Source organism: Ranitomeya imitator, chromosome 2 (genome assembly GCF_032444005.1).
Source record: "Ranitomeya imitator isolate aRanImi1 chromosome 2, aRanImi1.pri, whole genome shotgun sequence".
NCBI lineage: Eukaryota > Metazoa > Chordata > Amphibia > Anura > Dendrobatidae > Ranitomeya > Ranitomeya imitator.
The window spans coordinates 175,732,772-175,804,860 of NC_091283.1; the positions used below are offsets into that span (position 1 = coordinate 175,732,772).

A 72,089-nucleotide genomic window follows, 5' to 3' on the forward strand; every position below is an offset into this window, starting at 1 on the left:
CATGGCCTAAGGCTAGCAGCATAAGCCTTAGGCTACCATATGTTTCCACGTGGCGTACCGGCAGCGCTTTGAACGCAGTGGACGCCAGCACCGTCCAAAGCGCTGCCGGCTTTTGTACGAGCGGTGATTCCACATGTGTCTTTCCAGACCGCAGCATGTCTATTTATCTTGCGGAGACCCTCCATCTCCACAAGATAAATAACCCAGTCTATTATGAATGCGATGCGGTGATTCAATGAACACATGCAAAATCACCGCGCTTACAACGGGGCAGTGCTTTGGGCGGAGCGGGGTATCCGCAGAGATTACGCCCCGTGGAAACATAGCCTTATATGTTGGCGCTATATAAATAAAATTACTCTTATTTATTGTTATAAAGTTTGTGCACCACTGGTCAAAATTACTGCTATTGAGAACAGTTAAGCAAGTTGAAATGATCTCTAAAAGGCCTAAAGTTACAGATGACACATTTTGTTTGTATTTTAGGCAACTACAAAAAAGTGGTTTTTTTTTTTTTTTTTTTTTACCTCAAGATTAGAAAAGGCTGGGTTTTCATAAAGCTGGAAAATTTGTATCTCCTGGCCTTTCCTAACGATGATGGTGAACAAGCCTAACACAGGATAATTAAGGTCTGAAACCTTGATCAAAGTTATCAGCACACACATCTCCAAGGGTGCTCAAACTTTTGCATCAGTCTATTTTACTTTTTCTAATTTTTAAAATGAAAATATTTTTTTTCCCAAGAATACAAAGAAAATGTGTCATCTGTAACTTTAGGCCTTTTAGAGAATTTAATCTTTAACTTGTTTAACTGTTTACAATAGCAGTAATTTTGACCAGGGGTTCCCAAACTTTCACATACCACTGTATATTAGAAAAATGGCATAAAATGACGACAAACAGGAGTACAGAAACGTACTCCGATAAGACTGGAAATTTCTGTCATAATTTACTTAATTTTTCTGTTGTAAATTGTGATGATTCTCCGTTACTAGTCTCCTTGCATAGTTTTACCCACTCTCCAAATCATTGGTGCTGTTGGCCGTGACTGGTGTACATACGGCAAAACCGAACAATCAGCGGTATGTGTCATTTTTCATATTACAAAAAGAGATTATAAACATGCAAGTTTTATTAATCACAAAAAACCCTACATATTGACCCTATATAAAGACATAAAACATATAAGTGTAAAAATAGAAATAAAAGCCTCCTGTAATATAATTTATTCCTGTGCCCCATTACAACCCTGGGCTCCTCACTGCAGCCCCCCATCCCGGCCCGTTCTGTAATGGGGCGACTAGTATGGAGTTGCTACGAGGAGCCCCTGGAATCGCCTCCATGTGTGGAGAGAAAAGCACTGTCTCCTCTGAGGGAAAAAAAGGGGGCACAAACCACTCAGCCATAGCAACCAATCAAATTCAGTCACTCATCTTTACAATCTGTAAAATGGAATTTGGTTGCAAAAGGGCAAGTGGTTTGTGCACCTTTTTTCGCCTCAGAGGAGGAGACGGTGCTTTTCTCTCCACACACGACTGAAATGAGTCATTTTATGTCACTTTTGACCACGATGATATGGTCTGTGTGTAATAAGTAGGCCGGGATCACACATGCGAGAAACACGTCCGTGTCTCGCATGTGAAATCCCTGCTCTGGAGTGCCGGCGCCAGAGCTTGGATTTCACATGCGAGACACGGACGTGTTTCTCGCATGTGTGATCCCGGCCGTAGGTGAAGAAATAACAGATGTTATAAAATAACATAATCCTGCAAATCCCCATTCACAGTCTAATATTAAGATGTATTTAGCTAAAAAACTGGCATTTGACAAAATGGCTAAAGTGGAGCAAATTTATCAAAATTACTCTTAAAATTAATTTTGCCTCTCCTTTTCTAGATATATATATATATATATATATATATATATATATATATTATTTGCATTTATTTTACACCACGTCATGGCCGGCGTCTTTTAGCACAACATTTAGCCCCAAAATAGGGCACCCGGCGTTGGTAATGTCTGCTCGCTTCAGACCCTCAAGTCCGCAGAGAATTTCTGAGATGTTTTGCATTGTAAGTCTCATAGTTTTGTGGTGAAATTAGCGCATAACATGGGGGCACAACGGGAAGCAGCGACATGGGCGCCAGTGACTGAAAAAATGGCGTTCTGCCCAAGCACCATTAAGGCTATGTGCAAACGTTGTGGATTTGACGCTGCGTATCTGCCGCTGTTTTCCATGCGTTGTACAGTACCATGTAAACGTATGGAAAAAAAACGCGTGGAAACGCAGCGGTGTTTTTTTTTATCCGCAGCTTGTCAATTCTTTGTGCGGATTCCGCAGCGCTTTACCCCTGCTCCTCAATAGGAACCCGCAGGTGTAAAATCGCACAAAACCCCCTGTAAATCTGCAGGTAATTCGCAGTGCGAGTTACCTGCGGATTTTGCAAGAACAGTGCGGGAAAAATCCGCACACCAATCCGCAACATGTGCACATAGCCTACAGAGGGGACCTCAAAGGTTATTAAAAAAAAAACCCTGTTCCATAGCTTTTAACATATAATTGTGAGAATTTCTAGTTTTTTTGAGACATTGACGACTTTTTCAGGAAACACTTTGTGGACTTTTTAGAGGAGTTTTTCTTTTCTTGAGGTGATTTCTGTAGAATAGTTTTTTTTTTTTTCTACTGAAGCGTGTGGGTTTTTTTTTTGTTTGTTTTTTTGCAGCCTTTTGATTGATTGGTTTCCATCAAGATCCTCTTAATACAAGTAACATGCATTTCTTTTTATTTTTTTTTCCATCAGATGTTTTTCAAAAATTTCTTTAGGAAAAAAAATGCTCCAAAAGATTTTTAAAATTTTCTAGATTTTTTTTTTTTATCTGCCCTCCCCCCCCTTAAAAAAATCCTTAACTCCCCTATGTGGATTTCCCATTGAACTCAATAGGTTGCTTATTCCAAGAGTATTTAAATATGATATTGATACAGATTCTGCTCCAAATACTCTTTGAATAAGTGCACATAATGTATCTTTTTTTTTTTTTTTTTTGCTTTACACAAAAAATGCTCCAAAATTGACTTTCCAAATCCGCGACATGTGAACTTAGTCTAACGCTGTTAAGGCAAAAGGCTGTGAAGAAAAAAAAAATAAAACACTTCAAAACTACATGGCTCACTGACGTGGATTTCCCTTAAAATAAAAAACACGTAGGTGTTTTCTGCCTCAAAAAAAACTCCATGGGTTTTTCTTAAGCTGAATTTTTCTGGCTAAAAGATCCATGTCCATGCATTTTTTTCTGTTTCTGTTTTGAAGCAGTTTTTTTTTAAGTGGATTTTGAGCCTGATCTTCTTAAAAATAAATCACATAAAAAAACCGCTTCAAATACTCTTTGGATAAGTTTCCTATTCATTTCAATGTGATATTTTACTGTGGCTTTTTTTTGTCAATGATTAAAAATTACTCAGTGTGAACATACCCTAAGTGTGTTTTCCCATTGAAATCAATAGGAAGAGCATTTAAAGGGTTATTTCTGCCGTCGCCACAACGAGCTATGCTCTTTCCGTTTCTCCCATTCATTTTTTATGGGGATTGCTTACATCGTGCTTGTGTACGGCAGCCTGGGCCTAAAATAAATGATTTCCTCTTCAAGACAATAAAAGGCAGGTATAAACCCGAACAGCGTTTTTCATGTGCACTTTTTAGCAGGCTCTGCTCCAAATTCCATGTTAAAAAAACATTGTGTGAATTTACCCTGATTTATTGCTAACATTCCAGTTCCTAAATTTCACTTCCATCATTAGAGAACTATGTGGAAAAGAGGGCGACACAGACCCTTAAATTCAAGGGGGGGCACAACATTTTGTCTTCTGTCTGGCGCGTCATCTTTGAGCTCCGCAAACCAGGTGATTAAGGCAGATAGGGGCTGACTTCTACATTAGCACCACAGATTCCTACACAGAGCTCCGCAGTCGATGTTCTTTGTCACTAACTGCGCTCCGCATAGGCAGCGACTGAGATAACAAGGCTCTTAGTATGATGAAGTGAGCTTTGTTATCTTAGTTGCTGACCATGTGGAGCGCAGCAGCCAACCACAAATGCGACTGCTGCGCTCTGCGTAAGCAGCAACTGATATGACAAAAGCTGCAATGTGCGGTCATATAGTAATTGTAATTTTGTGAGGGCGAGATAGAGACCTTCAGGAGGAAGTTGTCACAAAATTTTTTTTTTAAAGGGTGACTTTTAGGGGGCCCAAAATACTCTCTGTACCCCAGCGCTGATCACCCACGCCACACCTGAGTTTTGTATGTGTGAATAGGATTGTTTCTCCATCAAATTCGATCTGCGTCATTCAGACGTGTCACTTCTTCAGGACGTCCTACTGTTAGTCTGGAGGAGATCTGGGGTTTGTGGAAACTTCTCTGAACCTGTCGCGTGTCACAGAACAAACAGGTGACATTATATCATGTGCTGCGGGGCGGACGGGACGTTTCTGCACAGTCATGTCTGTCGTACACAGTCAATCTTGAGCAAGATTTGCTTGACCTCATTTTTACGCAACCAGCGTTGGTTGTAAGTCATGTGGTGACAGGGCTGGCACCGAAACCTGGCATAGCTGGGCAGGTGCCCAAATTAGGCTACGTTCACATTTGCGGCTTTGGACGCAGCGTCGTGGACGCAACGCACGATGCCTGAAAGACTCAAGTAGAACGCATGCATTTTTGACGCATGTGTTCAACCCTTTTTTACTATATATAGGGTCTTTTCATTTTTTTTTTTTTTTTAAGTAAAGAACGCATGCGTCCTACAACGCACAACAACGCAAGTACTTGCGTCTTCTGCGTTGCCAATACACTTCAATTTGCTTCGACGACGCAAATACAACGCAAGTGCGACGCAAGCGTTTTTTAAAAATTTTGGACGCAGAAAAAATGCAACATGTTGCGTTTGCAATGCACTGCCAGGTGCGTCGAAAGGACGCATGCGTCGCAAAATGCACCGAAACGCATGAAATGAACGCACATGCGTCCCCAATGTTAAAGATAGGGAAGCATGACGCGTGCGTTGTTTTGCGGCGACGCCGCTGCGTCCAAAGCCGCAAATGTGAACGTAGCCTTAGACTCGGGGGCAGATATTGTCACCCAATGGTCCATATAAGCTCTGAATCTGGCATTAGTCATTTTTTAATATGAGGAATTGGATACTGACTAATTGGACTCCAGAGACTGAGAAATAGGAAGAGCGGCGTCCACCAGCAGCACAGAGTATTTCAGGGAAGAAGCGATTATTTTAGGGAGGGCGATTTCAGATAGAAGAAGCAGTCACAAGGCAGCACAGAGTATTTAAGAGGGGGATATCGTATGAGGCGGTGATCTGTCCCTCATGTGGTGATGTTATGAAGGGCTATATGTGACATGGGTAGCACCGTGATGTGAAGAAGGAGAGAAAAGCGAAACTGTACTCCACAGTTTGAGAGATAGCAGAAGAAGCTTTAACCAGCAGCACAGAGTATTTCAGGCCCTCATTTGTAATGATGTCAGTTAAGGGCGATGCCATGATATTAGCAGATATAGGTAAAATACAAAAATGTTAAATAAAATGGAGATATAATATCTTACGCTGTTATGTAGGGTTTTTTTTTAATCTAAGGAGTCTCCCAGGTTTTACAAACAAGTGCTGGATTATCAGAATGTAAAAAACTATAAAATTATATAAACCGTATACATGTGTCCGCGACTTGGCGACAAAACCAAGTTTTCCTCTAATTTGTGGCCAAGTTCATGGAAAATGCAGAATGATTGGGGTCATATCCGAGCTCTCAGGTGAGATCATCATTAGGTGCTGTCCTCCTGTGCCCGTTTCTGCCGTCCTCGCTCCCTCGCCCAGTACTGGGCCCGGACGCTGACTCTGTCCTGTGAGAAGTCGCCATTGAATTCTATCTCCGCTTGGCTTCCTAAAGACTCCCAGTAAAATAAATGATTCCCGTGGAAGGCGGTGGACTTCAGTGTCTTCATGTCTCGAATCTGAAAAACATAATCTGAAATGTTAAAATAATGGGGGTGGGGGGTGGTAAGAGTGTAAAAGTGCCATCTAAATATGTAGCAGTATTATTTCAGGGTTGCCCTAGGAACTACACAACTTCTGAGGTCTCCACCATCCTCACAGTGTACACTAACCTCTAAGTGACAGGCCGTGTAAAATTTATATCAAGATAATATTTCTTGTAGTCCTTCGGGTACTACATGGCACTACTATGTGGGAATTACATGTCCATACTATGTTACGTTTTTGTCATTGTTCAACTGATAATTTTAACTACGTCGGGTCGAGTGAAATCGGCCGATCCTATAAAAAAGTCGGGGTCGGCCGAAACTCGAAACCCAATGCAATGCATTGGGTTTCCATGGTTCCCAGGGTCTGAAGGAGCGGAAACTCTCCTTCAGGCCCTGGGATCCATATTTAAGGGTAAAATATAGAATTAAAATAAAAAATATCCTTATACTTACCCTCTGACGCGCCCTGGTACTAACCGGGAACCTTCCTTCCTTAGAATCAGCCTTCCAGGACCTTCGGTGACGTCGCGGGTGATGTCGCGGCTTGTCATTGGCCGCGCGGCCGCCCATGTGACCGCTCGTGCGGCCAATCACAAGCCGCGACGTCACCCGCGACGTCACCGAAGGTCCTGGAAGGGCTGATTCTTAGGAAGGAAGGCTGTCGGAAGGAAGCAGGGCGCTTCCGAGGGTGAGTATATTCCTATTAGGTATATACTCACCCTCGGAAGCGCCCTGCTTCCTTCCGACAGCCTTCCTTCCTAAGAATCAGCCCTTCCAGGACCTTCGGTGACGTCGCGGCTTGTGATTGGCCGCGCGAGCGGTCACATGGGCGGCCGCGCGGCCAATCACAAGCCGCGACGTCACCGCTACGTCACGGCAAGGTCCTAGAAGCGCGGATTCGAAGGAGGAAGGCTGCCGGTTAGTACCAGGGCGCGTCAGAGGGTAAGTATTGCAATATTTTTTATTTTAATTCTATATTTTACACTTTAATCTGAATTCCGATACCAATTCCCGATATCTTAAACATATCGGGGATCGGAATTCCGATTCCAGATTCAAAAGATCGCCGACTTCATGGCCGACCCCCCACTGGGGTCGGGTCGGGTTTCATGAAACCCGACCTTGCCAAAAGTCGGCGACTTTTGAACAATTTCGACCCGTTTCGCTCAACCCTAGTGCTAACCACTGAGCCACCGTGCTGCACTAAATGGTAATGTTATATAAGATCTGAATTACAGTATTATGCTGGCACAGTATGGCAGCATGATGTAGAATCTATATGACCATATTATACAGGCATGGTTTGGTGGTATTATATAGGAACTGTATGAGAGTATTATGTGAGCACTAGGGTTGAGCGAAATGGATCGTTCATTTTCAAAAGTCGCCGACTTTTGGCAAAGTCGGCTTTCATGAAACCCGACCCCTGTGCGGGGTCGGCCATGCGGTACGCGACTTTCGCGCCAAAGTCGCGTTTCAATGACGCGAAAAGCGCCATTTCTCAGCCAATGAAGGCGGACGCAGAGTGTGGGCAGCGTGATGACATAGTTCCTGGTCCCCACCATCTTAGAGAAGGGCATTGCAGTGATTGGTTTGCTGGCTGCGGCGTCACAGGGGCTATAAAGAGGCGTTCCCGCCGACCGCTATCTTACTGCTGCTGATCTGAGCCTAGGGAGAGGTTGCTGCAGCTTCTTCAGAAGCAGGGATAGCGTTAGGCAGGGTCCATTAACCACCAAACCGCTTGTGCTGTAGCGATTTCCACTGTCCAACACCACCTTTTGTTTGCAGGGACAGTTGAAGCTACATTTTTTTTTCCTCAGCGCTGTAGCTCATTGGGCTGCCCTAGAAGGCTCCCTGATAGCTGCATTGCTGTGTGTACGCCGCTGTGCAAACCAACTGCTTTTTTCAAAGCACAAATCCTGTTGTTCCTTCCTTTCTGCACAGCTATCTTGTTTGTTTGTCCACACTTTTTATTTAATTTGTGCAGCAGTCCACTCCTTATTGCTGCCTGCCATACCTGGCTGAGATTACTGCAGGAAGATAGTAATTGTAGGACAGTCCCTGTGTTTTTTTTTTTTTTTTTTAATTCTCCCTAAAAAAAAAAAGCTGTGGGAGATTAAGATTGGCATTTCTGCTCTAGTGCCATCCCTGTGTGTGCCATCTCACATAGTGGGCCATAGAAAGCCTAATTTTTTTTTCTGTTTTTTTTTTTTTTTGTGGGGTTTCTAAATTCTCCCTGAAAAAAAAAAAAAACAGTGGGAGATTAATATTGGCCTTTGGGCTTGTGTGCCAGTCCTGAGCGTGCCATCTCTCAAATAGTGGGCCATAGAAAGCCTATTTATTTATTTTTTATTGGTTTTATAAATTCTCCCTGAAAAAAAAAAAGTGGGAGATTAATGTTGGCCTTTGGGCTTGTGTGCCAGTCCTGAGCGTGCCATCTGTCTCTCAAATAGTGGGCCATAGAAAGCCTATTTATTTATTTTTTATTGGTTTTATAAATTCTCCCTGAAAAAAAAAAAACAGTGGGAGATTAATATTGGCCTTTGGGCTTGTGTGCCAGTCCTGAGCGTGCCATCTCTCTCTCTCAGATAGTGGGCCATAGAAAGCCTATTTGTTTTTTTTTATTATTTGGTTTCTAAATTCTCTCTGAAAAAAAATCACTTTTTTTTAATTTGTTTTCTAAATTCTTCCTTAAAAAATCATTTATTTTTTTTGGGTTTCTAAGTTCTCCCTGAAAAAATAAAAAAAAACAGTGGGAGATTAATATTGGCCTTTCTGCTTGTGTGCCAGTCCTGACTCCTGGGTGTGCCATCTCTCTCTCTCTCAGAAAGTGGGCCATAGAAAGCCTATTTTTTTTTTTTTTTTTTTTATTTGGTTTCTAAATTCTCTCTGAAAAAATCACTTTTTTTTATTTGTTTTCTAAATTCTTCCTGAAAAAATAAAAACAAACAGTGGGAGATTAATATTGACATTTGTGCTTGAGTGACAGTCCTGCGTGTGTGGCATCTCTCATTTGGTGCCACCAAAAACAGAGTGTGTAACATTGTGCCTGCTTTTCCTTGCGGTCTCACCCACCTGTAAAGGGGTATCTAAATTATACTGAAGTTATAGCTCACCGTGTAAGTTGTTTGACAGCAACAAATACCGTTAGTTTAGTTACGTTTTTAAAACAATGAGGAAGTCTGGTGGAAGAGGTCATGGCCGGGGGCGTTCATTGTCAGCTGGTAATGAGGGTAGTGGTAGTGGTGGAGCATCAGGTGGTCGTGGGAAAAAAAATATTGCACCTAAGTCTGGAGCTGTGGAGCCAGGTTCGTCGTCTGGCTACACAAGGCCTCGAACGCTCCCTTTTCTGGGAGTAGGAAAACCGCTTTTAAAGCCGGAGCAGCAAGAGCAAGTTTTGGCTTATCTTGCTGACTCAGCCTCTAGCTCTTTTGCCTCCTCTCGTGAAACTGGTAAATGTCAAAGCAGCGCGTCGTTAGTGGATGTTCACGGTCAGGGACAAGTCGCTTCCTTGTCCTCTTCAGCAAAAACAACAACAGAGAAGGATGCAGCAGGCGACACAACGGGTTACTCCATGGAGCTCTTTACACATACCGTCCCTGGCTTAGAAAGTGAAGCAGTTAACAGTCCATGCCCATTACAAGTTGAATCTGACATGGAGTGCACTGATGCACAGCCACAGCCAGACTACTATGCTGGTCCTTTGACTCAGACCACAACATTGCCCTCGCAGGGTATTGATCAAGAATCAGACCCTGATGAGACTATGTTGCCCCATCACGAACGCTATACCACCGACCGACATGGTGACACAGACGAAGTTGCACACGAGCTACAAGAAGAGGTAATAGATGACCCAGTTCTTGACCCCGATTGGCAGCCATTGGGGGAACAGGGTGCAGGCGGCAGTAGTTCTGAAGCGGAGGAGGAGGGGCCGCAGCAGGCATCAACATCGCAACAGGTTCCATCTGCCGGGCCCGTATCTGGCCCAAAACGCGTGGCAAAGTCAAAACCTGTTGGAGGACAGCGTGGCCATCCGGTTAAAGCTCAGTCTGCAATGCCTGAAAAGGTATCCGATGCTAGAAAGAATGCAGTCTGGCATTTTTTTAAACAACATCCAATTGATCAGCGCAAAGTCATCTGTCAAAAATGTTCAACTACCTTAAGCAGAGGTCAGAATCTGAAAAGTCTCAATAAAAGTTGCATGCATAGACATTTAACCACCATGCATTTGCAAGCCTGGACTAACTACCAAACGTCCCTTAAGGTTGTAGCACCCTCGGCCAATGAAGCTAGTCAGCAACGCAACATCCCTTCCGGCAGTGTAGGGCCACCATTTTCCGCACCACCTGCAGTATCTGTGGAGGTTTCTTTGCCAGGCCAAAGCAGTCAGGGTCAGGGAATCACCAGTTTCGTAGTAGGAAACACTGCATCTAGGGCACCGGCGGCAACAATACCATCTCCCACCGTCTCTCAGTCTGCCATGTCCACCGGCACCCCCGCTAGTTCCACGATCTCCAGCTCTCCAGTCCAGCTCACCCTACATGAGACTATGGTTAGAAAAAGGAAGTACTTAGCCTCGCATCCGCGTACACAGGGTTTGAACGCCCACATAGCTAGACTAATCTTGTTAGAGATGATGCCCTACCGGTTAGTTGAAAGCTTCGCTTTCAAAGCCCTGATGGACTACGCTGTACCACGCTACGAGCTACCCAGTCGATACTTCTTTTCCAGAAAAGCCATCCCAGCCCTCCACCAGCATGTTAAAGAGCGCATCGTCCATGCACTCAGGCAATCTGTGAGCACAAAGGTGCACCTGACAACAGATGCATGGACCAGTAGGCATGGCCAGGGACGTTACGTGTCCATCACGGCACACTGGGTGAATGTTGTGGATGCAGGGTCCACAGGGGACAGCAATTTTGGGACAGTTCTGCCTAGCCCATGGTCTAGGAAACAGTTGGCTGTAGCCGTTCGCACCCCCTCCTCCTCCTCCTCGTCCTCCTGCAGAAGCGAGAGCTCGTCCACAGACCGCAGTCGCACAACCACTCCATCCGCAGCTGCCACTGTTGCACACCAGGTCTCCCATTATGGGGCAGCTACTGGCAAGCGTCAGCAGGCTGTATTGGCTATGAAGTGTTTGGGCGACAACAGACACACCGTGGAAGTTCTGTCCGAGTTCTTGCAGAAAGAAACGCAGTCGTGGCTGGGCACTGTAGATCTTGAGGCAGGCAAGGTAGTGAGTGATAACGGAAGGAATTTCATGGCTGCCATCTCCCTTTCCCAACTGAAACACATTCCTTGCCTGGCTCACACCTTAAACCTGGTGGTGCAGTGCTTCCTGAAAAGTTATCCGGGGTTATCCGACCTGCTCCTCAAAGTGCGTGGACTTTGCTCACATATCCGCCGTTCGCCCGTACACTCCAGCCATATGCAGACCTATCAGCGGTCTTTGAACCTTCCCCAGCATCGCCTAATCATAGACGTTGCAACAAGGTGGAACTCAACACTGCACATGCTTCAGAGACTGTGCGAACAGAGGCGGGCTGTTATGTTTTTGTGGGAGGATACACATACACGGGCAGGCAGTAGGATGGCAGACATGGAGTTGTCAGGTGTGCAGTGGTCGAAGATACAAGACATGTGTCAAGTCCTTCAGTGGTTTGAGGAATGCACACGGCTGGTTAGTGCAGACAACGCCATAATAAGCATGAGCATCCCCCCTAATGCGTCTGCTGATGCAAAGTTTGACGCACATAAAGGATCAGGTGTCTGCAGCAGAGGAAGAGGAAAGCCTTGATGACAGTCAGCCATTGTCTGGCCAGGGCAGTGTACAGGACAAGGTAGCGGGCCGAAGAGGAGGAGGAGGATGATGGGGATGATTATATTTTTAATGAGGAAGCTTTTCCGGGGCCACTGGAAATTGGTGGCGTGGCAAGGCCGGGTTCTGGTTTTTTGAGGGACACAAGTGACGTAGATTTGCCTGAAACTGCCCCTCAACCAAGCACAACCGCAGATTTGACAACTGGAACTTTGGCCCACATGGCGGATTATGCCTTACGTATCCTCAAAAGGGACACACGCATTACTAAAATGATGAACGATGACGATTACTGGTTGGCCTGCCTCCTTGATCCTCGCTATAAAGGCAAATTGCAAAATATAATGCCACATGAGAACTTGGAACTAATATTAGCAACCAAACAATCAACTCTTGTTGACCGTTTGCTTCAGGCATTCCCAGCACACAGCGCCCGTGATCGTTCTCACACGAGCTGCAGGGGCCAGCAGACCAGAGGTGTTAGAGGGGCAGAAATCAGAAGTGGCATTGGACAGAGGGGTTTTCTGACCAGGTTGTGGAGTGATTTTGCTATGACCGCAGACAGGACAGGTACTGCAGCATCAATTCAAAGTGACAGGAGACAACATTTGTCCGGTATGGTTACTAACTATTTTTCATCCCTTATCGACGTTCTCCCTCAACCGTCATTCCCGTTTGATTACTGGGCATCCAAATTAGACACCTGGCCAGAATTGGCAGAATATGCATTGCAGGAGCTTGCTTGCCCGGCAGCTAGTGTCCTATCAGAAAGAGTATTCAGTGCTGCAGGTTCAATATTAACCGAAAAAAGGACTCGTCTGGCTACCCAAAATGTAGATGATCTAACCTTCATTAAAATGAACCACAACTGGATTTCGAAATCTTTTGCCCCACCTTGCCCGGCCGACACCTAGCTTTCCTATGAAAAGGTCTTGCCTGTGGACTATTCTGAATGACTTTTCCAATCTCGTAATTTGCAGCACCTGATTGTCCAGCATCCGACATGTTAACACCTCCCTAAATGGCCAAAGTCCCCACACGGGGCCGTGGTATCGCCACTTGGCGCCAGCACCCGTGAGAGTGCTGTTTGTCTGAAGAGGTGGGTGTGCCCGCTTTTGGTCGACGGCACTGCCACTGGGTCCCTCATAGTACAATAAAGTGTCTCTGGCGGTGGTGGTGCGCACCCAACGTCAGACACACTGTTGTAACATGAGGGGCCCTGGGCCTGTACCGCCGGCCACAAGAGAGTTCCCCCACCCCCAGCTCAAACATTGCTAAACCACTTGCACAATTATCTCTCACAGTTCCACCAATGTTTTGTCTATGCGCTGACATCCTTAAATTCCAGCCACTGACAATACCATTGTATTGACATGTATGATGGTACTTAACATAGTCCGGGGCAGTGTCCTATATTTACCCAAGTACATACTTTGCGCCAAATTACTAGGTCTGAAACTCCGCAGAGGAGCCCACCCCAGTACCGAATGATTGCACCCTTTGGTGGTTTCGTTTTGTTGTCATGCGAGAGATTAACATGTATTTATTGTTTGGGACTACTAACTGGCAGACACTCATTACAATCTGCCTCCGCTGACAACACCAATGCTGCCCGTGTACCCCTGGAACCAATTATAAAGTGCCTACAGCCCAATTTTTTTTATGTTAGGCCTTCGAAGCCTGTCTGCGGTCCCTTGTTTCTACTACTCCTCCACTGACCAGACCACTGCTGCCCGTGTACCCCTGGAACCTATTTAAAAGTGCCTACAGCCCAATTTTTTTATGTTAGGCCTTCAAAGCCTGTCTGCGGTCCCTCCTTCCACTAGGCCTCCACTGACCTGTCTACTGCTGCCCGTGTACCCCTGAAACCAATTATAAAGTGCCTACAGCCCAATTTTTTTATGTTAGGCCTTCGAAGCCTGTCTGCGGTCCCTTCTTTCTACTACTCCTCCACTGACCAGACCACTGCTGCCCGTGTACCCCTGGAACCTATTTAAAAGTGCCTACAGCCCAATTTTTTTATGTTAGGCCTTCGAAGCCTGTCTGCGGTCCCTTCTTTCTACTACTCCTCCACTGACCAGACCAATGCTGCCCGTGTACCCCTGGAACCTATTTTAAAGTGCCTACAGCCCAATTTTTTTATGTTAGGCCTTCAAAGCCTGTCTGCGGTCCCTCCTTCCACTAGGCCTCCACTGACCTGTCTACTGCTGCCCTTGTACCCCTGGAACCAATTATAAAGTGCCTACAGCCCAATTTTATTATGTTAGGCCTTCGAAGCCTGTCTGCGGTCCCTTGTTTCTACTACTCCTCCACTGACCAGACCACTGCTGCCCGTGTACCCCTGGAACCTATTTAAAAGTGGCTACAGCCCAATTTTTTTATGTTAGGCCTTCGAAGCCTGTCTGCGGTCCCTTCTTTCTACTACTCCTCCACTGACCAGACCACTGCTGCCCGTGTACCCCTGGAACCTATTTAAAAGTGCCTACAGCCCAATTTTTTTTATGTTAGGCCTTCGAAGCCTGTCTGCGGTCCCTTCTTTCTACTACTCCTCCACTGACCAGACCAATGCTGCCCGTGTACCCCTGGAACCAATTATAAAGTGCCTACAGCCCAATTTTTTTTATGTTAGGCCTTCGAAGCCTGTCTGCGGTCCCTTCTTTCTACTACTCCTCCACTGACCAGACCACTGCTGCCCGTGTACCCCTGGAACCTATTTTAAAGTGCCTACAGCCCAATTTTTTTATGTTAGGCCTTCGAAGCCTGTCTGCGGTCCCTCCTTCCACTAGGCCTCCGCTGACCTGTCTACTGCTGCCCGTGTACCCCTGGAACCAATTATAAAGTGCCTACAGCCCAATTTTTTTATGTTAGGCCTTCGAAGCCTGTCTGCGGTCCCTTCTTTCTACTACTCCTCCACTGACCAGACCACTGCTGCCCGTGTACCCCTGGAACCTATTTTAAAGTGCCTACAGCCCAATTTTTTTTATGTTAGGCCTTCGAAGCCTGTCTGCGGTCCCTCCTTCCACTAGACCTCCACTGACCTGTCTACTGCTGCCCGTGTACCCCTGGAACCTATTTTAAAGTGCCTACAGCCCAATTTTATAATGTTAGGCCTACTACGCCTGTCTGCGGTCCCTCCTTCCACTAGTCCTCCAGTGACCAGTCCACTGCCGCCCGTGTACCCCTGGAACCTATTTCAAAGTGCATACAGCCTACTTTTTTTCTTTAATTTATAATTATAAAGCCCAGATGGACTACGCTGTACCACGGTAAGAGCTACCCAGTCGTCACTTCTTTTGCGAGAAAAGCCATCCCAGCCCTCCACCATCATGTAAAAATCCGCATTGTCCATGCTCTCAGGCTATCTAATAGTAGAAAGGTGCACCTGACAACAGATGCATGGACCAGTAGGCATGTCCACGAAAGGTTACATGTCCATTACGGCGCACTGGGTTAATGTTGTGGATGCATGGTCCACAGGGGACAGCCTACGAAGTCTGTCTGCAGTCCCAAATAGAAATTGTCCTCCGCTTACCACACCAATGCTGCCTGTGTACCCCTGGAACATTTTATAAACTCCATTGACCAAAATTTTGGGTTTAAAGCCTACTACCAGTGTCTGCCGCTCCAAGGTGTTCTCCGGGTTGCCTTTTCTGAGCTTTGATCTTCAGGCTCTCGTTTAGTAGTTTTTTTAAATCTAACTGCAGTGGGGCTAGTACTTGGGTTGGGGCCTACTACCAGTGTCTGCCGCTCCAAGGTGTTCTCCGGGTTGCCTTTTCTGAGCTTTGATCTTCAGGCTCTCGTTTAGTAGTTTTTTAAAATCTAACTGCAGTGGAGCTAGTACTTGGGTTGGGGCCTACTACCAGTGTCTGCCGCTCCAAGGTGTTCTCCGGGTTGCCTTTTCTGAGCTTTGATCTTCAGGCTCTCGTTTAGTATTTTTTTGTAAATCTAACTGCAGTGGGGCTAGTACTTGGGTTGGGGCCTACTACCAGTGTCTGCCGCTCCAAGGTGTTCTCCAGGTTGCCTCTCCATTGCTTCAATCTTCTGGCTCTCGTTTAGTAGTTGTTGAAAACAACACTGCATGTGGCCTACAAGTTGGGTCAGGGGTGTAGAGACGGTGTGTTCCACTCCAAGGTGTTCCCCAGGTTGCCTCTCCATTGCTTCAATCTTGAGGCTCTTCTTAAGTAGTTGTTGAAAACAACACTGCATTCGGCCTACAAGTTGTGTCTGGGTTGTAGAGACGGTGTCTTCCGCTCCAAGGTGTTCTCCAGGTTGCCTTTCCTGAGCTTCTATCTTCAGGCTCTTGTTAAATAGTTGTTACATGGATCAACTGCATTTGGCCTACTAGTTGGGTTGGGGCCTACTAACAGTGTCTGCCGCTCCTTGCTGTTCTCCTGGTTTCCTGTCCTGAAATTCCATTTTCAGGCTCTCGTTAAGTAGTTGTTAATGTTAGACTGCATTTGGCCTACTAGTTGGGTTGGGGCCTACTATTGGTGTCTGCCGCTCCTTGCTGTTCTCCTCCACTGAACAAAGCTGTGCCGCCTGTTTACTACTGTTGCCAATTTCGAACTGCATTTAGACTAATTACTGATTTGGGCCTACTCTCTGTGTCAGCCTCTCATTACAGTTGTCCTCCACTGAACAAAGCAATGCCCCCTGGTTAGTCCTCTTACCAATTTTGAACTGCATTTAAACCACTTTATTCTTTGGGCCTATATCTGTGTTTCCTCCTCATCCTGCCCATTGCCCAGCCAGTGATAGATGAGTCTGCTGGTACATTGACCCATAACGCAACATTCCCCGTGCACGCTACACAGCAAGATTGTGACCCTGCTGAAAGTCAGGTTCCTCTTCCCGCATACCATACCACCTTACACGGGGACAAAGAGGAAGGTGCAGATGAAAGTGCAGGTTCCTTCATCAGGTGGGGGGAGGAATACTCGTTGGCGACGTCACTGGCACAGGGCCCCTCATAGTACGCAAAAGTGTCGCTGCCGGTGGGAGGCGACCCCGCCGTGCAAACACACCGCCGTACTTTGAGGGGCCCTGTGCCAGTGCCAATGCCAACGAGTGGGCCCCCCCTGCTTGCTCAGGATCACAGCACTTGCAAAGTTTAAATACTTACCTTACCTTAACTATTATTATAAGGGAAATTAAGATTGACAAGCTTCATTAAGAAGAATGCATGGTTTTGGCATTAAAATGGGCACTCTAGGTGTTTTCCTGGCCCCCACTCACTACCGACTATGCTGCCCCATTGACTTGCATTGGGTTTCGTGTTTCGGTCGATCCCGACTTTATGTCATAATCGGCCGATTTCACTCGACCCGACTATTGAGATAGTCGGGTTTTGCGAAACCCGACTCGACTCTAAAAAAGTCAAGGTCGCTCAACCCTAGTGAGCACTGTATAGTGGTATTTAATAGCAGCTGTACGACAGTATTTTAGCACTGTATAGTAGTATGTAGGCGCTGTATGAATATTATGTGAGCACTGTATACTGGTATATAGGATCTGTATGACAGTACTATGTGGGCTCTGTATGGTGGTGTTATATAGTAGCTGTATAACAGTATTATGTGAGCATTGTATGGTGGTATTATATAGGAGCTGTATGACAGTATTATGCAGGCACAGTATGGCAGTATTATATAGGAGCTGTATGACAGCATTATGTAGGCACTGTATGGTGGAGCTACCAATAAATCTCTGATATTAATGATGGATACTTGTAACTATTCATCTCAATTATCCCAGGGCCAACACTTATTGTCCTGGAAACATAAAAGTTTAGGGTTGGGGAGAAGACGAGAATCACATTCCCATCTCCTACCTTCGCCCACATCGCCCCAATGTGCCTATTTGCCATTTCCGACTTGTGCCTACTCACCAGGATATAATTTGAGTTTGTTTCATTGTGTCCTAAGTTCAGATCCATATACAGGGCGTGGATAGCTATGGTAAACGTGGGGGGGACATCGATGAAAACACGACATGCCGGAGAGCCCGACTTTGGCTGAACGGGATTCTGTATGTCGCCTTGCATCCCAAAAAGTTGGACATCACAGTCTGTAGAAAGCACAGAGATTCATGGCAGGTGGCATGGTGACTGGGGGTAAAGCTATAGCAGGGGCAGATTTAGCAGCTGTACATGAAGTATAGGCTATCGCAGCTTTTATACCTTGGTGGTAGCTCTCTGCGGCTGATCTGCTCCAGTATGCCAGTGCAATACCGTTACCAGGAAGAAATTGGCGCTGTCGCACTGTTAGGGTGTTTGATCTTGCAGTCACAGTCACCGATGAGAGACGTGTACACGATTTTCTCCACATGGCTCTGCCGTAAAACAGCACCAGTTCCCCTATGGCCAATAGATAAAGAAAGTGATGTTGATAGCATGCCAACTCTTCTAGAACATCCAGGAGACTTCTGGAAGAAAAAAAAAGGCTTTCCTGGAAAACTCGTTAAATCTCCCACGCCGGGGCACTATCCTTTTTAGACTAGAGAGGAGCAAAGCACAACAATGGGAAGAAGTGGAAATCTGAGCCTGAGATGTGTAAATGAGGTAAGGGGGTCTGTAAACTGTGGGGGTCTGTCTTGATGAGGCTAAGTATGGGGGTCTATACAGTACATCTTTCTTATTAGTGCTGATTGTTTCTGTATCTGTTTAGAGGGATTGATGTATGCTGAACTGGCTTGTCCTAAAATTAGTCGGGCACCATTCAAAGGTGCTTGGCATCCTATCGGCCCTGCTGTTTGTTCTTATCTTTGGAACCTCCATGATGGACCATCTCTAAAGGTGGAAAATAAACATATATGACATGTAAATATAGAGAAGACCCTAAAAATAATTCTAGTAATCTCCACCATAGAAACCTACCGGCTGTGCAGTTGAGGGAACTTGAGAGGACCTTGACAACTATCACTTCTCCGAGAGGACGTCCGATTGAAAATATACAATCTTTATCCAGGAGGCCGGTAGTATTTATTACTCCGGTTGCATTCATGAAGAGACGACCACAGACATCTGCAAAAGACAATGATACTAATGAGGATGAACATGAGAATCTAACCCCACATTCTCAGAACCGGAAGTGATGACATCCTATCCATAAAGTCATCTGACCATTCACGCTACTTATGGCGCTGTAGGGTCAGATATATGATAGACAGGCCGTGATCCAGTCCATCGGCTAACTGAGCCTACAAGAACTCAATCTTTTGGGTCCATTTTATGACTGCCGTACATGGACATGGGGTGAATTTAGGTGCAGAGTTTGGTGGAGTTCACCCCTCTATTGAGGATGGAACAATTAACGCGCTGCAAATTGTATTTATTTTATTTCTGACTGGCAGTTTCCGCAGCACGTGGAAACAATTTGGTAAAATAATATAATCAGGATTGGACAGAATAACGCTCAAACCACAGTTACCATCTTCACCTTCATCATCCACATGCTTTGGTCTTTCAGACATTGAAGCAGCTTTAAACTGAGGTCTCTGGTTAGGGACAGCTGGTGTTGACAATGGGCCACGCACCACGTCTGGCGGTGACGTCTGGGTCTCCAATAGGCAGGGGTTCTCTGAGCATCCTCTCATGGTTATGGGTTTCGGGGCGTTCAGGCAGAATGTGGGACTCACTTGCTGATGAGTCTTGGAGTTGATGCAAAATTCTTGACGTCTTTGAATGCCGTTTCCACAAGTAACAGAGCACTAAAGGTTAAGAATATATTGGTTACAATTCTTATTAACGCAGGCAAAGTGCCTTTTTTTTTGGTTGATCAGTACCTGAGTCCAGGCCCCCATGTCCCACATGTAGAAGCAGTTGGCCATAAAGCAAGGGATGACGGCCAGAGGTCTCTCATGAGATGGGCAAGACGCTGTGTCTACCTGATTCTCTTCTCCAGCCACTGTCTCCATACAAGACACCTTCTGCTTGGATACTCCGTACCCACAAGCTGCAGAACATGGACTGACATCTACCACTTGCCACCTTGTAGTGAATGAGAAAGGAACGTTTAGATACACAAATAACACGATGCCTATGAAATATCAGATACCTGTTGATGTAGTCGTAGTCAGCAGTGCAACTGAGTAAATAATTTTGATAAAAGTCATAAGAACTACCTAGCATTCTGTAATGTACAGAAATAGAAAAGCATTCTGTACTTGTACCTCGGAGGGCACGGCTGGTGGTTGCAGGGTTCCTGTTCTTGAGGATGAGGCAAATGCTGACATTCATTATCTGCAACTATCTTTTCTTCAGCTTCTCCTTCTCTGGTGCAGTATAGCACTCTCTGTAAGATGCCGCCTCCACAACTTACACTACAAGATCCTGATTTATAGCGCCACCTGGGGTGAAAAAAACGTTTTCAAAGATTTAAGAAATTTCGCTCCAAAATTCAATTAAAGAGGTTATCTACCTTTGCGGACAATTTATTTTTCTTACTTAAATGTTTGTATTTTAGGCTGTTATCAAAAAGGTTGCACCTTTTGTCTTTTATAGCCTTGTCGTTGCTCTTGCTTTTGTTGGTAGCAGAATGAGCGGAGTGAGATCCTTCTGACAGTCCAATGGGAGGATTTCTAACCAGGTTATCAGTGGTTGATATAATTGCAAGCTTTCGAGACTACACAGGTCTCTTCATGATGAAGAGACCTGTGTAGTCTCGAAAGCTTGCAATTTGTTACCATCTTTTCAGTTAGCCATTAAAAGGTATCAACCACTGAGGACTCTCAATTCTAAATATTTTTATATCTACTGGCTAACACGGTACCAAGATATATCTTTCCTGTAACCAGGTTATGTGTCTTATGTATATCAACTGATTTATAACCACAGACCACATCAAAGTTGAATGTGCCAGGGAACAAAGAGCTTGTAAAAGCAAAACCGTGCAAAATTTGTAATGAAATCGAATTGCAGAAATTATTTTTAGCCCCAAATACATGCATTTAAGTACAAAATAAATCTCCAAATGGTTGACAACCTAGAATGAACCTAAGCTGAAAAACCTAATTTGTGCTCCTAGGATCCTCTCTTCACAGGCAAATAAAGGGAAATGGGGAATAAATCTCTGGAGTTTGGAAAAGAGATGCGGGAAAATAATCATTAAGTCTAACTATATTGTCACAGGGCTACTGCAATAGAGAGGGGTCAGAAGTTTGCGCCGTCTGGCTACACATGCACCTGCACTGGTTGGATCTGCTGTGCCTTCTGGTTAGCTGTGCAGATTTTCCTTGCTGTGCTGTGTTGTTGCAAGGGTTAAACAGTTCTGTTTGTTTCCTAGAGCTCACGGTCCTAAGTTATCTCTGCTGTTCTGATTTCTCCACTTCCCTCTGGTATAAATATTCACCTCTTAACTTCAATAGTTGCCAGTGATAGCTTTATATAACCTGGTTTGGAGCCGAAGGTGTGAGCTGAGTGAAGAGAGGATGCCTCTTGAGATATGGGTTTGGAAGTTTGTTTGAGTGTCTTCCTTTACCTTAACCTACTATTTGGTTAGCTTTACCTTTTTCTTTCCCTTTCTGTAGTCTGGGAGAAAGCTGAGTGATTGCTGTTTCTTTTATCTTTCTCCATTTCCCATTGTGTCTTTATGTTAGAGCAGGACTAGCGTTCCTGCTGCCCTACACACTATATCAGGGTCGTTCTCCGGTAAGAAAGGGATAGGAACGTGATCGCCACATGGGGTGAAAGAACCTGTCTAGGAATGCTAAGGGTTGCGCAGGGCAAGTGTCAGGGGTTCTCACCTTTAATCGTTCCCTAGTGGCAGAGCTCTCTTTCCCTTGCGTCTTGCCATGTGTGCGCTGTCTTGCTTCTGGCAGAAGCGTAACATTTATGACGTGACTAGTTGTGTGGTAGAGTAATAAAAACAACACAGAAATGTAGTCCTTTTTATTCTTTGTCGGGGTCCTGTGACGCCCCAGGGTCCTGGTTGTCACAGTGGCATTGCTTTCCTTACGGGGAGAGTGATGTCACGCTTGGAAGCGATGAAGGATAACTCTCACCAGGTAACACAAACATGCAACATGTTCACATTCCAGGCCACAAGGGGGAGCTTGTGATCCTATTTCTAGGTGACTCCCCTGCATACAGAGATATATTGTGGTTTGGATGGAAAGTTAGTTAGATAGTGCCGGAGAGCAGACTGGAGCAGTCTGAGGCAGGAAGAACGTATGCGGAGCCATGCAACCACGAGAAAGTGTTGCAGCTCCTGGACAGAGATAATACCGAAACCCGAACAGATTGTAGTGAGCATGCAGGAGAGCGAAGCACAGGAGAAGGAACACCAGGGGAGCAGAGCAGTGAATTAGCTACCTCCCTGGCTGGCGCAGATTACTGGTAGCATGAACACCGAGGTTGTGAGGAACACTAAGACTGACAGCAGAAACTGGCAGGACAGCTGGATTACATATCACCTGTCTGCCCTAACACCCAGGAGGCACAGTGACACACAGAGCCCGGGTCATGATAGAGATCCTGTAAAAAGGCTCGAGTCACCTGCCATACGGGTTTATGTCCCACCTTTATGGAGGACAGAGAGAACTGTGAGGACCTTGTCAGAAGCCATAGGCAGTAAGGCACTACAATCCCACCTTTACCAGGTGGAGTTAAAAGCCTACCTTTGGGTAATAACATAACATGGTGAAGGGCGGGGCGCTCAGTCAGTTTACCTATACTTGCTATGTACTATTTTTTCTGACTTGAACGCCCCGCCCTTCACCATGCTGTGATTTTAATTACATCCAAACACAGTTGGTTCCGACCTTCCTATAAATGCAGGCTTTACCATGTTATTAGCCAGAGGTAAGTGATCACACTAGGCAGTCAGGTCAGGGACCCATCCGATCCATGAGATTACCTTGACGTTTGGTGGATGGGCTCACAATTTTTGGCCAAATTTTGTGCTAAGCAGCTCATGTGTTTTTTCATAGATTTCACAAGCCATTATGCTATTCACATTTCATGTATCGCACATTCCCTTGCTTTAGTACAGTTGAGTGCAGCCATTGATCTATTTTCTATGTAAGCCTTTTTTAGTTATGCACCAGTTCAGACTATATCGCTGTTCAGTCAGTTTACCTATACTTGCTATGTATTGTATTCTGCCCATCAGCATGTAGTTAATAGGGAAAACAAGAGTTAATAGTTGGGACTAGCCCAGAGTGGGAGGGGATAAGTTGGAGGGACAAGGGTCAGTTCCTGTCAGAGGGTTAGAAAGGGCCCAGAATGTGCAGAGAAAAGACCTAAGGTCCAATATGAGAAGTGCCGCATGAAATGGTCGTCCCTATGCGAGAGGAGACACAGGATGGCGAGATCCTGGGCAGAGAAGCAGAAGAGAAGTGACTGAAGGAACAGAGAGATAGATTGGGAGACGGGTCCTGGGTCAGTAACGGGCCTAAATGGGACATAGCCCATAAGACAAAGTGAGTGCCCCAGGCAGAAGTTCCAGAGCGTCTGAGACAGAAGAGATAAGTAAAGGCCATAGTTGCAAAGTAGCTCAACTAAAAGGAAAAGGACGCAGAACTGCGGGTTGATCATAGGACTGTTACAAACTGCACTGTAGTACTGAACTGGGGTATGGTGAAAAAAAGAGTGTGCGTGGAAAATGCTCCGTGTTGAAAGAAAATGTTCATCAAGTTGTGTAAGTGCTATCTATTCTCAGTTCTATATATTCCAGTTCCTGATCAGTAAAAAGTTTATTTTTGACTAGTGGTCTCCCTCACTGAACTGAAATGTCCGGTCCTGGCAAACCAGCGTCATCAGTTACATGTGGCCTGAGCACGTGTAGCACCCTCACAGCACGAGTCCACATACCCAGCCAGGACCCCCACCTTCATGTAGTGTACCGGGGTGCAATAGACGAGCACCTTGCCCATGGCTACCATCCCGCGCCACGTTACAACAACTCATACTCTGAGTATCATTACCGGACAGGACAGGGCTCCATGGCGCACTCTTTTATGGAGTTTGGAGGTGGGATTGGGCTGCAATTGGAATGAGGTAATCGATAGGCGATGTTATTATCCCTCCTCACGCAGGCCACAGACAAGGGGATTATTCCTCCACCACAAGTCACAGGACATGGCGATAACTCCATCACTTCCCATCTATAGGAAAAAATAACAAAAACTATTAGAATAACATCAAAACTTCAATTCAAAGTGTCAGGTGGCAATTCTTAGACAGGTCCAACGACCACAAACATTTGGGTTATTCATGCTGTGCCAGTTTTCAGAGGTCTTGGGCAATTGCACAGTTGTTACCCCCTGTGCCTTTTTCTTATTTTGATGTAATAACTAATGTGGTTAGAAACAGTAAAATAATGACAAAATATGCAGGATTTCTTTACTCTGGAGGACAACTTTGGGGCTGACATGGCTTATGTTGTGTCTCCGGCTTCAAAGTTTGGTTACAGTTCTCCTCCGTGGTCTCCTCTTTGGCATAAAAGTCGACACAAATATAGTGGAGCTCTGAAGAACCTAACAGAGGGATAGTATAAGTATAATATTACATACGGTAGGTTTATTGACTGTCCACATGTAAAAACGTAGAAGTCTCGGTCTTCTAATTTATTTATTTTTTTATTCAAATACATTTTTTATTAAAGAATAACATGTCAGGATACAATCTTTTTAGAAGACAATCAATTTCACATGTGACACCCCAAAAAAACAATAACAAAACTAATCCCTCCCGCATAGACAGCTTGTATTATCATTCCAATATTCCCCATCCCTACTTAAGAGGTCATTAGAATTTGGTCTTCTAATTTATGTTACACATAGCCGATGGTGCTTAGCCTTTTCTGCCTCTGATTATCAAAAGTAACATGAAAAGAGATTTCCATTAGCCCTTTGATATCTAAAAACCTCTGTCTACGTAGCATCCAGGGAGTCATGAAGGCTTTGCCAGTCCTGGCAGATCTTGGCACTGATAGACTTCTAGTACTTAGTAGTTAGGTTAAGGCTCGTTATCTAATTACTACTTGTTGATTAATCCAAAAAAATCCAAAGGTAGTGTCACATAATTCAGGAATACTTACCGGTACCGCAAGTGACAGAGCATTCCCCTTGAACTGGACTCCACACATACACGTCTGTCTTGTTGATGCCATTGGTAACTTTATTTACTGAAGGTATAATCTATGGCAAGAACACAAGCAACATCCAAAATGTAGTCAGCATAATTTAGCAGTTTCCTGTTAAGTTTCAGTTGGACGTAATACTTACTCTAGTCCAGCCGACGGGGCATACGCTGACCACACACTGGACCAGGGATGTCGGCCTCTCATGCCATGAGCAATTGGAGTCATCCACCATGGATTCCAAACCAGACTGTGACTGCACACAAGAAACATTACGCTTTGCCAGACCAGATCCACAAATGGCTGAGCAAAGACCGGGCTCTGACATTTCCCACCTACAAAGAGAAAAAAAAAACTTTATCTCCTTCACAAAGGAACTGAATTTTGAAGATTTAGTAGCTGCAGTTATCAAATATAATCGTTGCCTCCTCCACTATTTTATCCACTGTTCACATCTCTACCCAGTTTTTATTAAAAGCATCTATCAGGCCAATATAGACAATTGATGTACTTCCTCAGCCACATGAGAGCCACCTTGGCCACGTCCATTCCAGGAGGAGAAATAAAAGTCTATAGAGACTCTGGTTCCTGACAACTTGGCCACACAGTAGACTATAGATGACTGCACATTTTCAGTTGCCGAAGGCTTCATGCTTATTTGGCCAACAGATATTCCTCCCGTGTACACTCAATTCAACATATGTTCGCAAAAGGTGGGACACCCAAAAGATCGGGAGTTAAAATTCAACATGTCCAATCCTTTTTGCCACCTTTTCTTCGGCGAGATCTGGGAGATCCCTTTGTGTGTAACATAATCAACCAGTTCTGATAATGTCATCTGGATTTGGCCAACTTTTTCTAGATGAATCAAGTAGGAGTTGCAACCAAAGCTGCTTAAATATCAATCCTCTTTAATGCACAACTCCTTATTTTATGGAGCTACCTTGCAGGACAGGCCTCAGGATGACAGGTAGTGAAGACCTCAGGTCTAGGTGTGTGGCTGCAGTACCGATCAGATATTATTGTCTCCATATCATTTTTCTTCTGGACACAGTGCACTGTCCTCAGCATGATGCCACCTCCACAGGATACCGTGCATGGAGTAGACACCTTCACATCCCACCTAGAAATGACGAAAAAGTCAACGTGATGAATTAAGGTTGAAGGAAGCCTTCAGTGCTCTACACTTTCTCCATAGTTAGGGAATTTAACTATGTACCTTGGAGGGCATGGATCGTCCCCGCAGGGTTCCTTAGCGGGTTGGATAAAGTTTGAATCATTACATAATTTTGATTCAACCACTTCTTGGAGCGTAAGGTCAAAGCATTCATAGGATACTATCTGAACACCTGGAGGGAAGAGGCATTAGTAACCAGTACTAATGGTTAAAAAATGCAGAAATTGGGGCTTTCATATAAAATGGATTAACAGTCATACCTCCACCGCATATTGCTGAGCACGGTCCACGTACCGACATCCATGCGTAAGAATGGTCTTTCGTAGGAACATAGTAACTGTATTCAATGTCAGGATTTGTACTCTCTCCAAATTCTGGACCATATTTTCTGTAAACCTATGAAAAAAAAACAAAAGGGGCAAAAAGATTTGCACAGCCATGGTCTGGCATCCATTTAGGTAGCCGAAAGATGACAGTGCAAATGCTAGGAATATTACCTGTATCTCTAGCTTAGATGTAGTTGGACCATCAATGATGATCTTTTCCTGATGGGGAAGCTTCTCGGGAGTAAGAAACAGTCTGAACTCCATCTGTTCATCTTCTAACATTGAGGGATGAGTGACATTCATGGAGATACTTTTCTTTCCCGCTACAATATACTCTGCGTTTTCCTTTACAGCTACACAAGAGTCAAAAAGTAGCTGAGGATTTCAGTAGTTTGGATTTTGACCCCATTTCACATACATTCTCAATGGCAATCACCTTAATCTATGAACATCTAAATGTCCTTTGGAGGATCTTTTACACCCTTGGAATAGTTGAGAAATAGCAAAATAGGATAATAGGAGCCACGTACTATCACAAGAACTCGTTCTAAGCCTCAACACAAGGGCTTTATTACCAGGGTAGTACTCGCAACTGCTACGGGGCCCAACAACTAAAGGGACCCATCTACACTCATAAGGTGCACTTAGGCATATGGGCAATGGAAATTTTTATGTGGCCCCAATATCATCTTTATTATGGAGCCCCATGGTTCTTTCTGCTGTATTCATTAGCTCTTCACTGCTGCATTACGTTTACTGCATTGAATTACTACATTAATCCATTACTCTGTACTGATATCATATGTTCATTATATCTGTAAGTGGCATTATACATTTTTCCTATGCTCCCAACACAGTAAAAGTACATTCTTCCTGTGCTTTGATATCACAGTGCATTATCCCAGTATTGTCACATCACTGTGTGCATGATCCCTATACTGTGACATCATTGTGTATATTATCACTACACTGTGGCATTTCTATGTGTATCATCACTGTACTGTGACATCATTGTGTGCATTATCCCTACACTGTGACATTTCTATGTGCATCATTGCTGTACTGTGACTTCATTGTGTACATCATCCCTACATTGTGACGCACTGTGTGCATCATCTCTGTACTGTGACATCCTTGTGTGTATTATCTCTGTACTGTGACAGCAGTGAGTGTATTATACTTTTGCTGTGACTTCACTGTGGTGTTACATCTTTACTATGATATCACTGTGTGTATTATTTCTCTGTATTATTACATCACTGCATTTATTATATTTGTACTGTGACATCACTGTGTGTATTATCTATAGTCTATCAATTTACTGTCACCAAGGAATTGTAGGACTCCTTCATTTACCCATATGTGTGAAAAGAGGTTTTCGGTTGGTCACATGTATTGTCATAGAGCCGACAGGAACTGTGAGGAACGTGACATAAGCTGCAATGCAAATTGTAAAATTAGATTATAAACTTTATAACATATCCAAAACTAGGCTAATAATAAATAATATTAATAATTATTATTCTTGTCACTCACCGCCAGCTATTCCTTCACTGAAGGTCCCACTGACTCTACTGCATGTGCCATTGTCTCCACCACATACCCGGCATTGGTCCGTCACCAATGCAGAATCCATTACTCCATCACAGCCAAAGACCTGATCAAGATACCTGTATTACACACAGGGTAATTTCATAAGAAGCGCTTCCCACCTACTCTGACAGCAGCCGGTCTATATGGTCTGCTATAAGGTTTTAGCTTGCAATGCAACAACACAGCATGACAACATCGCATGCTATAGTCTTTAACAGGAGTTGAAGCTCTCTGGTTCTCACCTTACATCGTCCAGCTATACACAGCTTGAAAGTGGCATCTGTCTCGCCACTTGGCTCACATCGCGTACCATCCATAAAAGTGTCACCACGTTTCACCATGAAATTCTGCCCCTGAGCACGGCACATATGCTGGCACAACGTGTCACCTGAGGAACATCATGGTGTGTGTGGTCAGAGCTCCACTCCTGATTTAGACAAACTGTTTAGGTCTCAATGTACTTAAAGGGAACATCACGAGACTATTTTAAAATGGTTGAAAGCTTTGGCATGTGGACCACATAGATTGAGAAATTATCAATCAATGAGTTGTAGTGCTGCACACCAGTTATGATGTGAGGCAGAGCAGCAACGTGGCTATAAAGCTGTGAGCTAGTAATAATGTGAAACTATGCACCATTATATATTTATGTATTACAGTATAGACCATATAAAACAATCCCACTCACCACGCGCAAACCCAGCTACCGATGTCCAGTGGTAGTATGAGGGTTGACCTTGAGAAAGGAAAAGCGGCTTATCGTCAGTGGCAGCACATTGCTCAGTCATAAACTCCAGTTGTGTTGTGTCACAGGTCTGAAAAAAAATATTTTTTTTATGCAACAGTGGTCTCCAACCCGAAGTTCTCCAGCTGTTTTGAGGCTTTCAATAAGGCCTGATAGGTTGAGGGCAACTGGTTGGAGACACTTATAATACAGTGTATGGTATCAAAATAATGTAAAGGAAATCCTGTATCCTACCTGTGTATTACACATTTCAGCTTGAAGGCTTGGACCTTCACAGTGGCGACCACCAAATGCAGGTCTGTGGGAAGAATAATTCCAAAATGCAGAGCAGAATAGAAATGAACCATGTTGTACAATATTAAGCTACACAAACTTTGGTGTGAGGAAGTTTAAATGTCACTTTCTTTTTTAAGTTTACACGGCAAAGATCCATCATTCGCTAGTGACTGTGACTGGTACTGCAGCTGAGACTTATTCAAGTGAATGAGACTGAGCTGCATTACCAGGCGCAGACATTACCAAAACTATGGGGATGCAGGGCTCAAACTTGAACATTATTTCCCCTTCAAGTGCCAGAAATGGCACCCAACAATCTCATAATAGTTGGCCAAATTTATGCAAAGCCCTTTCCTGATTATGCATAAAGACACAAGATTGGTGGCCAGTGGCCACTAATGATGGTGTCTGAGGTCAGGCATGCCCCTGTAATTGAAGATAAGACACCCTAACACTCATTAAATGGGGATTTCATCCAAAAATGACCTTCAGACATGTCTCAGATCACATTGGTAGGATATGTAAGCTCAGACCAAAAGTGATATCCAAAACTTAGTGTCTGTTGCTTCCTGTAGAGTGCCCTAACCCATTTGTGTCCAAACTGTCCGACTGCACATATCTGGAGCGGGTGTGATCTACTGACATCTTTTTGGATGGACATCAAGAAAACGCTCGTCCAAAGTGGACAACTCCTTAACTAGTGTGTTACCTTGGGTTGTTGCATTGACGTTTCCTGACGATTACTCCCCCTCCGCAACTGCGGGAACAAGAAGTAAAACTGCTCCAAGTAGACCAGACTCCATGGACCACTGATACTGGATTCAGCTCCGCAAGAGATGTACAGCGTCCTTTATGACACCACTGAGGAAAGACAATAAAGAAACCATTAAATCCAGGAACATTTCCTTGTCTGCATTAGTTACACGCTCCTAGTCTGATGGTTGCCACACTTATATTATGGCCAGACTGCCGCAGGTAAGCATTCTGGCTTCTAATTTAGAAAATGTTACCTTGTTCTCACCACACTCTGTGCCATCAAGTAATGGGACAAGTAGACGGTTACAGCTGGTCCGGTCGTGTTGGGTGATGTGACAGGAGAGGACGCTGCACGTGTCCTACGAAAAATAGTGAGACAAGAAAACTTTAAACGTACTCTCTGGGATGTTCTGGGAGTCTCCTGAAATTGATTAGATCTCCCATGCTTCTGGCAGACCAGGCAAGGTTTTGGCAAAAGCTGCTTGTAAGCGAGGACTCCGATGACAACAATTTCCATTTGAACAGATGACACGATATTGACCCGGTTGTACGGACAAGTGCAAAAAGATGCAGAAAAGATGCAAAAAGATTTTCACCAAGTTCATAAAGCTAGAGAATGGTACCAACAGAAACAGTAGTTCTAGCCCAAATTGTTGTATAATGGTACAATCTCGTTACAGACCCCATACCTACAGTATGAACGTCTCTAGTGCCCCTTAGTACATTTATAGAATGGAGGATGGTTGTCCTTAAAGTATAAGTAGGTCAATCTCTTACAGGACCATTACTTTATCTCTGTCTACTGCACTGTTTTACTTGCAGCCTTTGACTAAGTTCACTCAAACGTTTATAAAATTATCTAATTTTCATCCATAAAAATGAATGATTTTTCATCTCTATTGCCATCCGTATGGCATCCATTTTTATACATCAGCAGTGAGTAGAACTTAAGAGACCAAATACAGTTTCTTATGTTAAGAATTCCTGCTGATCCGTTTTACACATCCATGGCGAGTTTCATCCGAAATCCAGAAGAAGCTAGTGTATGCTGCGATTCTTTTTCATGCAGTCATTCAGATGATGAAAAAAAAGGATCATCTGAATAGCCAAATTGAATTACGTTGGTCCGAGTGCTGTCAGTTTTTTCCACGAACAGACTTAAAATATGGTGGTGTAAATGTAGCCTTAGGCTTCTTTAATCTTTAAATAATAATAATCTTTATTTTTATACTAGATGGTGGCCCGATTCTAACGCATCGGGTATTCTAGAATATGTATGTCCACGTAGTATATTGCACAGCCCACGTAGTATATTGCCCAGTCACGTAGTATATTGCCCAGCCACGTAGTATATTGCCCAGCTACGTAGTATATTGCCCAGTCACGTAGTATATTGCCCAGCCACAAAGTATATTGCCCAGCTACGTAGTATATTGCCCAGCCACGTAGTATATTGCCCAATCACGTAGTATATTGCCCAGCCACGTAGTATATTGCCCAATCACGTAGTATATTGCCCAGCCACGTAGTATATTGCCCAGCCACGTAGTATATTGCCCAGCCACGTAGCATATTGCCCAGCCACGTAGCATATTGCCCAGCCACGTAGCATATTGCCCAGCCACGTAGTATATTGCCCAGCCACAAAGTATATTGCCCAGCTACATAGTATATTGCCCAGCCACGTAGTATATTGCCCAGTCACGTAGTATATTGCCCAGCCACGTAGTATATTGCCCAGCCACGTAGTATATTGCCCAGTCACGTAGTATATTGCCCAGCCACGTAGTATATTGCCCAGCCACGTAGTATATTGCCCAGCTACGTAGTATATTGGCCAGCCACGTAGTATATTGCCCAGCCACGTAGTATATTGCCCAGCTACATAGTATATTGGCCAGCCACGTAGTATATTGCCCAACCATGTAGTATATTGCACAGCCAACGTAGTATATTGCCCAGCCACGTAGTATATTGCCCAGTGACGTAGTATATTGCCCAGCTACATAGTATATTGCCCAGCCACGTATGTAACAGGTTAAAAAATAAAAAATAAACATATACTCACCTTCCGAGGGCCCCTTGTAGTCCTGTCGCCTGTGTGCGGTGCACGCGGCAGCTTCCGGTCCCAGGGTTGGATAAGCGCAGGACCTGTGATGACGTTGCGGTCACATGACCGTGACGTCATGGCAGGTCCTTCCCGCATAGTATCCTTAGCACCGGAACCTGCCGAGGACAGGACGCGACGTCAGAGGGTGAGAATAACCATTTTTTTAATTATTATTATTTGTAACATTAGATCTTTTTACTATTGATGCTGCATATGCAGCATCAATAGTAAAAAGTTGGTCACACAGGGTTAATAGCTGCATAACCGGAGTACGTTACACCGTGCTCCGGTATACGCTGGCATTAACCCTGTGAGAGGGCTGACTGGATGACTGGAGGGAAGTATGGAGCGGGCACTGACTGCGGGGGAGGAAAGAGCGGCCATATTGCCGCCGGACTGTGGCCGTCGCTGATTGGTCGTGGGCGTTTTGCCACGACCAATCAGCGACTTGGATTCCATGACAGACAGAGGCCGCGACCAATGAATATCCATGACAGACAGAAAGACAGAAGTGACCCTTAGACAATTATATAGTAGATAGAGCTAACATATTCAGTAGCGCTTTACAGTTTGCACACATTATCATCACTGTCCCCGATGGGGCTCACAATCTAAATTCCCTATCAGTATGTCTTTGGAATGTGGGAGGAAACCGGAGAACCCGGAGGAAACTCACGCAAACACAGAGAGAACATACAAACTCCTTGCAGATGTTGTCCAAGGCGGGATTAGAACCCAGGACTCCAGCGCTGCAAGGCTGAAGTGCTAACCACTGAGCCACCGTCTTTCACACTTCCGCTTTTACAATCTGCACAGGATCCGTCAAAATGTTGAAATGACGGATCTTGTGCAGATTGTAAAAAACAGGTGCACTGGGCCCGTTTTTCTGACGGACCCGTCGAGGCTATGTGCACCTGTTGTGTATGCGTCTTCGCAGCGGTTTTCCGCTGCGAAAATGCATACACAACACAACCCAGGTTAAACATAATAAAAAAAATAAAAATCGCAATATTCTTACCTTCCGGCGTCCCGCACAGCCTTACTGATGCTCGCGATGCTCCCGGCAGCTGGCGTTCACAGTAATGCCTTGCATTCAATGACCTCTGATGATGTAGCGGTCTCGCTAGCTGCCGGGAACATCAGTAACGCTGCGAGGTACACCGGAAGGTAAGAAAATTGCGATTTTTTTTTTTAACATTATATCTTGTTACTATTGATGCTGCGTAGGCAGCATCAATAGTAAAAAGAGAGAGAATTTCCCTGACTGGAAATTCTTCCACGCATACTCAGTTTCAAAAGACGGAACCAGTCGCTGGATTCCTGCTTTTGACAGGCAGTGACGGATCCAGTACCCATAGGTTTCCATTATAGCCAACGACGGGCAGCGCAGGATCCGTCGCTGAGCAATTTTCCGACGTGCAGATAAAACGTTCCTCTGTACATTTTCTCTGCCCGACGGGCAGCGATTTTCCGACGGATCCAGTGCATGATGGATGAAAAAGATGGCCATCCGTCACAATCCGTCGCTAATACAAGTCTATGGGAAAAAAACAGGATCCAGCAGAAAAATTTGCTGGATCCTGTTTTTTCAAAAATCGACGATTTTTGACGGGAGCTCAAAGACGGAAGTGTGAAAGAGGACTTAGGGGGTTAGGTATTGAAGACAATTTGAAAAATTAGGCATAACAAGGTGCAAAAAGTAAATATTGAAATATACAGTGTATATTTTGAAGACATTTAAAATTAAAAGATATATTGGTAAGGCCACGTTCATATTGCGTTAGTGCAGTCCGTTCAACGCATGCGTTAAACGGACTGCGCAACGAAAGTGCCTTTTAAAGATCGCATTATAATATTGCGCTAGCGCAGATGCTCCATCTGTGCTAGTGGTGACGGACCCCGAAAACCCTGCAGACTGCATCCGAGGGTCCATCACAGAATGATGGCACATCGCTAACGCATGCCGATTATGACATGCGTTAGCGATGCGCTACATAATGGTAGTCAATGGGTGCGATAACGCATCCGTTACATAGCGCTAGTGCCGCTATGTAACGGATGCCGTCAGCGCATTGCCATTAAAGCAAAGTGAACCTAGCCTAATGAAGCAACACATGGCTGCAGGATCTGACTACACACGGGGGCTTGTAGTCTGTAACCATGGAGACTCCTAGGAGTACACAGGAGCCTTATACATAAAGCGGTAGGAGATTTTTTTACCAAAAAGTTGTTTAATTTTTTTAATTTTATTTGCAAAGGAGCAATTAAAGCAATTGGTTGCAAAAGTAATCAATCTCTTCCTACCAGATCGTTATGGGAAAACGTGCAGGCCAAGGCCGAACTCCCAAATGCGATTTTACATTGCTCGTCTGCTCCGTAATACAGACCAGGCTTCCAGCCAGGGATACTGCTTTCTAGCGCTGGCAGGTCATCAATACAATTTGCCTGGTCACTGCTGCAAGGAAATAAACACAGAGGTTGTAGAGAAGTGAATGAATTAAGCTAAGATGCAGCAGAATTTATAAGTGTTGTGTATGATCATAGCATGCCGGTCTATTATGATAATACAGTGCAGTCCTATGTAAAACCACATAAAACGGGCCAAAAGTGGGCAATCTCATTAATGACGACGGGGTGGGTACCTGAGAAATTGAAGGAACTGTTCCCTACTACAATCTGACCATGTCAGGTGCACACTGTTGTGGCTTCCCTCAGTGGCCATGATTTTCCCACTGCCACTGCAGCTGTTTCCTGTCCCATCATGATTTATTCCAAAACTGTAGGGAAGAGGATAAAATATCAAGAGTAAGGCAAACATCAAAACGTCTGACTGCTAAATACATAACTGCATGCGTCCATGTATACATATGAAAATGTGGTGGACTGCTCTGCTGCATTCCTGCCCCGAAAGACAACAATCGCGCCATGTGTCCAGTGTCAAGCGGTTCTACATGTAATGTAAATAGTGATGTGTGTCTCATATTGTGTTATGGTAATGTACAGTGTATAAGTAATATAAAGTGTGAATATAAAATGTGAGCAGTGTACACAGTGGCTCAGTGGTTAGCACAGCTGTTGTGAATTCTGTGGCTGAATTCACTCCTGTGGTCACAAGTGGTACTGCAGCTTCTGAGCTTCCTCCCTCAGGTGTTCTGGTGAGCTCGTTAACTGCTTCATTACTTAACTCCGCCTGATGCTGCTATCCTTGCTCCTTGTCAATGTTTCAGTGTTGGATCTGAGCTTCTCCTGATTGTTCCTGTGACCTGCTGCTCTGTATAGCTAAGTGCTTTTTGCTTTTTTGTTGCTTTTTTTCTGTCCAGCTTGTCTTTTGTTTTGCTGGAAGCTCTGAGACGCAAAGGGTGTACCGCCGTGCCGTTAGTTCGGCACGGTGGGTTTTTTTTGCCCCCTTTGCGTGGTTTTGCTTTAGGGTTTTTTGTAGACTGCAAAGTTCGCTTTACTGTCCTCGCTCTGTCCTAGAATATCGGGCCCCACTTTGCTGAATCTATTTCATCCCTACGTTTTGTCTTTTCATCTTACTCACAGTCATTATATGTGGGGGGCTGCCTTTTCCTTTGGGGAATTTCTCTGGGGCAAGTCAGGCCTATTTTTCTATCTTCAGGCTAGCTAGTTTCTTAGGCTGTGCCGAGTTGCCTAGGTAGTTGTTAGGCGCAATCCACAGCCGCTTTTAGTTGTGTTTAGGATAGGATCAGGTGTGCAGTCTACAGAGTTTCCACGTCTCAGAGCTCGTTCTTGTATTTTTGGGTATTTGTCAGATCACTGTGTGCGCTCTGATCGCTAAGCACACTGTGTTTCTGGATTGCCTTCATAACACCTGTCATTAGCAAACATAACACACAGCAGCCTTGCAGCGCTGGAGTCCTGGGTTCAAATCCCACCAAGGACAACATCTGCAAGGAGTTTGTATGTTCTCCCTGTGTTTGTGTGGGTTTCCTCCGCGTACCACATTCCAAAGACATACTGATAGGGAATTTAGATTGTGAGCCCCATCAAGGACAGCGATGATAATGTGTGCAAAACTGTAAAAAAATAAAGATTATTATTATTCTTATTACAGTGCAAGGTACGCACAGGATTAGACATATACACAAGTTAGAAGGAGAAGATACAGTTAATGTGGAGAACTAACACAGGAGCGGGGACTAGTGTTGGTAAAAAGTGGGTACGTCCTCTTAGTTAGTTAGCTAGTTAGTTAAGGAAGTGCAGTCACAAGTTCAAGGACAGTGGGCTGCTAGGGCCAGCATGTACCAGTTCTTCAAGGAAGTGGGAGACTGAATCTCCAGTGGATGCACCTGTCACGTCCGGAGCCCAAAGTCTGGCATATGATCTGTCTGTTACATTGTGTCCTCTGGCGTATAGTGAATGGTGGACAGGGACCCATGTAGATGGAAAGTAATGGATTCCGGGTGCCCTGACGAACTGCAAGGGAGATCCCTGGGGCCAACAGAGCAAGTGGGCAAAGGAATGCTCAAGGAGAAATGAATGGTAGGGCTGAAGATGTGTTGTACTAAGGAAGTAAGAGATATAAAGTGCTGTGACTAGTGATGAGTGAATGTTCTTGGATAAGGTGTTATCCGAGCATGCTCGTGTGCTAACCAAGTGTCTCCGGCGTGCTTGAAAATATGTTCAAGTCTCCACGGCTGCATGTCTCACAGCTGTTCAATAGCCAAAACACATGCAGGGATTGCCTATTTGTTAGGCAATCCCTGGATGTCTTGCGGCTGTCGAACAGCCGCGAGACATGCAGGCACGGGGACTCAAACGTATTATTCGAGCACAACTAATTCAATCGGTTAGTACCTGAGCATGCTCGTATAAAACCTTATCCAAGCACGTTCACTCATCGCTAGTTGTGACCTATCACACGTTACAACCTGATGAACTTGAACTGACCAGTAAACATTTGCTTGTTGCAATGAACTTGGTGTCCCCTGAATTGTGTGCTGTGGTTCCTGAAGATGGAGGCCTGGAGACAGTGGAGGCCTACAAGTGAGTAAGATGCACCCCACACTTGACAGCACACAGACACTGTTTTCCGGTAAAGTGCTAGAGCATAACCAGACAGCAGCTCCGTCATGACTACCGCTCTTGTCCATTTTACACACATATGCTGTAGTAATCTGCTCCCATTTTTCACCTGTGTCCAATTTCGTGAGCTATGGTGATCCCCAGATCAAACCCTGTGTCTTCAGTGATGACGCAATTCCAGGAGGAAGAACAGGCACCCCCTAACTGGGTAACACCACGAACTTGCTTGTTTCCATCAGGTAACTCCAGGTCAAACCTTCAAAACAAGATTGCATATTTCTTTATAAATTTTATGATCCACAATCTACACAGTACTGTACCTTCATATGGACCTGATCTAACTGCATAATTTCAGTATAGAAAAATCCACAGCAAAATCCGCAATTGTAACCTCTGAATGAAGGCCATTACAAGATGTCCACATAGGCTGGTGGTAGAGTAAGACAAAACAGAGATGCACCCTAATCTAAGAGGGACAAATCTGAATTTGGACACAGTCCTCTTCTTCATATCATCAGTTATAGGAAGATGGCCATTACAAGATGTTCATATGGACTGGTGGTTGAGTAGAGTCCCATGAAACACAAGGTGGAACCAGGGACAAAACTGAGCTAAGACTCTAGTCTCTTCCACATGTCATCAACAAAGGAAGATTTCTGAAGGTCATTACAATATGCCCACATGGACTGGTGATAGAATAGAGTCCGAGGAAGCAGAGATAGAATTAGGAACATTACTGAGCTCTACTCTCTTAGCCATATGCTCACTCAAGGGAAGAGTTCTGAAGGCCATTACAAAATATCTGCATGGACTGGTGGTTGAGTAAAGTCCTAGGAACCAGATCTAGAACCAAGAACAAAACTGAGCTAAGTCTCTACACTCTTCCTCATGTTATCAACAAGGGAAGTTTTCTGAAGGCCATTATAAGATGTCCACATGGACTGGTGATAAATTCCCAGAAACCAGAGCTTGGAGCAGGAACAAGGCCATTTCAAGATATTTTTTATTGTGTACCTGGTGATGTAAAGGACCAGATCAGCGTGTTGAGGGTCAGAGTCACTAACAGGATTTAGGCTTTTGCTCCACTCACAGACACTCATCAGAGAGGACATGAGGTTGGCACTGACCTGGATTCCTGCCTAATGAAAGAAAAGTTTGAAAAGCATGGTGAAACATCCAAATCCTGATGGTTTTACTATCTATTGTGCCAGTACATGCACAAACCCCTTGGCTTGTGGATTCTTGGTGGCTGCTGGCTTTACTTTTGGCAGATATGAGCAGGTCAGTGGATTCTGACCAGTAGAAGACAAATAAAATTGGTGTTCAAGAGACATCTACACCATGTCATGTAGCCATTGTAAGATTGAAGACTGAAGTTAGCAATTCAAACAAATGCACATATAATCTAGACAAGACCTCATTACCTCCGGTTCAGTCAGAATAATCATTTTCACCAGATGGACACGGACAGTGGCACTGAGAGAAACATCTCTTAGTAATTCTGCTCCCTAAAAAGGAACAGATAAAAGTTCAACTTCATGACAATGGTGGGTGGAGAATGATTTGAAATCTAGTATTTTTGGTGCAAGTATATTATCTAAATACATGTCCTGGCTGCAATTACCCTTTCTAAATACCCTGGCCAAGGCAAAGTGGCTTCTTGGTGCAAATTTGGGCCCATCATCTCCTCAGTACATAACACCAAGTCGCCTTCCTCTAGATATGCCCCTGTATTTACAAATGACCTTGCAACTTGAAATGTGGACCCTGTGTCATTGGTGAGTTGGGGCCAACTAGCTCTAAGGTATAATAGTCAAAAAGGCATTAGCAAAATCAAATGTATCATGTAGCCCATTGAAACTATAGTATGTATGTATAGTACTAAAATATGCACACATGAAAGCATACAAGGGTATGACTTGTTAGATGGGTAGCGCAAGCTACCTTGAACTTTTGAATACCTGATGCAGTACAGGGATTAGTCTTTCTCTGCCAGTGTGATCTCACAGAGAACTGAAAGGCTGCTTTCCCGAAATACGAATTCAACTTAGTAAAGACTGTCAACCAAGTCAGCAATGAAAAATGGAACGTACATACGTACAATATTGAGGTTGGTCAGAATATATTTTTCTGTGTCCTCCTGGTGGAACTGGTAGACGTCATAACCCACAATCACTAGAAGTTCCAAATGCTTCACACCAAGAACAGCTCTTTTCTGAAGCCGACTAATACGAGGAGCATTTAATGACTCTAGAAGAAAATGAAAGATAATATTCTAGAACCAGATAATGTCAAAATCGGTGGTCTCCAATCTGTGTTCTTCAGTTGATCCAGCACTACAGCTCCATGTAGATCCTGATCACCACAGGTTTGTGATTCTTCAATGATCAGAGAGACACAGGTTGAAGAGCACCAGTTTAAAATGCCTCTCCCCCCTTATTCTTATACCTTTGTTTAACTTGAACTCATTCCCAACTCGAAAAATTATATGAGTGTTACATGGTTCCTGCTCAGGAGTAAGAAGGAGATGTTTCTCCTTTACAGGCTGGATGGAAAATTGCTCCATGTCCTTGATGAAAAACCCATGCTGAAATGAGAAGACAACAGTTCACCAACAAGAACTCGAATAATTTATATAAAGGCACATGATAAAGTTGGCGTCTATGAATTTAACCCACTATTTGTCCTTCGTAGTAAGTGATTGCAGATCTTGCTCCTTCTGGATGCAGAATAGTTACTGTTGACCCGCGGGAGTTTTGACGCAGATGGTGAAAGGAGGCATTTAGAAAACGTTCTGTAGTAATTAGTCTTTCTTCCTCTGAAAAAGCAAAGACGTATCTCTGCCGAGGTGTTTGTAAGGTGCAAACATTAACAAAACATGGAGAGGATATATTGGGTCCTTCTTTACAGGTACATGTCAGATTACCCAAATCCAAATTAAATGCTAAAAAAAAAAGAAATAAAAAAGAAATAACTAAAACAACACAAAATATCAGGATAAAATGTTGTTAAATCTCTAAAAATATCACAGTTACAGGAAACAATATTATTCTGACAGATGTTTGTACAACTCAGGATGGCAAAATGTTCACAGTACACAATTTGATTACATTTCTACTAAAAAAACAGATGTTCAAAAATACAAAATAAAATACATAAAAACACAGGTAAATAAAGTAAATTCAATTTGGTGCTATTTATAAAGTTACCTGCAACATTTTCCTGGCCAAAATATAAAATCAAATCTTCCGGGTGTAATGTTTTCAAAAATATCTAAAGAAAACAAAAAAGACAAAAAGCAAAACTTATTCAATTGCATCAAAAATTATTTATTTGCATTATTTGTTTAACTATACTTTTACTTTTTAGTAGAATGTAAAAAAATATTGATTCACATTTTTCAATAAAAATATGTGAGTAAAGGAACTTAAAATGTAGCCCACTAAGCGTATGTAAACACTGATTTTTTTCCAGACGTTTTTGGAACAGAAAATAAGTAGACACTTAATCCTCCTCAAAGACTTTGGAATTTCAGCTCAGGTTTGGCTCCAAAAACTAAGCAGAAAGACTAAAGGTACCGTCACATTTAGCGACGCTGCAGCGATCCAGACAACGATCCCGATCGCTGCAGCGTCGCTGTTTGGTCACTGGAGAGCTGTCACAAAGACAGCTCTCCAGCGACCAATGATGCCGAAGTCCCCCGGTAACCAGGGTAAACATCGGGTTACTAAGCGCAGGGCCGCGCTTAGTAACCCGATGTTTACCCTGGTTACCATTGTAAAAGTAAAAAAAAAACACTACATACTTACATTCCGCTGTCTGTCCCCCGGCGCTCTGCTTTCCTGCACTGACTGTGAGCGCCAGCCGGAAAGCACAGCGGTGACGTCATCGCTGTGCTCTGCTTTCCGGCTGGCCAGCGCTCACAGTGCAGAGAAGCACAGCGCCGGGGGACAGACAGCGGAAGGTAAGTATGTTGTGTTTGTTTTTTTTTACTTTTCCGCTGGTAACCAGGGTAAACATCGGGTTACTAAGCGCGGCCCTGCGCTTAGTAACCCGATGTTTACCCTGGTTACCAGTGAAGACATCGCTGAATCGGCGTCACACACGCCGATTCAGCGATGTCTGCAGGAGTCCAGCGACAAAATAAAGTTCTTGACTTTCTGCACCGACCAACGATGGCAAAGCAGGATCCAGATCGCTGCTGCCTGTCAAACTGAACGATATCGCTAGCCAGGACGCTGCAACGTCACGGATCGCTAGCGATATCGTTCAGTGCGACGGTACCTTAACTGTACACATTCCCTTAAAGTGATTATCTCAATTTTTATCATGAAGAGGGTATCACTCCTCTGCTTCCTAGCTTTCTGCTTACCAAGGGGTGGTGCATTTGTAGGCCGTGTACCGGGGTGGTACCCCAGGTTACAGTGGGCCATAGACAGGGAACACAACCAGGCAATTTGTCAAGGAAATATTCTTTACTAAAAACAGAGCTAGAGTTCCTCCGACAACACAAGAGAAAACACAGTAAAGTTTCACAAACACCTAAGTCAGAGTTGACTAGAGCTCCTGTGCTGCATAACCTATAGGCCAAGAATGTTCTATAGAATACACTATATAATTTGTCTGACCTATACTTCCACCGAATGCGATAGCCGAATAGTTAACCATGGACAACAATGCAATTATATGAGTGCAAGGGGCCAACCCAACAGTGATACAGCACAGCAGTTCATAAGATTAAAAGGGAACCTGTCAGCAGATTTTGCCCCTGTAAGATGCGGCCACTGCCTTTCAGGGCTTATCTATAGCATTCTATAATGTTGTAGATAAGCCCCCGGTCCGACCTGCAAGTGAAGAAAAATAACTTTTATTATACTCACCTGCAGGGAGGTCTGGTTCGATGGGTGTGGTAGCTCCGGGTCCGGTGCCTCCCTTGCGACGACGCCCTCCTGCTTCTTCATCGCTTCCCAGCATCAGCACTCCTGCGCAGGCATACTTCTCTGCCATGTTGAGGGCAGAGTAAAGTACTGCAGTGTGCAGGTGCTGGGAAAGGTCAGAGAGGCCCAGCGCAGGAGCGCCGATGCCGGGAAGCAATGAATAAGCAGGAGGGCGTCGTTGCAAGAAGATGGGCGTGACCGGACCCGGACCTGCGACACCCATCCTCAAGTTCATCATGGGTACTCCTAGTTAGTGGTCGCATCGGAACCCAGGATAATGCATCTGCGTTTCCATTTTCCCTTCCGAGAAAGAATTTAATACTGTAGTTAAACTTAGTCAGGTACAGAACCCAAAGATCCCGAGTCAGGGATACCTGCCATAGGGATCGCCAACCTAGGGACAGAGTGTAACCCCGATAGGTTTCCCCTAGAAGTATTGACAGGAGAGGTCGAGGACACCCCACCAATCCCCGAGCTGGAAGTGTCCCCTGGTAAGTTCGGGACAGCTCAGCTCCAGGATCCCACTCTGACCCGAGCACGGGAAGGAGTAAATGAGGTAAATGGGGTGGCTCAGCAGCCGGGTGCGGAGATGGTGTTCCCACGTATGGTGATCAACCAGGAGTTATTGTCTAGGGTTGATAAAATCCACGATGAGGTGGTAGAACAACTGGTAGTGCCCCAATCCTACCATCAGGTGGTGCTTGCCCTGGCTCACACCCATATGCTGGGAGGACATTTGGGGGCCTAAAAGACACAGGAGCGTATACTGTGGTGTTTTTTTTGGCCTAGGGTCTACGCTGAGGTCCAGAGGTATTGTGATACGTGTCTGGAGTGCCAACTAACCTCACTCACCGTGAACTACCGTAGTCCATTGGTGCCTCTGCCCATTATGGAGGTATCTTTTGAGCGGATTGCGAAGGATCTGGTAGGGCCCATAGTAAAATCCGCCCGGGGCTACCAACACAGTAGTAGTAGACTATGACACCTGGTACCCGGAGGCCATTCCGCCTAGGCACACCTCGGCTAAATTTATCGTCCGGAAGTTGTGTGCCATGTTCTGTCGCCTTGGGCTACCGAAGGTGATCCTCACTGATCAGGGAACTCCTTTCATGTCCAAGGTGAAGAAGGAACTGTGCAGGCTCCTCAAGAAAAAACACCCTCAGACAGATGGACTAGTCGAGCACTTCAACAAAAAACTCAAATCCATGTTAAAGAAGGTAGTCTCCAAGGATGGGAGGGATTGGGACATATTGTTGCCCTACTTGATGTTCGCCATTCGCGAGGTACCACAGGCTTCCACAGGATTTTCACCCTTTGAGCTACTGTATGAAAGGCATCCTAGGGGTCTGCTGGACGTAGCCAAAGAGACATGGGAGCAGGAACCTATGCTGTTGTGAATTCTGTGGCTGAATTCACTCCTGTGGTCACAAGTGGTATTGCAGCCTCTGGGCTTCCTCCCTCAGGTGTTTTGGTGAGCTCGTTGGCTGCCTTGCTATTTAACTCCACCTGAGTCTGTCTTCCTTGCTCCTTGTCAATGTTCCAGTGTTGGATCTGAGCTACTGCATCTTTCCTGTGGCCTGCTGCTCTGCTAGATAAGTGTTACTTTGTTTTTGTTTCCGTTTTTTCTGTCCAGCTGTGCTATTCTCTTTTGCTGGAAGCTCTGAGACGCAAAGGGTGCACCGCCGTGCCGTTAGTTCGGCACGGTGGGTCTTTTTGCCCCCCTTTGCGTGGTTCTGCTTTAGGGTTTTTTGTAGACTGCATAGTTCTCTTTGCTATCCTCGCTCTGTCTAGAATATCGGGCCTCACTTTGCTGAATCTATTTCATTCCTACGTTTTGTCTTTTCATCTTGCTAACAGTCATTATATGTGGGGGGCTGCCTATTCCTTTGGGGTATTTCTCTGAGGCAAGTCAGGCTTGTATTTCTATCTTCAGGCTAGTCAGCTCCTCAGGCAGTGCCGAGTTGCATAGGTAGTGTTAGGCGCAATCCACTGCTGCTTTTAGTTGTGTGAGGATAGGTTCAGGTATTGCAGTCTGCAGAGATTCCACGTCTCAGAGCTTGTTCTATTGTTTTTGGGTTATTGCCATATCACTGTATGTGCGCTGATTACTGCACACTGTGTTGCCTGATAGCACAGCATAACAGTACAAGGAGCCAAAACCAATGATTCTCAATAGAGGGAAAAAAGAAGTCCTGACATCATTTTTTTTTTCCTCAGCTCTGTCTTCAGTTTTTTTTTCCCCTAGACATTAGAGTGCTTCAGGACACAGCTGTGGACATGGATATTCAGGCTCTGTGCTCCTCAATGGATAATCTCGTTATAAATGTACAAAAGATTCAAGATACAATTGATCAGAAATCTATGGTAGGTAGTTTTTTCTTCTATCCTTCCAGTAGACGGGCATGGCACCAGGAGATGGAACAGGATCCTTGATGCAAACAACTGGCTAAGACGATGGTGCAGACAACAAGGATTTGGATTCCTGGACCACGGTGTGAATTACTGGTATGATGGACTCCTCGCCAGAGACGGACTACACCTCAACAAACCTGGGAAACACACATTCGCCAGAAGACTCGCTACACTCATCAGGAGGGCGTTAAACTAGAAGAAGAGGGGACGGGAAGAAAAACATTAGACTCGAACAAAGACGACCCAGGAAAACATACTCAGAAGGGAGGTAAGAACATTTCTAAAACAATCCACAGTGAGGAGATTGGAACAAAACAAAATCCTCTAAACTGCATGCTCGCAAACGCCAGAAGCCTGACAAACAAGATGGAAGAACTAGAAGCAGAAATATCTACAGGTAACTTTGACATAGTGGGAATAACCGAGACATGGTTAGATGAAAGCTATGACTGGGCAGTTAACTTACAGGGTTACAGTCTGTTTAGAAAGGATCGTAAAAATCGGAGAGGAGGAGGGGTTTGTCTCTATGTAAAGTCTTGTCTAAAGTCCACTTTAAGGGAGGATATTAGCGAAGGGAATGAGGATGTCGAGTCCATATGGGTTGAAATTCATGGAGGGAAAAATGGTAACAAAATTCTCATTGGGGTCTGTTACAAACCCCCAAATATAACAGAAAGCATGGAAAGTCTACTTCTAAAGCAGATAGATGAAGCTGCAACCCATAATGAGGTCCTGGTTATGGGGGACTTTAACTACCCGGATATTAACTGGGAAACAGAAACCTGTGAAACCCATAAAGGCAACAGGTTTCTGCTAATAACCAAGAAAAATTATCTTTCACAATTGGTGCAGAATCCAACCAGAGGAGCAGCACTTTTAGACCTAATACTATCTAATAGACCTGACAGAATAACAAATCTGCAGGTGGTTGGGCATTTAGGAAATAGCGACCACAATATTGTGCAGTTTCACCTGTCTTTCACTAGGGGGACTTGTCAGGGAGTCACAAAAACATTGAACTTTAGGAAGGCAAAGTTTGAACAGCTTAGAGATGCCCTTAATCTGGTAGACTGGGACAATATCCTCAGAAATGAGAATACAGATAATAAATGGGAAATGTTTAAGAACATCCTAAATAGGCAGTGTAAGCGGTTTATACCTTGTGGGAATAAAAGGACTAGAAATAGGAAAAACCCAATGTGGCTAAACAAAGAAGTAAGACAGGCAATTAACAGTAAAAAGAAAGCATTTGCACTACTAAAGCAGGATGGCACCATTGAAGCTCTAAAAAACTATAGGGAGAAAAATACTTTATCTAAAAAACTAATTAAAGCTGCCAAAAAGGAAACAGAGAAGCACATTGCTAAGGAGAGTAAAACTAATCCCAAACTGTTCTTCAACTATATCAATAGTAAAAGAATAAAAACTGAAAATGTAGGCCCCTTAAAAAATAGTGAGGAAAGAATGGTTGTAGATGACGAGGAAAAAGCTAACATATTAAACACCTTCTTCTCCACGGTATTCACGGTGGAAAATGAAATGCTAGGTGAAATCCCAAGAAACAATGAAAACCCTATATTAAGGGTCACCAATCTAACCCAAGAAGAGGTGCGAAACCGGCTAAATAAGATTAAAATAGATAAATCTCCGGGTCCGGATGGCATACACCCACGAGTACTAAGAGAACTAAGTAACGTAATAGATAAACCATTATTTCTTATTTTTAGTGACTCTATAGCGACAGGGTCTGTTCCGCAGGATTGGCGCATAGCAAATGTGGTGCCAATATTCAAAAAGGGCTCTAAAAGTGAACCTGGAAATTATAGGCCAGTAAGTCTAACCTCTATTGTTGGTAAAATATTTGAAGGGTTTCTGAGGGATGTTATTCTGGATTATCTCAATGAGAATAACTGTTTAACTCCATATCAGCATGGGTTTATGAGAAATCGCTCCTGTCAAACCAATCTAATCAGTTTTTATGAAGAGGTAAGCTATAGACTGGACCACGGTGAGTCATTGGACGTGGTATATCTCGATTTTTCCAAAGCGTTTGATACCGTGCCGCACAAGAGGTTGGTACACAAAATGAGAATGCTTGGTCTGGGGGAAAATGTGTGTAAATGGGTTAGTAACTGGCTTAGTGATAGAAAGCAGAGGGTGGTTATAAATGGTATAGTCTCTAACTGGGTCGCTGTGACCAGTGGGGTACCGCAGGGGTCAGTATTGGGACCTGTTCTCTTCAACATATTCATTAATGATCTGGTAGAAGGTTTACACAGTAAAATATCGATATTTGCAGATGATACAAAACTATGTAAAGCAGTTAATACAAGAGAAGATAGTATTCTGCTACAGATGGATCTGGATAAGTTGGAAACTTGGGCTGAAAGGTGGCAGATGAGGTTTAACAATAATAAATGTAAGGTTATACACATGGGAAGAGGGAATCAATATCACCATTACACACTGAACGGGAAACCACTGGGTAAATCTGACAGGGAGAAGGACTTGGGGATCCTAGTTAATGATAAACTTACCTGGAGCAGCCAGTGCCAGGCAGCAGCTGCCAAGGCAAACAGGATCATGGGGTGCATTAAAAGAGGTCTGGATACACATGATGAGAGCATTATACTGCCTCTGTACAAATCCCTAGTTAGACCGCACATGGAGTACTGTGTCCAGTTTTGGGCACCGGTGCTCAGGAAGGATATAATGGAACTAGAGAGAGTACAAAGGAGGGCAACAAAATTAATAAAGGGGATGGGAGAACTACAATACCCAGATAGATTAGCGAAATTAGGATTATTTAGTCTAGAAAAAAGACGACTGAGGGGCGATCTAATAACCATGTATAAGTATATAAGGGGACAATACAAATATCTCGCTGAGGATCTGTTTATACCAAGGAAGGTGACGGGCACAATGGGGCATTCTTTGCGTCTGGAGGAGAGAAGGTTTTTCCACCAACATAGAAGAGGATTCTTTACTGTTAGGGCAGTGAGAATCTGGAATTGCTTGCCTGAGGAGGTGGTGATGGCGAACTCAGTCGAGGGGTTCAAGAGAGGCCTGGATGTCTTCCTGGAGCAGAACAATATTGTATCATACAATTATTAGGTTCTGTAGAAGGACGTAGATCTGGGTATTTATTATGATGGAATATAGGCTGAACTGGATGGACAAATGTCTTTTTTCGGCCTTACTAACTATGTTACTATGTTACTATGTTACTATGCTAGAACCAAGAATTCCTATTCCTGATTTGTTTTTTGGTGACAGAACTAAGTTCCTGAGCTTCAAAAATAATTGTAAGCTATTTCTGGCCTTGAAACCTCATTCTTCTGGTAATCCTATTCAACAGGTTTTGATTATTATTTCTTTTTTGCGCGGCGACCCACAGGACTGGGCGTTTTCTCTTGCGCCAGGAGACCCTGCATTGAGTAATGTTGATGCGTTTTTCCAGGCGCTTGGATTGCTTTACGATGATCCTAATTCAGTGGATCAGGCTGAGAAAAGTTTGCTGGCTTTATGCCAGGGTCAGGATGATGTAGAAGTATATTGTCAGAAATTTAGGAAGTGGTCAGTACTCACTCTGTGGAATGAATCTGCACTGGCGGCTTGGTTCAGAAAGGGTCTCTCTGAAGCTCTTAAGGATGTCATGGTGGGATTTCCTATGCCTGCTGGTTTGAATGAGTCTATGTCCTTGGCCATTCAGATCGGTCGTCGCTTGCGCGAGCGTAAATCTGTGCACCATCTGGCGGTATTGTCTGAGAGTAAACCTGAGCCTATGCAGTGCGACAGGACTATGACTAAAGTTGAACGGCAAGAACACAGACGTCTGAACAGGCTGTGTTTCTACTGTGGTGATTCCACTCATGCTATTTCTAATTGTCCTAAGCGCACTAGGCGGTTCGATAGCTCTGCCGTCATTGGTACTGTACAGTCCAAATTCCTTCTGTCCATTACCTTGATATGCTCTTTGTCATCGTATTCTGTCATGGCGTTTGTGGATTCAGGCGCTGCCCTGAATCTGATGGATTTGGATTATGTTAAACGTTGTGGATTTTTCTTGGAGCCTTTGCGGTGTCCTATTCCGTTGAGAGGAATTGATGCTACACCTTTGGCCAAGAATAAACCTCAGTACTGGGCCCAGCTGACCATGTGCATGGCTCCTGCACATCAGGAAGTTATTCGCTTTCTGGTACTGCATAATCTGCATGATGTGGTCGTGTTGGGGTTGCCATGGCTACAAACCCATAATCCAGTATTAGATTGGAACTCTATGTCGGTAACCAGCTGGGGTTGTCAGGGAGTACATGGTGATGTTCCATTTTTGTCTATTTCGTCATCCATTCCTTCTGACATCCCAGAGTTCTTGTCTGACTTTCAGGATGTATTTGAAGAGCCCAAGTCTGATGCCCTACCTCCGCATAGGAATTGTGATTGTGCTATCAATTTGATTCCTGGTAGTAAATTCCCTAAGGGTCGTTTATTTAATTTGTCCGTGCCTGAACACACCGCTATGCGCAGTTATGTGAAAGAATCCCTGGAGAAGGGACATATTCGCCCATCGTCATCACCATTGGGAGCAGGGTTCTTTTTTGTAGCCAAAAAGGATGGTTCGCTAAGACCGTGTATTGATTACCGCCTTCTTAATAAGATCACTGTTAAGTTTCAGTATCCCTTGCCATTGATATCTGACTTGTTTGCTCGGATTAAGGGGGCTAGTTGGTTTACTAAGATTGATCTTCGTGGTGCGTATAATCTGGTGAGAATCAGGCAGGGAGATGAATGGAAAACGGCATTTAATACGCCCGAGGGTCATTTTGAGTATCTGGTGATGCCGTTCGGACTTGCCAATGCTCCATCTGTTTTTCAGTCTTTTATGCATGACATTTTCCGTGAGTATCTGGATAAATTCCTGATTGTTTACTTGGATGACATTTTGATCTTCTCTGATGATTGGGAGTCTCATGTGAAGCAAGTCAGAATGGTTTTCCAGGTACTGCGTGCTAATTCCTTCGGTGTCTCTTCGGTGTGCAGAAAGTTTCATTTTTGGGGTTCATCTTTTCCCCTTCTACTATCGAGATGGATCCGGTTAAGGTCCAGGCCATCCAGGATTGGACTCAGCCGACATCTCTGAAAAGTCTGCAGAAATTCCTGGGCTTTGCTAATTTTTATCGTCGCTTCATCTGTAATTTTTCTAGCATTGCCAGACCATTGACCGATTTGACCAAGAAGGGTGCTGATTTGGTTAATTGGTCTTCTGCTGCCGTGGAAGCTTTTCAGGAGTTGAAGCGTCGTTTTTGCTGTGCCCCTGTGTTGTGTCAACCAGATGTTTCTCTTCCGTTCCAGGTCGAGGTTGATGCTTCTGAGATTGGAGCAGGGGCGGTTTTGTCACAGAGAGGTTCTGGTTGCTCAGTGTTGAAACCATGTGCTTTCTTTTCCAGGAAATTTTCTGCTGCTGAGCGTAATTATGATGTGGGCAACCGAGAGTTGCTGGCCATGAAGTGGGCATTCGAGGAGTGGCGTCATTGGCTTGAGGGAGCTAAGCATCGCGTGGTGGTATTGACTGATCATAAGAATCTTACTTATCTCGAGTCTGCCAAGCGCTTGAATCCTAGACAGGCCCGTTGGTCGTTATTTTTTGCTCGTTTTGATTTTGTGATTTCGTACCTTCCGGGCTCTAAAAATGTGAAGGCGGATGCTCTGTCTAGGAGTTTTGTGCCCGACTCTCCGGGGTTATCTGAGCCGGCGAGTATCCTCAAGGAAGGAGTCATTGTGTCTGCCATCTCTCCTGATTTGCGGAGAGTGTTGCAGAAATTTCAGGCTAATAAACCTGATCGTTGTCCGGCCGAGAAACTGTTCGTCCCTGATAGGTGGACTAGTAAAGTTATCTCTGAACTCCATTGTTCGGTGCTGGCTGGTCATCCAGGAATCTTTGGTACCAGAGAGTTAGTGGCTAGATCCTTCTGGTGGCCATCTCTGTCACGGGATGTGCGTGCTTTTGTGCAGTCCTGTGGGATTTGTGCTAGGGCTAAGCCCTGCTGTTCACGTGCCAGTGGGTTGCTTTTGCCCTTGCCGGTCCCGAAGAGGCCTTGGACACATATTTCGATGGATTTCATTTCTGACCTTCCCATTTCTCAAAAGATGTCGGTCATTTGGGTGGTCTGTGATCGCTTTTCTAAAATGGTCCATCTGGTGCCCTTGGTTAAATTGCCTTCCTCCTCTGATTTGGTGCCTTTGTTCTTCCAGCATGTGGTTCGTTTGCATGGCATTCCTGAGAATATTGTTTCTGACAGAGGTTCCCAGTTTGTCTCGAGGTTCTGGCGAGCCTTTTGTGGTAGGATGGGCATTGACCTATCTTTTTCCTCGGCCTTCCATCCTCAGACTAATGGCCAGACCGAACGAACCAATCAGACCTTGGAAACATATCTGAGATGTTTTGTTTCTGCTGACCAGGATGATTTGGTGTCATTTTTGCCGTTGGCTGAGTTCGCCCTTAATAATCGGGCCAGCTCGGCTACCTTGGTCTCTCCATTTTTCTGCAATTCTGGGTTCCATCCTCGTTTCTCTTCAGGACAGGTTGAGTCTTCGGACTGTCCTGGTGTGGATTCTGTGGTGGACAGGTTGCAGCAGATCTGGACTCAGGTAGTGGACAATTTGACCTTGTCCCAGGAGAAGGCTCAGCTTTTCGATAATCGTAGACGCCGTGTGGGTCCCCGACTTCGTGTTGGGGATCTGGTTTGGTTATCTTCTCGTCATATTCCTATGAAGGTTTCCTCTCCTAAATTTAAACCTCGTTTTATTGGTCCGTATAGGATTTCTGAGATTCTCAATCCGGTGTCTTTTCGTCTGACCCTCCCAGACTCCTTTTCCATACATAATGTATTCCATAGGTCGTTGTTGAGAAGATACGTGGCACCTATGGTTCCATCTGTGGAGCCTCCTGCCCCTGTTTTGGTGGAGGGGGAATTGGAGTATATTGTGGAGAAAATTTTGGATTCTCGTGTCTCTAGACGGAAACTCCAGTATCTGGTCAAATGGAAGGGTTATGCTCAGGAGGATAATTCCTGGGTTTTTGCCTCTGATGTCCATGCCCCAGATCTTGTTCGTGCCTTTCATGTGGCTCATCCTGGTCGGCCTGGGGGTTCTGGTGAGGGTTCAGTGACCCCTCCTCAAGGGGGGGTACTGTTGTGAATTCTGTGGCTGAATTCACTCCTGTGGTCACAAGTGGTATTGCAGCCTCTGGGCTTCCTCCCTCAGGTGTTTTGGTGAGCTCGTTGGCTGCCTTGCTATTTAACTCCACCTGAGTCTGTCTTCCTTGCTCCTTGTCAATGTTCCAGTGTTGGATCTGAGCTACTGCATCTTTCCTGTGGCCTGCTGCTCTGCTAGATAAGTGTTACTTTGTTTTTGTTTCCGTTTTTTCTGTCCAGCTGTGCTATTCTCTTTTGCTGGAAGCTCTGAGACGCAAAGGGTGCACCGCCGTGCCGTTAGTTCGGCACGGTGGGTCTTTTTGCCCCCCTTTGCGTGGTTCTGCTTTAGGGTTTTTTGTAGACTGCATAGTTCTCTTTGCTATCCTCGCTCTGTCTAGAATATCGGGCCTCACTTTGCTGAATCTATTTCATTCCTACGTTTTGTCTTTTCATCTTGCTAACAGTCATTATATGTGGGGGGCTGCCTATTCCTTTGGGGTATTTCTCTGAGGCAAGTCAGGCTTGTATTTCTATCTTCAGGCTAGTCAGCTCCTCAGGCAGTGCCGAGTTGCATAGGTAGTGTTAGGCGCAATCCACTGCTGCTTTTAGTTGTGTGAGGATAGGTTCAGGTATTGCAGTCTGCAGAGATTCCACGTCTCAGAGCTTGTTCTATTGTTTTTGGGTTATTGCCATATCACTGTATGTGCGCTGATTACTGCACACTGTGTTGCCTGATAGCACAGCATAACACTATGCCACATAAGAGTGTCATTGAGCATGTGGCTAATATGCAGGACTGAATTGCAGTGGTCATATCTATCGTAAAAGAGCATTTGGTGGATGCTCAGACAGCACAGGGCCGCGTATATAACAAAAAGGCCATGACCCACTCCTTTAAAGCAGGAGATCGGTTGTTGGTTTTGGTGCCCACCACTGAAAGCAAGCTTATGGCCAAGTGGCAAGGCTCGTATGAAGTTCAGGAAAAAGTGTGCAAAGTAAACTACAGAGTTTACCAGCCCGGAAAAAGGAAACCCCAACAGTTGTATCACGTTAATTTGTTGAAAGCGTAGAAGGACCGGGAGTGTATGCTTACGGAGGTGACTCCCGACATGTCATCTGGGGACCCTCCGATGTCAGTCCGAAGAGAGGGAGAGGTAAAGATAGGAGACACCCTCTCAAAACAGCAGCTGCGAGAGATGCGGAAATTGGTAGAGGAGAATACGGATGTATGCTCGGGATTACCTGGTCATACCTCTGTCATGACATTGTCACCGAGCCTCACGTAAGGGTACGAATGAAACGGTACTGTGTGCCAAGGCCCGGAGACAAGCCATCGCGAGTGAGGTAAAACAAATCCTCCAATTGGGAGTAATCGAGGAATCCCAGAATGACTGGGCTAGCTAAATTGTGCTAATCTCGAAGCTGGACGGATCATTACAATTCTGTAATGACTTCCGCAAATTAAATGAGGTGTCGAAGTTTGACCTGTACCCAATGCCCCGGGTGGACAAGCTGATCAAGCGACTGGGTCAGGCCCAGTACTGTGCCACACTCGATCTGACCAAGGGTTATTGGCAGGTGCCTCTTACGGAGTCGGCAAAGGAAAAGACCGTCTTCATAACACCGGAGGGTCTGTACCACTATGTCATCCTGCCCTTTGGACTACAAATGGGGCCCCAGCCATGTTCCAGAGGCTGATAGACATAGTGCTGGAACCCCAGCGGAAGTATGCATCAGTGTACTTGGATGATATCATCATCTTTAGTACTGACTGGCATACCCACTTGTCCCATGTGCAAGCAGTAGTAGATTCGCTCAGAACCGCGGGCTTGACGGCGAATCCCAAGAAATGTGCGGTAGGGCTTGAAGAATCCCAGTATTTGGGATACGTGATTGGCCATGGCGTTATCAATCCCCAAATAAATAAAAGCGAGGCCAATCAGAACTGGCCCCGACCTGTTACCACCAAACAGGTGAGAGCGTTTCTCAGGATCGTTGGGTATTACCGGAGGTTTATATTTAATTTTTCAGGGAGAACAACACCCCTTTCCGATCTCCTCAAGGGAAAGAAGGAAAAAAGTTGGTCATGGTTCAGTGGAACCCCCAGGCGGAGGAAGCGTACCAATCCGTGGCGGTGGCTCTGTGTGGACAGCCCGCTCTCATTAGCCCTAACTTCCAGAAATGCTTCATTGTACAGACGGATGCCTCTAACGTAGGCCTAGGAGCAGTCTTGTCACCTCCGCAGGTGAACGGGGAGGAACATCCAGTCACCTACCTAAGCAGGAAACTCACTCCGGCCGAGAAAAATTATAGCATAGTGGAGGAGTGCCTTGACATTAAGTGGACCTTGGAATCCCTACGCTATTATTTACTCGGTCGACCATTTCGTTTGGAGACAGATCATTCACCCTTGGTATGGATGAGGAATGCCAAGGAGAGGAATGCTGGGTCGTCAGATGGTTTCTATCCCGGCAGAATTTTCATTTCACCATTGAACATCGGGCGGGGAAATCGCAGGGAAATGCGGATGCCTTGTCAAGGGCCCACTGTATGGTGACAAGTGTTCAACCCCGCCCCCTGACGAAGCTGACGTGAAACGCGCGTTGGGGCTACAGCGTGGTGTTCTCCTGTGTGCCATCTCTGTGGGGTAAGGATTCAGGGTTTCTATGTGATCGTCCATTATACTGCTAGTGGTTAGAGCTTGTGTACAGGGCTCAGGGACCCGTCCACACGGACTTGATTAATCTCTTTAGATCTGATTCACCCTGTCTCCTTTCCCCCTCTGTTTAACTGTTGCACTATGCACTTTATGAAAATATTAATTGGCATCAGTTTTTCTCCACGCTGTTTTTTATCTGTGCTACCATAGCTATTTCTTTTGTCTACAATACCCTTGTGCACTAGTATCTATTGTGTTTTTTGATATTTGATTTTTTGTTTTTGTATTTTCAATAAACTTGATATTTTTATGGACATTTACTCAGTTTTTTCTATATAATGCAGTATTGGGAGTGTCCTATATGCAATTATGAGTGAGACTTCTCTGAATTGGGCTCCCCTATTATGGTTGTGAGCATGGTAGAGAGGTCTCGCATTATTTGTTTCAGTTTGGGCTTGTTATATTCAGTCACCTACCTAAGCAGGAAACTCACTCCGGCCGAGAAAAATTATAGCATAGTGGACGAGTGCCTTGACATTAAGTGGACCTTGGAATCCCTACGCTATTATTTACTCGGTCGACCATTTCGTTTGGAGACAGATCATTCACCCTTGGTACGGATGAGGAATGCCAAGGAGAGGAATGCTGGGTCGTCAGATGGCTTCTATACCGGCAGAATTTTCATTTCACCATTGAACATCGGGCGGGGAAATCGCAGGGAAATGCGGATGCCTTGTCAAGGGCCCACTGTATGGTGACAAGTGTTCAACCCCACAAGTTTGAACAGAGGGGGGGGATATGTGAGGCAGTTGATATATACCAAAATACAGCTGAAAAGCGGAAGCACCGCTTACCTGCCCAGGTCTCTGAACAAATGCACTACAGGATACAGCCAACCCATATAGCATGACTCGTGACTGTTAGACAGCAGCAACACATGCAGGTATTGCCTGTTGTTAGGGAATCTTAGCATGTGTTGCGGCTGTCTAACAGTCGCAAAAAATGTAGCTGCAGGGACTCGGAAATATTATTGGAGCACACCCAAGATACTCGGATAACACCTGAGCATGCCCGGATAACACGCTACCTGAGCACGTTTGCTCATCACTAATAGTTATGAGTCCAATGTATTTAAAGAGAAAGATCTTACTTCCTTTTCTCACCTTCCCCCTATGCGTAAGAGCAATAATTGACAGCCTTCTGTGTGCTGATACAGAAGTCAGTAAATCATTTGTAATGTGTGACAGCACCTAGCAGCAAGCGTTCAATTTTTCTGCAGCACCCCCACAGGGTAAATGATGAATTGCACATTTTTCATTATATTCAATGGACAGGCACCTCCACAGCTAGAGATACTCTTTTTAGCTGTTGTCAACCAACAAAGTCTTTACATTTGGACTTTACTTTTTAAATCTTACTAAATCATTAAAATAATATGTAAATAATTTTGAACACATTTTAAAAAACATTATAACTTAATTTGCAATTTTTAAATAACATTTTAAAAGATCTAAAAGAGAGGGCTCTTTTTTATCTTAGTACATGTTCTAACCTCTAATGTTTGTAGCACAATGTGATCTGAAGGCAAGGGTCATATTCCAAAAGCTGAATGTAAACACGTGCAGCAGAAAGCTTCTAAAACAAGTACCTCTGATGTCCTCCATGGCACAGACAGCCCCGGCAAAGGCACAAGTAGTACCAGCAATAGGAGACGGGGTTGGACCATACTCGTCAGAAGATAGCTGGCGATTGAAGATTTCTCAGTCTACGGATCTGCACCAAAATTAAAATACTCCTTTGGTTATTGATCAATCGCAGAGCAGGAGGCAGGGAATACTGTGGGAGTGAGGGATATGTGTGTGTAGGGGGCTGGGCACAGTGCAACAGCTAGGAAACTGGCCCTCAGGACAATCTGTACTGTAGATATTGGTTGGGAATGAGAATATTGACAAAATCCAAGTGATATACACTTTAAAGGGTCATCTTTAAAAAGAATTTAAATTAAAGACATAAATCTGACTAATTTTGTACATACATTACATTACTTGATCTAGAATTACATCCTGTACTATACAGTACTCCAGAGCTGAACTCACTATTCTGCTGGTGCAGTCACTGTGTACATACATTACATTACTGATCCTGTACTGATCCTGAGTTACATCCTGTATTATACTCCAGAGCTGCACTCACTATTCTGCTGGTGCAATCACTGTGTACATACATTACATTACTGATCCTGAGGTACATCCTGTATTATACTCCAGAGCTGCACTCACTATTCTGCTGGTGCAATCACTGTGTACATACATTACATTACTGATCCTGAGTTATATCCTGTGTTATACTCCAGAGCTGCACTCACTATTCTGCTGGTGCAGTCACTGTGTACATACATTACATTACTGATCCTGAGTTACATCCAGTATTATACTCCCGAGCTGCACTCACTATTCTACTGGTGCAGTCACTGTGTACATACATTACATTACTGATCCTGAGTTACATCCTGTATTATACCCCAGAGCTGCACTCACTATTCTGCTGGTGCAGTCACTGTGTACATACATTATATTACTGATCCTATGTTACATCCTGCATTATACTCCAGAGCTGCACTGACTATTCTGCTGGTGCAGTCACTGAGTACATACATTACATTACTGATCCTGAGTTACATCCTATATTATACTCCAGAGCTGCACTCACTATTCTGCTGGTGCCGTCACTGTATACATACTGTTATGATCAGGTGGTTTAGGAGCAACATGGAACGAGCTCTAAAGGAAGTGGTATCTGTACTGACCGCAGTCCCTAAGCTCAACACAACACTAGAAGTAGCCGTGGGATGCTCCTAACTCTCCCTAGGCACCTCGTCACAGCCTAAGAGCTAACTACCCCTAAAGATAGAAACAGGAAAGCTATCTTGCCTCAGAGAAAATCCCCAAAGGATAGATTAGCCACCCACAAATAATGACTGTGAGAGGAGAGGGAAAAAGACATACACAGACTGAAACCAGGATGAGCACAGGAGGCCAGTCTAGCTAGATAGAGAGGACAGGATGGAATACTGTGCGGTCAGTATAAAACACTACAAAAATCCACACAGAGATTACAAAAATCTCCACACCTGACTAAAGGTGTGGAGGGTAAATCTGCTTCCCAGAGCTTCCAGCAACAGAATTAAATCATACTGACAAGCTGGACAAACATAGCAAGCACAGAACGGATAAGTCAACAACCTGTGGACAGAAAAGAGCAAACAAGGACTTAGCTTTGCTGAACTGGTCAGGATAACAGGGAAATCCAAAGAGATGTGAATCCAACCAGGAACTATTTACAAGTGGCACAGGCTGAAGAAAGAGCCAGGCATAAATAGCCGAGCAGAAAAGACAATCAGTGGAAGCAGCTGAAGACAGCTAAATCAAAGGAGCAGCCATACCGCTTGAAACCACAAGAGGGAGCCCAAGAACGGAATTCACAACAGTACCCCTCCGAACCCTCACCAGAGCCCCCAGGCCGATCAGGACGAGCCAAGTGAAAAGCACGAACCAAATCGGTGGCATGGACATCGGAGGCAACAACCCAAGAATTATCCTCCTGGCCATAACCCTTCCACTTGACAAGATACTGAAGCCTCCGCCTCGAAAAACGAGAATCCAAAATCTTCTCAACCTCATATTCCAACTCTCCCTCAACCAACACCGGGGCAGGAGGGTCAACCGAGGGAACAACGGGCACCACATATCTCCGCAACAAAGATTTATGGAAAACATTATGAATGGCAAAAGAGGCTGGAAGAGCCAAACGAAAAGACACCGGATTAATAATTTCAGAAATTTTATAAGGCCCAATAAACCGAAGCTTAATCTTAGGGGAAGAAACCTTCATAGGAACATGACGAGAAGACAACCAAACCAAATCCCCCACACGAAGCCGGGAACCAACACACCGACGGCGGTTAGCAAAACGTTGAGCCCTTTCCTGAGACAACGTCAAATTGTCCACCACGAGTCCAAATCTGCTGCAGCCTGTCCACCACAGAATCAACACCAGGACAATCAGAAGGCTCAACCTGCCCAGAAGAAAAACGAGGATGAAAACCAAAATTACAAAAGAAAGGTGAAACCAAAGTAGCCGAACTAGCCCGATTATTAAGGGCAAACACGGCCAACGGCAAGAAAGACACCCAATCATCCTGATCAGCAGACACAAAGCATCTCAAATAGGTCTCCAAGGTCTGATTAGTACGCTCAGTTTGGCCATTAGTCTGAGGATGAAATGCCGAAGAAAAAGACAAATCAATGCCCATCCTAGCACAAAAGGCCCGCCAAAACCTAGAGACAAACTGAGAACCTCTGTCAGACACAATATTCTCCGGAATGCCATGCAAACGAACCACATGCTGAAAAAACAACGGAACCAGATCTGAGGAGGAAGGCAACTTAGGCAAAGGTACCAGATGGACCATTTTAGAGAACCGGTCACAAACAACCCAGATAACAGACATCTTCTGGGAAACAGGAAGATCCAAAATAAAATCCATGGAAATATGCGTCCAGGGCCTCTCAGGGACCGGCAAAGGCAAAAGCAACCCACTGGCGCGGGAACAGCAAGGCTTGGCTCGGGCGCAAGTCCCACAGGACTGCACAAAAGCACGGACATCACGCGATAAGGAAGGCCACCAAAAGGACTTAGCAACTAAATCTCTGGTACCAAAAATCCCAGGATGACCAGCCAACACTGAACAATGAACCTCAGAAATCACCTTACTTGTCCATCCATCAGGAACAAACAGCTTCCCCACAGGACAGCGGTCAGGCCTATCAGCCTGAAATTCCTGAAGCACTCGTCGCAAATCAGGGGAGATGGCAGAAAGAATCACCCCTTCCTTAAGAATGCCAGCCGGCTCAAGGACTCCAGGAAAATCAGGTGAAAAACTCCTAGAGAGGGCATCAGCCTTAACATTCTTAGATCCCGGAAGATACGAGACCACAAAATCAAAACGGGAGAAAAACAGGGACCATCGAGCCTGTCTAGGATTCAGCCGCTTGGCCGACTCGAGGTAAATCAGATTCTTATGATCAGTCAGGACCACAACGCGGTGCTTAGCTCCCTCAAGCCAATGTCGCCACTCCTCAAACGCCCACTTCATAGCCAACAACTCCCGATTGCCGACATCATAATTGCGTTCCGCAGGCGAAAATTTTCTGGAAAAAAAAGCGCACTGTTTCATCAAAGAACCATCAGATTCCCTCTGAGACAAAACGGCCCCTGCCCCAATCTCAGAAGCGTCGACCTCAACCTGAAAAGGAAGAGAAACATCCAGCTGACGCAACACAGGGGCAGAAGTAAATCGGCGTTTAAGCTCCTGAAAGGCCTCAACAGCCGCAGAGGACCAATTCGTCACATCAGCGCCTTTATTCCTCAAATCAGTAAGGGGCTTAACCACACTGGAAAAGTTGGCAATGAAACGGCGATAGAAATTAGCAAAGCCCAAAAATTTTTGAAGGCCCTTCACAGATGTGGGTTGAATCCAATCATGAATAGCTTGGACCTTAACAGGATCCATTTCCATAGACGAGGGAGAAAAAATAAAACCCAAAAAAGAGACCTTCTTAACTCCGAATAGGCACTTAGGCCCCTTCACAAACAAAGCATTATCACGAAGGATCTGGAACACCATCCTGACCTGCCTCACATGAGACTCCCAATCATCGGAAAAAATCAAAATATCATCCAAATATACAACCATGCATTTATCAAGATAATTGCGGAAAATATCATGCATGAAGGATTGGAACACAGATGGAGCATTAGAGAGCCCGAATGGCATCACAAGGTATTCAAAATGGCCTTCGGGCGTATTAAATGCAGTTTTCCATTCGTCACCCTGTTTAATACGAACAAGATTATATGCCCCTCGGAGGTGAATCTTAGTAAACCAACAAGCCCCCTTAATCTGAGCAAACAAATCAGAAAGCAAAGGCAAGGGGTATTGGAATTTGACCGTGATCTTAATAAGAAGACGATAATCTATACAGGGTCTCAAGGAGCCATCCTTCTTAGCAACAAAAAAGAAACCCGCTCCCAATGGTGATGAAGACGGCCGAATATGCCCTTTCTCCAAAGATTCCTTAACATAGCTCCGCATGGCGGCATGCTCTGGCACAGACAGATTGAAAAGTCGGCCCTTAGGGAACTTACAACCTGGAATCAAGTTAATAGCACAATCACAGTCCCTATGTGGAGGAAAGGAACTGGACTTGGGCTCATCAAATACATCCTGGAAATCCGACAAAAACTCAGGGACCTCAGAAGAGGGGGAAGAGGAAATTGACATCAAAGGAACGTCACTGTGTACCCCTTGACAACCCCAACTAGTCACAGACATAGTGAAACCAAAAAGGTCCAGCCACATAACCAATGGTACTTCCTCATATACATATATATACCACAAGATGGCAGCAAATCCCTGTCATCTACAAAGAAGCCAACCATACATAAAGATAAAAGTCAAAGAATTTATTGTTACAGAAAAAATACAAAAAAATGAACAAAACATTTAAAACGAGCTACACGATATCTTCCTGGTCATACCCCATGGGAGAGCGGCGAGGAACACCAACCAAGAATACCCAAAACTAAATTGCTATAATGAAAAACTGCCTATATTGCGTCCATAAGTGTAGGTGCACCAAGGCATCCTATTGCTGAAGTATCACAATATACGAAGATAGCGGCAGTCCATTACACCCTTCCGACTGTATATATGAATAAACCCGTTCAAAGACTTATACTAATATACGGTACAGAATAGAAAGGGTCACAAATAATTACCGATATAGGTTTCCGAACAGTGCGTCCTCCCACGTCACAATCCCAGCGCCCCGACGCGCGTTTCGCCCTGGCTTCTTCCGGGGGGCCGGGGCGAAACGCACGTCGGGGCGCTGGGATTGTGACGTGGGAGGACGCACTGTTCGGAAACCTATATCGGTAATTATTTGTGACCCTTTCTATTCTGTACCGTATATTAGTATAAGTCTTTGAACGGGTTTATTCATATATACAGTCGGAAGGGTGTAGTGGACTGCCGCTATCTTCGTATATTGTGATACTTCAGCAATAGGATGCCTTGGTTCACCTACACTTATGGACGCAATATAGGCAGTTTTTCATTATAGCAATTTAGTTTTGGGTATTCTTGGTTGGTGTTCCTCGCCGCTCTCCCATGGGGTATGGCCAGGAAGATATCGTGTAGCTCGTTTTAAATGTTTTGTTCATTTTTTTGTATTTTTTCTGTAACAATAAATTCTTTGACTTTTATCTTTATGTATGGTTGGCTTCTTTGTAGATGACAGGGATTTGCTGCCATCTTGTGGTGTATATATAGTCACAGACATAGTTTTCCAATCCAGCACCGTATTATGTTCCTGTATCCATGGAAAACCCAGTACAACAACATCATGCAGGTTATGCAACACCAGAAAACGGCATTTTTCCTGATGTGCAGGAGCCATTTTCCTGATGTGCAGGAGCCATGTACATGGTCATCTGCGTCCAGTACTGAGGTTTATCCTTGGCCAATGGAGTAGCATCAATGCCCCTCAAAGGAATAGGGCATGACAGAAAAGGACGACAATGAGCAAATCAAGGTCACAGATAAAAGAAATTTGGGCTGTACAGTACTAATGGTAACAGACCTAGCGACCCTCCTAGTACGTTTAGGGCAATCAGAAATAACATGAGCAGAATCACCACAGTAAAAACACAGCCCATTCTGACGTCAGAATTCCTGCCGTCCTGTTTTAGTCAAAATCTTATCACATTGCATAGGTTCAGGACTCTGCTCAGAGGACACTGCCATGTGGTGCACAGCTTTGCGCTCGTGCAAACGCCAATCAATCTGAATGGTTAGAGACATAGATTCGCTCAAACCAGTAGGCGTAGGGAAGCCCACCATAACATCTTTAAGGGCTTCAGAAATACCTTTTCTGAAAATAGCAGCCAGAGCATCCTCATTCCATTTAGTGAGCACAGACCATTTCCTAAATTTCTGGCAGTATAATTCTGCCGCTTCCTGACCCTGACACAAGGCCAACAGGGTTTTTTCTGCATGATCCACAGAGTTAGGTTCATCATACAATAATCCGAGCGCTTGAAAAAATGCGTCTACATTCAGCAATGCCGGATCCCCTGATTCAAGGGAGAATGCCCAGTCCTGAGGGTCACCACGCAGCAAGGATATGATGATTTTACCTTGCTGAATGGGATCACCAGAAGAACGGGGTTTCAAAGCAAAAAACAATTTGCAGTTATTTTTAATGTTCAAAAACTTGGATCTGTCTCCAAAAAACAAATCAGGAGTAGGAATTTTAGGCTCCAAAGCCGGAGTCTGGACAACATAATCTTGGATACTCTGTACTCTTGCAGCAAGTTGATCCACACAAGAAAACAAACCCTGAACATCCATGCCAGAGCACAAATCCTGCAGCACCCAAATGTCAAGAGGAAAAAAAAGACAAAGGCTGTGTTCACACGTTGCGTTTTTTTCGCGTTTTTTCCCAATAAAAACGCTATAAAACCGCAAAAAAAAAAACGCATACAATAAGCATCCCATCATTTAGAATGAATTCCGGATGTTTTGTGCACATGATGCGTTTTTTTCCGCAAAAAAAACGCATACCGCACAAAATCCGGACATGCTCTATCTTTTTGCGGTTTTTCTGCGGATTTCCCACTCCAAAATGCATTGGGAAGTGTCCGGAAAAAAACGTGGAAAAAACGCGTCAAAACCGCGGCAAAAACGTGTCAAAACCGCGGCAAAATTGCGGCAAAAACGCATGCAGTTTTCTTGCGGATTTCATGCAGAAAATGTCCGGATTTCTCAGGAATTTTCTGCATGAATTCCTGAACGTGTGCACATAGCCAAAAGAGTGCACAGAAAAAAAATGGCTCAGAATTTTTTCCTTCTTTTGAGATGCATTTAATTCATTTTTGGCCACTTGTACTGTTCTGATCTGGTGGTTTAGGAGCAACATGGAACGAGCTCTAAAGGAAGTGGTATCTGTACTGACCGCAGTCCCTAAGCTCAACACAACACTAGAAGTAGCCGTGGTGTGCTCCTAACTCTCCCTAGGCACCTCGTCACAGCCTAAGAGCTAACTACCCCTAAAGATAGTAACAGGAAAGCTATCTTGCCTCAGAGAAAATCCCCAAAGGATAGATTAGCCACCCACAAATAATGACTGTGAGAGGAGAGGGAAAAAGACATACACAGAATGAAACCAGGATGAGCACAGGAGGCCAGTCTAGCTAGATAGAGAGGACAGGATGGAATACTGTGCGGTCAGTATAAAACACTACAAAAATCCACACAGAGATTACAAAAATCTCCACACCTGACTAAAGGTGTGGAGGGTAAATCTGCTTCCCAGAGCTTCCAGCAACAGAATTAAATCATACTGACAAGCTGGACAAACATAGCAAGCACAGAACGGATAAGTCCACAACCTGTGGACAGAAAAGAGCAAGCAAGGACTTAGCTTTGCTGAACTGGTCAGGATAACAGGGAAATCCAAAGAGATGTGCATCCAACCAGGAACCATTTACAAGTGGCACAGGCTGAAGAAAGAGCCAGGCATAAATACCCGAGCAGAAAAGACAATCAGTGGAAGCAGCTGAAGACAGCTAAATCCAAGGAGCAGCCATACCACTTGAAACCACAAGAGGGAGCCCAAGAACGGAATTCACAACAACATACATTACATTACTGATCCTGTACTGATCCTGAGTTACATCCTGTATTATACAGAGCTGCACTCACTATTTTGCTGGTGCAGTTGAGATGCCCGCCAGGGCAGTGGGGATACTCGGGAACGGGTCCGGTCACATTTAAAGGGGTGGTCACAGTGGCAGCGACCCGGTCCGTGGCCCTGGGCGCCCAAGTAAAAGGGATAGTTTTTAAAGGGAGTTTGTAAAGCAATAAAAGTTTGTGACACCACCTGTGGTTCTCAGCCAGAGGTGACCGACGATGCTTAAAGGAGTCCTCTAGCAGCGATAGTGCTGCAGCAAAGATGGTGTCGCTTCCCACAGGTGACGGGGTCCTCAGGGCTCCCGATGTGTTTGGCAGGGATGGTGAATGCCGGTAAATAAATGGAGGACACAGGGTTGCAGTCTTTACCTGGTTTACTAATGTTGAACAGCCTCAGTCCAGGGTACCGGCAACAGGTGTGAATGAAGTTCATGCAGCCTGAAGACAAGAAGAAATCCCTTTGCCAGGCCAGTTTGGGAGTCTTCCACTTTGCGCTGCCTATCAGTCCCTTGCTGCCTGTAGAGTCCTGACAAAGTCCTCGGTTACTCTCTGTCCTGAGACCGTCCCTGAATGGTAGGCAACTTGAGCCATCTCTTGGGGTCTCTGTACACAGTGACTCCGGGCTCTAATTGTTGCTGTACCTCAGGTATTATGGGGGCAATTCAATTTTAGCTTCCTGCCCTCCGGTTCTGCCGTGGGAATTGTAGTTCCTCACGACCTTGGGCTCCCGTTGCCCGGTGTCTGCGCTCTGCTTAGAGGGGACAAATCGCAGCCCTCCTCTAGCTCTTAAGTTCCTCTGTGCTCCTTCATTGTCTACTCCCAACTGAACTGACTCCTCCTCCAGACCAAGATGTATATAGGGAAGTTCCACTAAAACCGGGTTTAGTGCTCCCCCTTCTGGCCTGGAGTCAGAAAGTGTTGCATGTAAGATTATCTGTCAAAAGGATCCCTCCTGTCTCCAGTCATGGCATCACCCTCCCCGAGAGGAAGGCAATACCATTGTGGTACCTGAACTCCTGGGGTGCCACACAGTCACTGTGTACATACAGTACAGACCAAAAGTTTGGACACACCTTCTCATTTAAAGATTTTTCTGGATTTTCATGGCTATGAAAATTGTACATTCACACTGAAGGCATCAAAACTATGAATTAACACATGTGGAATTATATACTTAACAAAAGTGTGTGAAACAACTGAAAATATGTCTTCTAAGTTCTTCAAAGTAGCCACCTTTTGCTTTGATGACTGCTTTGCACACTCTTGGCATTCTCTTGATGAGCTTCAAGAGGTCGTCACCGGGAATGGTCTTCCAAAAATCTTGGAAGGAGTTCCCAGAGATGCTTAGCACTTGTTGGCCCTTTTGCCTTCACTCTGCGGTCCAGCTCACCCCAAACCATCTCGATTGGGTTCAAGTCTGGTTACTGTTGAGGCCAGATCATCTGGCGTAGTCCCCCATCACTCTCCTTCTTGGTCAAATAGCCCTTACACAGCCTGGAGGTGTGTTTGGGGTCATTGTCCTGTTGAAAAATAAATGATAGTCCAACTAAATAAACTAAATGCAATCCGGATAGGATAGCATGCCGCTGCAAGATGCTGTGGTAGCCATGCTGGTTCAGTATGCCTTAAATTTTGAATAAATCCCCAACAGTGTCACCAGCAAAGCACCCCCACACCATCACACCTCCTCCTCCATGCTTCACGGTGGGAACCAGGCATGTAGAGTCCATCCGTTCACCTTTTCTGCGTCACACAAAGACACTGTGGTTGGAACCAAAGATCTCAAATTTGGACTCATCAGATGAAAGCACAGATTTCCACTGGTCTATTGTCCATTCCTGGTGTTCTTTAGCCCAAACAAGTCTCTTCTGCGTGTTGCCTGTCCTTAGCATTGGTTTCCTAGCAGCTATTTTACCATGAAGGCCTGCTGCACAAAGTCTCCTCTTAATAGTTGTTGTAGAGGTGTGTCTGCTGCTAGAACTCTGTGTGGCATTGACCTGGTCTCTAGTCTGAGCTGCTGTTAACCTGCGATTTCTGAGGCTGGTGACTCGGATAAATTTATCCTCAGAAGCAGAGGTGACTCTTAGTCTTCCTTTCCCGGGGCGGTCCTCATGTGAGCCAGTTTCTTTGTAGTGCTTGATGGTTTTTGCCACTACACTTTCAAAGTTTTCCCAATTTTTCGGACTGACTGATCTTCATTTCTTAAAGTAATGATGGCCACTCGTTTTTCTTTACTTAGCTGCTTTTTTCTTGCCATAATACAAATTCTAACAGTCTATTCAGTAGGAATATCAGCTGTGTATCAACCAGTCTTCTGCACAACACAATTGATGGTCCCAACCCCATTTATAAGGCAAGAAATCCCACTTATTAAACCTGACAGGGTACACCTGTGAAGTGAAAACCATTTCCGGTGACTACCTCTTGACGCTCATCAAGAGAATGCCAAGAGTGTGCAAAGCAGTCATCTGATTCAGGGTGATTTGTATGGAAAAGCTTTGGTTATCATTATACCCATAATGGGGGCTTTGGTTGCCACTACTGTGAGGGGAGCTGGATGTGGCTCGCGACTCTCTTGCAGAGCTGAATGTGGCTCTCAGGGTCAGAAAGGTTGGGGACAACTGGTCTAGAGCTTTCCCTTGATGTGGGTCGGCTTGCACAAAAGACAGCAGGGGGTCCCAGCTTTGCTCCTCCTCGCCTTCATTACCACGGGGCCTCTAATTCTCTGGCCATTTGGCAAAAGTTCCGTTCTTTTGGGGATTTGTGTACTTATCCCAAGACTGGGGGCCACTTCAGGAGTGGAGGAAGATCTCTGGACAATATATTGGGCCTGAATTAATAAATCCAAAATGGAGTCTCCCTTGTCCCTCACAATTACATTACTGATCCTGTACTGATCCTGAGTTATATCCTGTATTATACTCCAGAGCTGCACTCACTATTCTGCTGGTGCAGTCACTGTGTTCATTAGTGTTGAGCGATACCGTCCGATACTTGAAAGTATCGGTATCGGATAGTATCGGCCGATACCCGAAAAATATCGGATATCGCCGATACCGATATCCGATACCAATACAAGTCAATGGGACATCAAGTATCGGAATGTATCCTCATGGATCCCAGGGTCTGAAGGAGAGGAAACTCTCCTTCAGGCCCTGGGATCCATATTAAAGTGTAAAATAAAGAATTAAAATAAAAAATATTGTTATATTCACCTCTCCGGCGGCCCCTGGACATCAGCGGGAGGATCCGGCGTCCGGCACGGCTTCTTTCTTCAAAATGCGCGCCTTTAGGACCTGTGGAATGACGTCCCGGCTTCTGATTGGTCGCGTGCCGCCCATGTGACCGCCACGCGACCAATCAGAAGCCGCGACGTCATTCCTCAGGTCCTAGAAGGCGCTCATTCTAGGACTTTAGCTGAGGAATGACGTCGCGGCTTCTGATTGGTCGCGTGGCGGTCACATGGGCGGCACGCGACCAATCAGAAGCCGGGACGTCATACCACAGGTCCTAAAGGCGCGCATTTTGAAGAAAGAAGCCGTGCCGGACGCCGGATCCTCCCGCTGATGTCCAGGGGCCGCCGGAGAGGTGAATATAACAATATTTTTTATTTTAATTCTTTATTTTACACTTCCGATACCGATACCCGATATCACAAAAATATCGGATCTCGGTATCGGAATTCCGATACCGCAAGTATCGGCCGATACCCGATACTTGCGGTATCGGAATGCTCAACACTAGTGTTCATACATTACTTTACTGATCCTGTACTGATCGTGAGTTACATCCTGTATTATACTCCAGAGCTGCACTCACTATTCTGCTGGTGCAGTCACTGTGTACATACATTACATTACTGATCCTGTACTGATCCTGAGTTACCTCCTGTATTAAGCTGGGTTCACACTGCGTTAGCAGCAGCCCATTCAGCACATACGCTAACGGGCTGCTGTAACGCAAGGGCCGACATTTACATCGCGCTAGCGCAGATAGAGCATCTGCTAGCTCTATCTGCGCTAGCAGTGACGGACCCGGAAACGCTGCAGCCCGCGTCTCAGGGTCCGTCACTCAATGACGGCACATCCCTAGCACATGCCCATTGTGGGCATGCGCTAGCAATGCGTCCGACATTGCAGTTAATGGCGGCCATAACGGACTATTTAGTTTATGCCGCGGTATAACGTAGTCCGTCTAACGGACTGCCAGGACGCAATGTGAACCCAGCCTTATACTCTAGAGGTGAACTCACTATTCTGCTGGTGTGGTCACTGTGTACAGTGGCATCCCTGGTCAAAATTACTACTGTTGTGAACAGTAAGTTGAAGATTAAATGATTTCTAAAAGGCTTAAAGTTAATTATGACACATTTCCTTTGTATTTTAGGGAACATATGTATATTTTTTCATATTTTACATTTTAAAATTTATAAAAAGAAGAATGGGCAGAGGCAAAAGTTTGGGCACCCTGCATGGTTAGCACCTACTAGCACCCCCTTTTGAAAGTATCACAGCTTGAAAAGCTTTTTGTAGCCAGGCATAAGTCTTTCATTTCTTGTTTTAGGGATTTTCATCCATTCTTCCTTGGAGAATTCTTCCAGTTCTGTGAGATTCCTGGGTCGTCTTGCATCCTCTGCTATTTTTAGGTCTAGTCACAGATTATCAATGATGTTCAGATCATGGGACTGTGAGGGCCATTGTAAAACCTCCAGCTCACACCTTTTGAGGTTGTCTATTGTGGATTTTGACGTGTGTTTAGGATCATTATCCATTTAGCCATCTTTTCTACTTCAGCCTTTTTTACAGTTTGTGTTACGTTTGCACCAAGAATTTGTTGAAATTTAATTGAATCCATCCTTCCCTCGACCCGTAAAATGTCATTTGTGCCATTGGCTGCAACACAAACCCAATGCATTATTGATCCATCTCCATGCTTAATGGTTGGTGAGATGTTCTTTTCCAGAAATGCTGTGCCCTTTTTCTCTACACACATAGTTTGTGAGAGGTTTTATCCTCATGACTCTTTCATGAGAGGGAGGGTTCTGATTTACCTCTCTAGCAGTCCTACGAGCAGCTCTCACTGAAATTTTGCTTGGTCTTCCAGACCTTATCTGGACCTCCACTGTTCCTCTCGATTGCCATTTCTTAATTACATTTGGAACTGAGGTAAGGGCAACTTGAAAACGCTTTGCTATCTTCTTACAGCCTTCTCCTGCTTTGTGGGCCTCCACCATTTTCATATTCAGAATGCTAGGCAGCTACTTAGAAGAACCAATGGCTGCTGTTTTTTGACACAAGGTTCGAGGAGGCTGGGTTTTCATAAAGCTGTGAAATTTGCATCACCTAACCTTTCCTAACGATGATCGTGAACAAGCCATAACCCTAACAGGCGTAATTAAGGTCTGAAACCTTGGTCAAAGTTTTCTGAGCGCACAAATCTCCAAGGGTGACCAAACTTTAGCATCAGATCATTTTCCTTTTTGCTATTTTTAAAATGTAAAAAATTAAAAAAATGTACCTAAAATACAAAGAAAATGTGTCATCTTTAACTTAAGGCCTTTTAGAGATCAATTTCATCTTCCACCAGCTTAACTGTGCACAATAACAGTAATTTTGACCAGGGGTGCCCAAACTTTTACATGCCATTTTCATCCCATTCAATTTCTAGATACTGATGTAGATAACCATTTTCAGTGCCACTTCCATCAGTCCCGTAGAGACTGAAAAAAGCTGTAGTGCACATGCATGATGGCGGGTTTATTCAACCTCTTCGATAGTGGTCGTCCATAACATCAGATCCAAGTGCAGCAGGTTAAAGAGCAGGAGTAGCTGAGCAGAATGATATAGAATTTTGTGGGGGAAAAAAAATATCAGTGGTGTATTTCAGCTTCCTTTTGGTCTAGGAGTCCAGTGGGAGGTGTCTCCTGCAGTCAATCATACAATGAGACCGCCCACTGGACTTATGAGCACCGGGGAATAAGCAAGTTTCAGGAAGTTCTACTGAATATTTTTCCATACAGCTACATGTCGGTGATGGTCACAGTGATCATGTAATTATCACCTATCCTGCAGGTGGTAGATAAATGTATTTTTCTGTAAGGCTGTGTGCACACGTTGCGTTTTTTTCACGTTTTTTCGCTAAAAAAAATGCATAAAAAAATGCATCCCATCATTTAGAATGCATTCCACAACTTTTGTGCATATGTTGCGCTTTTTTCCGCAACAAAACACATCGCGGTAAAAAACGCAGCATGTTCATTATTTTGCGGATTTTTTTGCCGATTTCCCACTATATTATTGCATTTGGAACCTCTGAAAAAATGAGCAAAAAAAAAAAATGCAAAAAAAAAAAACGCATGCGGATTTCTTGCAGAAAATGTCCGGTTTTGTTCAGGAAATTTCTGCAAGAAATCCTGACGTGTGCACATAGCCTAAGACAACCCCTTTAGTGTAAATTGCGAGTGGACTTGCCCTTTAATTAAAAGGGACTGACGTTCATTACCTTAGTAGGTCGTTTGCTGTTGGTGTAATCGCAGCTTCCGGCAGGTTATCGGTTTTGCTAAAAGGATGACTGTGATACTTGTGACTGTTCAATAAAGTCTTGCCTCATTTTTCGGGAACAGACAACATCATCAGCAACACACGGATGTCAGTTTGGGTGAAAGGCCGCACCACCCCTTTAATTAGGGGGTCTCCACCACTGTGTTATACCTAAGAGAGCATTGATTTCCTCAGGCCCTGCACTCAGCATAACACAATTTTTTTTAAAGTTTTGGTGGAGTTGCTGCTTTAAAGTCAAATTAATGGCAACAGTCTTTACTTAAAGGGGATGTGACTTTTTATCCATGACCTTGATTCTAACCAGTAGCAGATTATAGAGCTGGATAAGCTGATAAGATTGATATATAGTTTTGTGGGCAAAAAAAATTCAGTAGAAGATTCAACGCAACTTGTTAATTTCAGAATCCTTTTGGCCGCTGAGTCCAGTGGGCGGCCTCTCCTGCTGACAATCATAAAGTAAGACCGCCCACTGGACTCATCAGCACTGGGGAAAAAGCCAATTTCAGGAAGTTCTAATTAATATTTTTCCATAAAACTATATATCAATCTACTCAGCTTTTTCTCATCTACAACATGGCATGCTGCCCACAGATAGGACACCATGTTCCACAGGACATGTCCCCTTTACGTAAGACATTCAGACATGAAATATGAGACCAGCTGCAGTATTTTGTCATCGGAACATTCACATACTAAACCACACACCTGCTCTACACCCAAATACAACAAAAGCCAAAAGATTCAACTGAAAACCCAGAAAAATCAGTAATAGCCGATGATTGGACATAATTGAAGGCAAAGTTTCACATTTGGCAGAAATCCACCAGACTTATTAATGGAGCCAGTGCGTAGGTGATGCTAATTAGAGGATGCTTTATGTTCAGGCAGCTCCGAGCTCTCTTCTATCCCTACATTCATTATAGTACGAACCATTTACAGCCAAAAGATATAAAAATGTAATTATAGAGGATCCGTCACACAAGATTTAACTATTTAAATGTTTTGTGGATTGGAAAAATGTGGCTCCTTATTTTTAGAAATAGCGCCCCCCCTTCATCTGTAGGTGATATTTGGTACTGCAGGTTAGTCCTATTAGGAAAACATGGCGGCTTCTTTCTACAAACAGCGCCCTCATTGTCTATGAGCGATGTCTTTTTTTTTAGGTATTCCTGACCAATTTCTTCCCAAAACAGCGACCCCTTGGTCTATGGCTGATGTGTGGTATTGAAGCTCAATGGTTGTTTGCTTTCATAAACAGCGCCTCTCTGCTCCATTGTCTATGTCTATTATTGACACTTGGTTCCAAAGTATAATATCAGACACCACCTGTGGATAAGAGTGGCGCCATTTCTGAAAGAAAAGCAGCCAAGCTTTTCTAATAAAGCAGAGCTGTAATACCAGACATCACCCATAGACCGGGAGGGCGCAGTTTGTGGCAGCACACACATGACTTACTGCTTACCTCTTTGAGTCACCATCTCAGAATGCCAGGTGGCAGCCACTACAGTAGTGATCAGGCTTTATCTGTCTCTTAAA

General features: G+C 44.6%; 1 protein-coding gene across 1 annotated transcript; it reads right to left on the minus strand.

The window, feature by feature from the left end:
• Positions 1-5,612: 5,612 nt before the first annotated feature.
• Positions 5,613-41,939, minus strand: ADAMTS13 (ADAM metallopeptidase with thrombospondin type 1 motif 13). The gene is made up of 32 exons (XM_069754534.1): positions 41,859-41,939; positions 40,188-40,251; positions 39,657-39,922; positions 39,427-39,565; positions 39,080-39,228; positions 38,403-38,486; positions 37,993-38,117; positions 37,088-37,234; positions 34,575-34,709; positions 34,237-34,387; positions 30,077-30,181; positions 29,776-29,927; positions 29,025-29,088; positions 28,734-28,860; positions 28,288-28,433; positions 27,989-28,109; positions 27,809-27,889; positions 26,624-26,805; positions 26,387-26,522; positions 26,169-26,298; positions 25,893-26,072; positions 25,091-25,284; positions 24,908-24,985; positions 24,215-24,344; positions 23,793-23,972; positions 20,040-20,216; positions 19,653-19,857; positions 19,298-19,577; positions 18,745-18,891; positions 18,049-18,225; positions 17,758-17,936; positions 5,613-6,019 (listed from the first exon to the last, which is right to left on the minus strand). Exons 1-32 carry the CDS (start codon positions 41,937-41,939, stop codon positions 5,831-5,833), a joined length of 4,701 nt encoding a protein of 1,566 aa, XP_069610635.1. The 3' UTR covers positions 5,613-5,830.
• Between the last annotated feature and the right edge of the window lie 30,150 nt (positions 41,940-72,089).

Excerpts from the sequence above, each read along its gene's own strand:
- ADAMTS13 (XM_069754534.1), bottom strand. The coding sequence starts at position 41,939 with ATGAAGAAGCAGGAGGGCGTCGTCGCAAGGGAGGCACCGGACCCGGAG. Across the intron at positions 28,861-29,024 it reads CTGAAATGTGTAATACACAG|ACCTGTGACACAACACAACT; the intron begins GTAGGATACAGG and ends ATTTTTTTTCAG. Across the intron at positions 17,937-18,048 it reads CGCAGAGAGCTACCACCAAG|ACTGTGATGTCCAACTTTTT; the intron begins GTATAAAAGCTG and ends TGCTTTCTACAG.